Source organism: Myxocyprinus asiaticus, chromosome 9 (genome assembly GCF_019703515.2).
Source record: "Myxocyprinus asiaticus isolate MX2 ecotype Aquarium Trade chromosome 9, UBuf_Myxa_2, whole genome shotgun sequence".
NCBI classification, from domain to species: Eukaryota; Metazoa; Chordata; class Actinopteri; order Cypriniformes; family Catostomidae; genus Myxocyprinus; species Myxocyprinus asiaticus.
In genome coordinates this window covers 49,989,093-50,061,181 of record NC_059352.1, presented here as the reverse complement: position 1 = coordinate 50,061,181, position 72,089 = coordinate 49,989,093, and the positions used below count along the sequence as shown (strand labels likewise).

Sequence of the window (72,089 nt, the reverse complement as noted above, 5' to 3'; positions counted from 1 at the left end):
CAGTCTCGCCATGCCTAGAGAGTGTTCATGTAAAGCTGCTGCTAATTAGGTTACAGGGGACTTTATGAGTGTTGTATTCAGGAACACAGGGCAAAAATAGAAGTGATTATTTATATTTCCACTCTCTTTTGCTTTTGTGATCCTTTGGCAATCTGTTTTTCTTCTTACTCGCTTCAGTGACAATCCTGAACCATGAATTGAAAGAAAAAAGCCTAAAAGAAATTACCATGTTTTACAAGGTCCTTAAAGTGCTTGAGTTTAGTTTTAAGAAATGTAACTACTGTAATATCTCAAAAACTGACTTTTGCGCTTAGCATGTCCAAGGGTCAAAGATTATTTTTCCAGAAATTTCTGTGGTAATTTATGATTTACGAACGCATCGTGCTTTTGAGTCAGTTCTTTTTAATAAACCGGTTAGCGAATCAGACAGCTAGAATCAGTCTGCTCAGTCTGCATTTTAAAGGAATAGTTTTTATCATTTACTCACCCTCAGGCCATTCCAGATGTGTATGACTTTCTTTCTTCTGCTGAACACAAATGAAGATTTTTAGAAGAATATTCCAGCTCTGTAGGTCCATACAATGCAAGTGAATGGTGACCAGAACTTTGAAGCTCCTAAAAGCACATAAAGGAAACATAAAAGTAATCCATAACAGAGGTAGATTGATATATCGGTTTTACTGCTTAATTGGTGCTGATAGTTGCTTTTTGGAACTATCAGTTATTGGCAAAAAACTATGTTGATATTTGCCGATAGTTTTTTCATAATTTCGTCATTTCAAAATAAGAGTCCTCGATGTGTTTCAGGCTTGTTTATTCTTAAAAGTCCTGCATTATGCATCAAATCTTCATTTTTCTTTTTCTGGTTATTATTGGGATTTTGGTTGAACTAAAAACTGCATCTGGGATTTTATTTATTTTGGACTTTTTGTCTTTGCCCGCCATAGTAAAAAAATATGCTTTCTTTATTTTACATTCTATAAATCGATTTTAAAAACTATCGACCGATTAATCGGTTATCGGCCTTTCCCACCACATTAATTATCGTATCGGCAAAATCCATGATCTGTCGACCTCTAATCCATAAGACTCCAGTGGTTTAATCAATGTCTGCATCCGAAAACTGAAAAATGCTGCCTTCAAAGGCTGTATGGATGTAGGATGAAAATAAGGTTCAAACTGTTCAGTTTCCATTCATTCAAAAAGGCTGTCAGTTGAGCCATTAACTGATAAGGCAGCAAGTCAGCAGCTTACATTACTGGATGCAGCCAATATTTCAGAAGTGATATGATAGGTGTGGGTGAGAAACAGATCAATAATAAGTCCTTTTTTACTATAAATCTCCACTTTCACTTTCACATTCTTCTTCTTTTGTTTTTGACGATTCACATTCTTCATGCATATTGTCACTTACTGGGCAGGGAGGAGAATTTATAGTAAAAAAATGGAGTTAGATATTGATCTGTTTCTCACCCACACCTATCATATCACTTCTGAAGACATGGATTAAACCACTGGAGTCTTCTGGATTAATTTTATGCTGCCTTTATTTGCTTTTTGGAGCTTCAAGTTATTGTCAACATTCACATCTGGGATGGTATGAGGGCGAGTAAATGATGAGAGAATTTGTATTTATGGGTGAACTATCCTTTTAAGATATTTTTTACTGGAAAACAAGACAAAAGTACAAATTAAGAAACCGATTTGGAATTGAACTGTGTTTAGTTTAGATTCCTAATCTGTAATCCTCTTTTACAGATTATCTCAATAGTGTTAGCCAGTCAGCAAAGGTTTTGGGAACTTTTAAACAGAAATAAATAATAACAGTGGAATAGTATTTTTGAAAAACATGTTTAAAATGATGTGCACATGAGAGAAAGACTATGTCAGTCTCTGAGAAACATCTGCTTTATTCTACATATGGTGCTAGATGCTTATTCATGAGCGTCGCCATGTTGAGATCACATGGCCAGCTGAATATTACTCATGCTTTCACTCGTAGGATAAATTTATCATGGCTGCCTGTGAATAGCGCATTTTTAAAGTGACATCAGTAACTGAAAACTTCTGTTTTTGCGTGATGATGCATCTGCATCGATAGGTGTCAGTTAACAGAAATTTTACTGAGTGCACCTTTAATGCTAATTAGCAGAGTGGACATGAATCATAAGACCCCCTGATTCTAATTCAAACCCCCTTAATACATTTGGCCAACTCATCTGCAAGCTGTTTCCCCATTGGACCAGCAAGCTGTTCCCACGGCAGCCAGATGAGCTACCCCTAAGGTCGTGCACCAAGCACCAGAGATTACAAACGTTCCATTAAGGTGTGTAAATTAAGATATTTTTAGATAATTAGGTGTACTACAGGGAAATATTATGTCTAAAACATAATGTTGTCATTTGTTTATTGTCAGTAGTGTGTGTGTCTGTGCATGCAAATAAGCTCATGCGCTCCTGTAAGTGTAAGTTTCTATTGTGTGTCCATATATGGATGCCAGACAGATGCAAATCTGCCATAAGCTTACATAAATAATGTGCATTAATATGGATTTCAATCCACGCCATATCTTCTGGAGCAGGTGTTCAAACAGGATGGTGAATAATGAGCTCTTTGCTGGTCTCCATCCTGATTGTAACATAAAGCATGCTAATATACAGCTGGCTATCATAAACCCATCACTTTTAGCATAGACTTTTAAAAAATAACACACTGAAAGTACAGAATAAAAGTCGTGATTTTAATATAGTGATGGTGTTTTGTTCAGCCATGAAATCTTACAGTCTGAAATAGACATCATATAGTCAACAGTTGAAATGAACAGTTGAGATCAGCTGAATCAGGTTTTTAGATCAGTAATAAGAGTTTCTGATGTCTGAATATACATAGAGGGAGAAGAGCAGTCATATCCTGATCATCCAGAGAGATTTGAGCGCTGTCCTCTGGTGTTTTGTAGAGAGAGTCTGTCTGGACGCTGTTACTGCGAAGCTGAATGGAGCGGATTGAGGGCGGTCGAGAGATAGTGGATTTTGTCGATACCGATAACTAAAGTGGTGGGATAGGCCGATAACAGAATAATGAGTGCGTTACCGCGGAGACGTAGCACGTGTGGAGGACTGCACACCAACATAAAAAACAAGAGCTGATATTAAAATAGCTTTATATATTTAACAAAGATCTAGTAATCTGCTTACAATGCCAAAAACATCAAACTATTACCTCTCAAACATAATGTAAAAAGCATAACTTAATAAAGACTCATGCGCTGATATAAACTCCACTTAAAATGTGTGCTTAAAAGAAGGATTGTCCTTTGTTTTTTTTCTGCAGCGCATTTCACGTAATGCTGCCAATCAAGAACAATATGGCGATAAATAACTCTCATTTGTGTGTTCCTCATCTCTAGATTATTAATATAGATCAACATCCATGCAGATAAAAAACAAGCATAAATGAGCATTGTTGAAAGCAACTTTGTAGAAATGAACGGAGCCGCGTTGATTAGACTGTCTGTTGGCCTATTACGCAAGGGTTGTTTAGTCTCATGAAACTCACCTGTGATTGGCTGGATGGTCGCCCAATCAGCCCAAAGTAACAAAATGCAAAGAATACTGTATACAAATCCAAAATTTGGACTCGATATGGGTTTAGCTTGGAAAAGTGCACGGGACAAAAATCACCTTTTTAAAGAGTGTGAGCGACGTGTCCCCCGCGTCCCCCGTGGCTGCTACGCCCTTGCTCAGCATGGAGTTTGTTGTGCCATGGACACTGAAAGGTGCTGTAAGCAATTTTAGCCATTCCTAACCCTTCCCAACCCTAATAGTGCCCTCAACTGACAACTGTTATGAACAGCATGACATAAAAGTGGCATTAAGCAGTAATTCGCTGCAACGACAATATTATGAGAATGCGCAAAATGATTGACAGGCATCATTGTCTCTGAAGATGATGTATCAGTAAAACAAAACAGCAATGTCTCTGTTAGCTTAGAGATGTACAGAGATATCTCCTAGCAATCCAAATGCAGAGGATAAACAATTCTATGCATTGCTAGCATTTGTTCTACAGCTGTAGGATTATCAAGAGAGTGTAATGTACAATATTTTATGCAGCTGTAAACATTTGCTAAACATGTTTTATGATTATCAGATGTGGGACCTTGTACTCACAGATGCATTTTATTAAGATAAAAGTGAATTTGTATAATTAACTGTGTAAATCTCCCTGGGTTCCAACGTGTTTGGTGACATCACACATCCGCATCTCTGCAAAATCGAAGTTCTAAATGTTTTGCACTAGTTCCTTAGTTGGAAGTCCAAGTGGCTTTCTTTTGCACTTTTCCAAGCAGAAAGTTTGAAATTTCGACTTTCCATGTTAAATGGAACGCAGCGTTACAATGGACTCACTGGGCAAGTGACCAATCGTGAGTCTCCAAATCAGCAAAGCCGTTCACAGCTAAACATTCTTATGATAGAAGTTACCTAAATTCAGTCTTGAAAAATAACTCAGAATTATCTGGCTAATTAATTGGTATATAATCCATTGTAACGCTGGCATCAGTGGAAAATGCATTCCTATTTCCAGCAGACTAAAGTAATATATGAACTGGGTCATTTGGCAAGCAAGGTTTCAGATGGTAGTGTTTTTAATTAAGAGATAATTTGGAGATCCAGTATTCTGGTACAATAAAACCTAATGATCCCTGTTTTTGGCTGGTGGAATTTTTCATTTTGACAATCACACAGTCGTTTCCACACAGACTTCAGTTAATGACCTCAACAGAGATATATTTGGAAGTGAATCCAGTTAATCAGTGCAAAGCTGTTGGGATGTTTTTCCCCCCAAGACTATATTCAGGTGTCCCTAAAAGTCACAGTAATTTTAAGCTACAGTAAATTGTTTATTTAACTTCCCTTTCTGCATTTCTCTCAGGAAGAACTGAACTCTCCACTTTTTTTACTAACAGCTTTATACCTGCATTTAGATTTTAACGTTATGCTTTTTTACACTATATATTTTACTTCCCTTTCTGGTGTTCCTTAAGTATAACACCATTTTGGACTGGGCTTTCATCGCTCTCAGCAAATATATGCCTGAATTATCTTTCATATGTGATAATACTTGTGTGCAAGTACCACATTGTAATATATGCAGTATACCTAATATACTGTATACAGTATATACCTGTTTGATCAAATCAGCTCTTTCAGCAGAAGTAGCTTTAATCTAATTAATTGGGAGTACTCATGGCTATTCACACAGTGCTGTCTCTGTTATGCACTATCATGTCTAAAGCATAGAGCTCTGTACAGATAGATTAACACTAAATGTTACAACAGCCATTACTACACAGTAGGTGGTGGAGAGAGACCAAGAGGGGTGTGACATGAGACTGGATTATCTGTAGATGCTTAATCATGTTAACTGGAAGGAGCATTGCAGTAGTCCAGTCTTGAGGTGACAAACCAGGAGCTGTGCAGCATATTTAGACAGGTAAGGTCTGATTTTTTTGCCATTGTAAATTATGAAACTTTTGAACATGTAGTAAAGTTACAACACATCGTAAAATTCCATCGTGATACTGCAGACCCCTTTGTCATGAACTTTTTGTGTGACTTTCTTTGTTATACGGAACGTGCACCAGATGACAAGATTTTATCCGAAAAAGTACTTACTGTACATTTTTAGTTGTTTCTCACCAAAACCTATTGTATGGCTTCAGAAGACTCGAATATGAAGCACAAATCATGTGGACTACTTTTATGGTACTTCTGAGTTCTTTTTTAAGCTGTAAAGTGAGTCAGTATCTACCGGCATTCTATTGAAAAGAAGGACCAAGATATTCATTAAAACATCTCTGTGACAGGTTCTTTAAGGAAGCGGGAGCCAGGTAAACAATCCACATAGTCTTTTATTTTACACACACAAAGATCTGCTTTTCAGCATAACATTGTACACGTGCACACACACACGCAGTCAGCTTCGTGCGTCTGTCTCTCTCCTCCGGCGGTCTGGATTGCCTCTTTTATCCCTCTCCAGCTCTCACTGCAACACAGAACAGCTGTTAGAGATAATTTTCCACAGGTGTCAATCCTTACCGTTCTTCCTCTCCCGGCCTCGCTCTCCACAGACGTCATTCAGCCACGCCCACATCACCACAATCTCCTTTTGCGTTCTGAGTTCTGCACTTCATTTTTTGCTGGACTATTGCTATACAATGTTGGAACACCATCACTGGAGTTGGTAAAGTTACTTTTATGTGTGCACAAAAGGAACTTTTCGTTTTTACCATTGACATCCAAAAGCTCCATTATAGTTACAGAAAAAATCACATCTCACAATTCACCGCAAACTCATCCTTGATAAATCTGAAATCCTCTTTCTCACAGTCGTCCTGCTTCTTTGAACTTCTCCATCTTCACTCTCAATCGTCATCTCCTGGTCTGTAAAAATCCTGTTGTCAGGAATGCCAGCTGAGCTTCTCTGATTGAGTTGCGGCGGCTCCTGATTTCTCTCCTCCCCATGAAATAAAACAAATCAAGTTCTTAATTTGCTCCATATCTACCCTGCTCAATGTTCAAGCTAGTTATCTCTGTTATGTTATTGCAACTCACTCCCTGTTGATCTACTGTCGCATTAGCCATATGAACCCTTGTACACACTGCTGTTTTGACCTTGAAATTCTCACGCTCTGCTCACTTCAAGGAGCTAATTTTGCAGATGCAAGGATCACTTTCCAAATAATGTTTCTGGTGATCCAGCTTAATACCCCAACATGACCGCTGAGGTCAAATAAAATCCAGTAGCTCTTATATCTGTCCATATTAAACAGCTGGAGCTGCTTATAGCTGCATTTCAGAATAGATAAAGGCACAACTTAAAGGACTAGTTCACCCCAAAAAATAAAATTCCTTTATTATTTACTCAGCCTATGTTGCTCCAAATCTGTATGACCATCTTGCTTCCATGAAACACAAAAGGTGAATTTTAAAAAGTCTCCACATGGTTTATTTGCCATTCTGTGCAGTATGTCTGTTCCCTTACTTAAAATAACAAAATAAGGTCTCAAAACATTAGCATTGAAAATTAGTGCCCCCTAGAGGTAATGGGGTAGAAATATTTATATGAAAATAAAAGTCTTTAAAATAAACTTAAATAGACAAGTCATATATCAAATGAAAGCTCTCATTCTCTGCAATGTGGCTGTATAGTTAATTTTGTTGCTCTAATACCACAGTTTGAAAGATTTTCAAAAGAATCACAAAGTGAAATATGATTTCTGTAAGTCATCAAATACAAGCGTCTCTTAATGCTCCGATAACTGCTGCTGTGAGCCCCAAATAGCTAAAAAAAACTTTATATCTGCTTTTACCTTAGGCAGTTCAGTTAAAAAAAATGAGCCATTGTTTACTTGTCTGTGAGTTTGCTTTGCTGAATAATCCAATGTTAAATCTTAGATGTCCAGAACAAAATATGCCATCCAGAAGGAAAAGCGTGCAAAATTAATGTTTTCGACTTCGATATGTTTTATTGATGATAAAATGTTATGTTATATCATCGCAAAGGGAGGATCTCAGCTTTCTAATGACACCTAGATTGAGCTTGTAGTCCACTCAGAGGCCGAGATATTCGAGAAAATAACGAGGGTGGTGCTTGAACTGAAAATTAGACTGAATGTCTATGGACGAGCACATCTGTGAGGGCTAAAATGTGTTACAGCACCACCTACATTTCAGATCTGTTCAGATATTGTGATGGAATGTGATAGAGGAAAAAATATGTTTTTCTAGTGCTTTCTGCCATCTAGTGGAATAAAATTAGACTTTTCAAAGTGAGGTAGTGTGAACAGAACCAGAATTACATGCTTACAAAGTTAGGAAAAAAAATTTTTTAATTCTGTTTATCATAACATTCTAAAAACACTATATTATTTATGAATAATTTGATAAATATACACTGTAGCCAAAGGTGTGACAAGTAGCCCCAGTTCCCACTGTTTTGATTTTTGATTTTTATAAACTGCACAACCCTCATTATGTTACATGTTTTGTTATAGTTCACAATCAGGACAAAAGAGTTCAACAAAGAGAACAGTGGTTATATTAAGCCAAAATGTGGCATTATTATTTTGAGAGGTAGTACATTTTCTTCCTTTGTTCGCTCGCTCTATTTTCAAAGTGTATTTTATTCATTTTTCTAACGAGCAGTCCACTGCACGCTCGTTTTCTCTGTGTGTGCCCCATCAGTGGGTCTCCATTATGGAAACAAAAGCCACAGAATTATGGTTCCCCTTTTATTCCAGCTTCATGGAGTTTAAATATGGTTTAAACAACCTACTGCGCTCTTTGAAGACAATGTACCGTTAGTCTCATACCACCGACAATCACGTTGTGTCCTTTGCACTATATTTCTTATTTCTTTTCAAAAAGAAAATGAGAGATTGGGGTTTATTATTAAAATTCATTTCTTTTTGTTGTCACAGGCCTTTTCAGAACCACATTTCCAAGTTCTATGCACTGAGACGCACAACAAAAGGGAAACTGTATTAAATCCGTCCTTTGAGTGGACCCCAAAGGCTGTGTTCATATGTCCAAATTATGATACAGATAATTAAAAGCATCAGGAAAAATGAGGCAAAAGTGTATGTCTTAATGAATACTTGGCAAATGCCTTCTAAGGGGCTGTTCACACCAAACACATTCTAGTGCTAAAATGTAACATTTCTTTCACACACAGCACAAGTTGATCTGGCCCCTTTTGATTGACAGGAAGTAACTGGCCCTGATCATCGTCTCTTTTTAAACAATCTGCTAATATCAATGTAGTTTATTCCAACAGCATTTCTATCACTTATTCTTTTATCTGAATGTTGTTCTGATTTAGCAGCGGTATGCGGTAAAAAATTACTGACAGAAACATCTTGAGAAAAAGTCCCAATCTCTGTATCAGCTCTCCTGCGGATCAGCTCAGTGTTGGTGACACTTTCATTTGATTGACAGCTGTTATAAGGGTGTAAGACTGTTATCAAGCCAACCTAAACATCAGACGAGCCAGCCCATACGTTCATGATTCTGTATCTGTAGCAGGTTTTATCTGGAGGAACAGACATACACCTGCCGCTCTGACACGTATCTTCACACACACACCTCCTGATAACATGAAACATGATCTTTAAATTGCTTGGAAGGAATAGTCGGTGAAAATGTTTGATCATTTTTGTGCTTTTAAAAAGTAGTTTTGTTGGTATATGTGAAACTTATACACTAAAGTAGAAATATACATTTTGTTTAACCTCCTGAGACCTGAGCATGACTGCTGTGTGCATTTTCCATTTCCCTTTTTGATTTGTAACTAGCACCTAATAAACAAGCAAAAAAAAAAAAAAAAAAAAAACAATTCTAGACCAAATAGTTTTCCTAAAAATGTATGTCATCATATGTGGACAGCGGGACTAAGTTGTAAAATTTTAAATAACACTAAGCTATAGAAAGTCTGATTTTTTCCATTATCCAATCACTGTCAACCATGTTAAAATAAAATGGTACATTATAAATTCTGAATCTATGTACTGATTATCATTGTCTCACGTCTGTCAAACATGCTGAGTGATCCAAACATCATCTGCAGCCTGAAACTGAACTTTTGATCAGATTTTAGGAGTGAATGCACTTAACTGCATAGAGAGTTATAGGATGCTCCCTTGCTCCCTATTTAGTGAATGACTTAACCTCCAGTGTGCTGTCTGTCTGCACTGGTCTCAGAACAGTTCAAAATGCACCTTATTTTCATCCTAACTCCATATAAAACCTCTGAAAGCAAAAAAAAAAAAAAAAAAAAATCCTCAGTGTGAAAATACACAGTAATGAAAACCATGTGCTATTGTACACTATAGTGTACATTGTGTTTAACAGCGTGCTGTTTCACGATAAATCGCTCAAATTTTAAAAATGTCATATCAGATGAAACTAGAGACTCTAATCTTTTGACTCAAACAGGTTTCAATGTAAAAACGTAATTAGGACTCTACCAGATGTAGTCTTCTTGCCGTTTCTCCCAAAGACAAACTCCGCTGTGATCGGCGCCATGTTGTTTTGTCACATGACTCGGTGCGTCAAAAGTTTAACCCTTTACTGACAGCACAGAGTCTCCTGAACTAAGATCAGTCGGTTTTAATTAAATTAAATTATGTGTTGTGTATAGCGAAGCCAAAATAAAACATCCACACGTGTACGCGGAGTCACACGAGGTTAAAGGACTTCACAAAAAGTCTGTGCACAAACTTAGATTTTAAAAACACTGGAAATCACATTTGCACGGAAATATGGTGCAATGGTTTAATAAATTGGGCTTCTTTAGCTCAAATCACAGTAAAAAAATAAATAAATAAATAAATAATTTTTCAGTGTGGCCTAGCTTGTGCAGGCTCGTTCTAGAGTAAACAAACTCCATCAAAAGGGTGTTAGAGTTTGTTTATCGAGTAAAACTGATTATCAGTTATCGCCCTGTTCCTCAGACAATTATGACATCTAAACACTTTTACTGTAGCGCATGACTAATTTAACATTTGCATTAAATAACCAACTACATTTACAAGCTTGTTCAAGTGTGATAAAATTGTGTGATAACTCGACTGATTGAGCGTTGCACTTGAGATGCAAAGGACCGGCATACGAGTCCTGAAGAGCACACGAATCGACACATGAACCCAAAGTGTCAATGAAGCACCACAAAATCATCTCACATTTGCTTTTTCTGACACTATCGGCTAGGTTTAGGTTTAAGGTTTAGGGTAGGAAGGACAGTTTTGTTGATTTAAAACTCAATAGATCTGTTTGGGAGAACATTTAACTCGCTTTTAGCGCCACACAGTGGACGTTTCAGCTTGGAACTGCCGTGATACATGTAATGAACCACGTAATATTATTTAACATAAATGTTGCCATAGTCACGTAGCCTCTTATTCCATACAGCCCAAATACTTGTTGATAAAAAGAGGATTCCTCTATGAAACTAAGATGGACAGAAGAACCATTGAAGAATGTTTATTGTTTAAACCTGCAGCTGAAGGACTCAATTGCTTTAAAATTATTCCTAATTTTACAATGAATTCTGTTGATTAGAATACATCATAAACAGCATTCTGTGTTGTGATTCAACAATCTTTCTCATTAATCTTTTTCATATTTGTCTATCTATTTATTTATTTCAGAACGAGTAAATGATTCACTGATTCACTTGAGCCCCACACAGCCTTAAAGGGACTTTGCTCCTTTTTTCAAGTAAAATAGTTAGATAATTGCTGCTGTTTATTACTACATTCCATTTATTTATATAAAGTAGTGCGTTTTCTAATTTTATATGTGCATTTTAAGCATAAATTTATGTTTGTCACCCTATTTGTTTAGCATTTAAAAATAACCATGCTTTTACTATAGTATTATTGTAGTAACCATGACTGTAGTAACCATGTTTTTCTCAACCCTGCAAGGGCTAAAGTACTTCAGCCGGTGTAATAAGTGATGTTTTATAATACCGTGGTTTCTCAGACGTACCTGATTAAAGCTTTTCAACATGCTGACAGTGTTCAAATATGCAGTTATATTGTATAAGAGCCCTGCAGAATCATATCAGCACACTGCCATGAACAATACAGCTTATCACCCAGCCAATATAATACAACAATTATACAGTCACTATACCATACATATGCAATAACCCCGTCTTCATCTTTAATGCAGGCACGATTTAATCTGCCAGTTAATGTGTAGGTAGGCAGCTGCAGGACAACGGTGTTGTGTATGATAATAGATGTGAATGGGAGTCTTTTTTGACTACACTGGTCATGCTGTGTGTTTTGTGCTGTAGATTTAAAAGAATCAGCTCATAAGAGTCATTCATTCGGGAATCGGACTACACTGGTCACGCTGTATGTTTGGTGCTGTAGATTTAAAAGAATCAGCTCATAAGAGTCATTCATTCGGGAATCGGACTACACTGGTCGCGCTGTAAGTTTATCGGTGTAGATTTAAAAGAATCAGCTCATAAGAGTCATTCATTCGGGAATCGGACTACACTGGTCGCGCTGTAAGTTTATCGGTGTAGATTTAAAAGAATCAGCTCATAAGAGTCATGTGTTCGGGAATCGGACTACACTGGTCACGCTGTATGTTTGGCGCTGTAGATTTAAAAGAACCAGCTCATAAGAGTCATGTGTTCGGGAATCGGACTACACTGGTTGCGCTGTAAATTTATCGGTGTAGATTTAAAAGAATCAGCTCATAAGAGTCATTCATTCGGGAATCGGACTACACTGGTCGCGCTGTATGTTTGGCGCTGTAGATTTAAAAGAATCAGCTCATAAGAGTCATTCATTTGGGAATCGGACTACACTGGTAACGCTGTATGTTTGGCGCTGTAGATTTAAAAGAACCAGCTCATAAGAGTCATGTGTTCGGGAATCGGACTACACTGGTTGCGCTGTAAGTTTATCGGTGTAGATTTAAAAGAATCAGCTCATAAGAGTCATTCATTCGGGAATCGGACTATCCTGGTCACGCTGTATGTTTGGCGCTGTAGATTTAAAAGAACCAGCTCATAAGAGTCATGTCATTTGGGAATCGGACTACACTGGTAACGCTGTATGTTTGGCGCTGTAGATTTAAAAGAACCAGCTCATAAGAGTCATGTGTTCGGGAATCGGACTACACTGGTCACGCTGTAAGTTTATCGGTGTGGATTTAAAAGAATCAGCTCATAAGAGTCATTCATTCAGGAATCGGACTACACTGGTCACGCTGTATGTTTATCGGTGTGGATTTAAAAGAATCAGCTCATAAGAGTCATTCATTCAGGAATCGGACTATCCTGGTCACGCCGTATGTTTGGCGCTGTAGATTTAAAAGAACCAGCTCATAAGAGTCATGTGTTCGGGAATCGGACTACACTGGTCGCGCTGTATGTTTGGCGCTGTAGATTTAAAAGAATCAGCTCATAAGAGTCATTCATTCGGGAATCGGACTACACTGGTAACGCTGTATGTTTGGCACTGTAGATTTAAAAGAATCAGCTCATATGAGTCATTCATTCGGGAATCGGACTACACTGGTCGCGCTGTATGTTTGGCGCTGTAGATTTAAAAGAACCAGCTCATAAGAGTCATGTCATTCGGGAATCGGACTACACTGGTCACACTGTATGTTTGGCGCTGTAGATTTAAAAGAATCAGCTCATATGAGTCATTCATTCGGGAATCGGACTACACTGGTCACGCTGTATGTTTGGCGCTGTAGATTTAAAAGAATCAGCTCATATGAGTCATTCATTCGGGAATCGGACTACACTGGTCGCGCTGTATGTTTGGCGCTGTAGATTTAAAAGAACCAGCTCATAAGAGTCATGTGTTCAGGAATCGGACTACACTGGTCACACTGTATGTTTGGCGCTGTAGATTTAAAAGAATCAGCTCATAAGAGTCATTCATTCGGGAATCGGACTACACTGGTAACGCTGTATGTTTGGCGCTGTAGATTTAAAAGAACCAGCTCATATGAGTCATTCATTCGTGAATCGGACTACACTGGTCACGCTGTATGTTTTGCGCTGTAGATTTAAAAGAATCAGCTCATAAGAGTCATTCATTCGGGAATCGGACTACACTGGTCACGCTGTATGTTTTGCGCTGTAGATTTAAAAGAATCAGCTCATAAGAGTCATTCATTCGGGAATCAGACTACACTGGTCACGCTGTATGTTTGGCGCTGTAGATTTAAAAGAATCAGCTCATAAGAGTCATTCATTCGGGAATCGGACTACACTGGTCACGCTGTACGTTTTGCGCTGTAGATTTAAAAGAATCAGCTCATAAGAGTCATTCATTCGGGAATCGGACTACACTGGTCACGCTGTATGTTTTGCGCTGTAGATTTAAAAGAATCAGCTCATAAGAGTCATTCATTCGTGAATCGGACTACACTGGTTGTGCTGTATGTTTTTCTCTGTAAATTCAAAAGAACCGGTTTATAAGAGTCATGCGTTCGGGAATTTTGACTACACTGATCGTGCCTTGTGTTTCTCGCTGTAGATTTAAAAGAACAAGTTCATAAGAGTCATGTGTTCGGGAATTGGACTACACTGGTCGCGCTTTATGTTTATCGCTGTAGATTCAAAAGAACCGGCTCATATGAGCCATTTGTGTAAGAATCGGACTACACTGATCACTCTGTATATTTTGTGCAGCTGATTCAATAGATGTGTTGCTGTGCTGCTGAATGGTAGTGCAGGAAACACTGTTAGAGTATTTTATCATGGTGTTGCAACCGCATCGCCTATTCAAGAGCTGTTATTCAAGTCATGAAAATCATTCGCTTCCTGGATTTTATTTAAAAATGGAACCAGTTCTGAATAAGAAAAGTTTTGCAGTTGCTAAGATGTTCTGATTCTGGTCACTAACATATGGCTCGGGTCCCTCCTTCAATCTGTTTTATTGCTTACCAGGCGAAAATCATAAATCCAGTCACCAAGAAGTAGCACACCTCTAACTGTAACTGCAGCAAAATGTGTGTGTGTGCGTTTATAGCTCTATTCACAGTGCTTGAAATACATCTGCTGCTCCTACTCTCAAATGCCGTCTTCTCCAAATCTGAGTTATTGAAACAGCAGGTTAACTGGCTCAATGTGTTTTAAATTGTGTTGATATAAATTCAGACTGTAAACAGGCAAGGAAAGCACAGTCGATTGCTTTCAATATATTCTCCCACTCAGCTCCAAAACAATTGCTACTGTAGGAGCAGCGAGGTTAAGCCAATTACAGCCAGGCCATGCTAACATGCTTTAAAAGCACTGTAAAACACTCAAACACAGAGAGAAAGAGATGGGTGGATGAACAGATCAACGGATGAACAATATAATAATTTCAGTAGCACTGATGTTTAACTTAATGGTTTTGTTTTAAAGCCTATTGAGCTGCCTCACTGTATACTGCCTACCTAGACAGCTGCCTTCTATAGCAACATCCTAACTGACATGGACCCTCATAAGTGACTGATTTGGAGCACTCTACATAGACAGGAACTCCCTGGGGAGATTTATGTCATTTTTGTCATGAAAATATCCACCGCAGTGTCATTTCCAGCACATCTCAAATTCTGTTTCCAACTTAATAGAATTCTGTGGGGGCCTGGGTAGCTCAGTGGTAAAAGACGCTGGCTACCACCCCTGGAGTTCGCTAGTTGGATTCCCAGGGCGTGCTGAGTGACTCCAGCCAGGTCTCTCCTAAGCAACCAAATTGGCCCGGTTGCTAGGGAGGGTAGAGTCACATGGGGTAACCTCCTCATGATCACTATAATGTGGTTTGTTGTCGGTGGGGCGCGTGGTGAGTTGAGCGTGGATGCCGCGGTGGATGGCGTGAAGCTTCCACACGCACTATGTCTCAGTGGCAACACACTCAACAAGCCACATGATAAGATGCGCGGATTGACTGTCTCAGACGCGGAGGCAACTAGGATTCGTCCTCCGCCACCCGGATTGAGGCAAGTCACTACGCCACCACGAGGACTTAAAAGCACACTGGGAATTGGGCATTCCAAATTGGGTGAAAAAGGGGAAAATATAGAAAAAATAGAATTTTGTGCTGGAAATGACGCTGATGGAAATAACATTTTTCATAAAATGCTTGACTCCTTGCTAATTACGTACACTCCAAAAAAATAAATAATTATAATAATTTTAGGGCTTCATGTACCATAAATACACATAATTCAATAATATTTTCATTGTTTTTTTTGGGGGGGGTGGGGTTTCCATACTTTTTTAAAAATGACAGCTTTATTGGAAATGACGCCCAGTAAAAATATTTTTCTTCAAGCATGCACTGACACTTTTTTCTACTTGGTTAACAAGTACACTAACTTTTGAAAAAACTTCATTAGTTGCAAAATTTTTTGGTTTGGTATAAATGACGCTACAACTGTGGGATAGTCATCAGTTTAAAAAAAAAAAAAAAAAAAAAAATTATAGAAATAATTTTACACAATAAATATTAAAATGGTTTGTTTATTTCACTCTTTGTATAAATTATCATAGTTTTAAATATGTAATAACTTATATTTTTATAATGGATTTTTATAGTTTAATATTGAACGTCTGGGTCTGGGTCAAGACTAAAACATTAAAATCTATACATAAAAGACATTTGAAAAGTACCAAAAATAAATGATGTAGGCCTGTTAAAAAGTTTCCATTTCAGTTTTAATCAGCCAACAAGTAAAAATAAATAAAATTAAAAAGTAATTTTGTGAATAATATTTAATTTTCTATGATTTAATCCATTTTTTATTTAATGGATTATAAGTAGTTTTAAAATAAAAGTTTCTCGTGCTTCGTCCACCATCGTGGATTTATTTTTACATATAATGCAGCATTTAAAACAACTGATTCACATGGACTCGCTTGGATTTGGAGCTAATGTCATCATGCATATTGCTTTTTAAAGCCCGCCTACAGTAATGCTAAGAAAAGATGCATTTGTATCCTCTCACTTGGATGCTGGTTGATTAAGACAAGTGTATTGTGTGCAGTGGGGTAAGATCCTCTATATTTGTGTTTTACGCATTAAAGAATTAAACATATGCAGTGAAATCAGCAGAGTGCATACAGAGGATTAGAATAATTAAACTGCGTCTCATTCACACACACATGCACTGTTGGCATGCAGAAGCTTGCTCAGGCACAGATGCATGTATTAAAGAAGAGAATTCAGAAAAGGTAATCTTGAGTGTTCAATGAGGTGTCTCTTTGCATTTGCATTTTATCTACATGTGTGGCATCGAGGCATGTTCATACGTGTTCATAATCTTGTTATGAAAGTGCACATAGATTTGACTTTCAAAATGATCAAAGGCATTTCAAATGACTGAATCCACACTGTTGATATTCTCATCTGGATGTGAGAGGCATATGTCTTTTTTATGTCAAACCGTAAAAAGATATCATATTCAAAAAATATGCATTTATTTGACCTGTCCTCCTGCTGGAGTTAGGCCTGAAACATACTCAAAGTGTGGTGCAAAAAAGATTCAAATTTGCCACGGTGACAATACACACAAAATCCAATACCCGCAATTTCTTTTCCTCTGCCTTTTTCTCCTTATCCACAGTTTTCCTGACCAACCACTGGGTGGCGCAATGACCATTCTGATTTTTGGTTCCGTTTCAATATAAAAACTTCCGAATGAGCGATCCAGATGGAAAAAACAACCATTTTAAGTGTTCTTTCGAATAAAAATGAGTTCACGCTCAACTTGTGCAGCTATTGGCTGTCGTAACTAAAGTTCTTCTAGTTTCAAAAGGGGGAGGTGTGACCAAAACAAATTGAGGCTACGTCTACATTAATCCGGATAAATATAAAAACACGTTTTAGTTTTCGAAACGCTCTCCGCCCACGTTGCCGTTTTCAGTCGTTTTCCAAAAGTTTCTCGTCCACACTGAAACGAATGAAAACTCTTAAATCTCCTTACTGCGCATGCGAAAAAGTGCCGTTTCATGTACGAGCTGAAACGCAATTGTCCTCGTGTTTCTTCTGAGTAAACTTCGTTTTCAAATGTATCCACTTGCGAGAGCGTTTTCAAGAAGCTCAGTTTTCACAGACAAAAACGCGACTCAGTGTGGACGGTAGGCCAAAATGTAGAGAAAAAGATGCGTTTTCAAACGACAACGTATTAGTGTGGACGTTGCCTGAGAATAACTGTTTTACGCAAATACATGAGCGCAAACGCTTCTAGATAGGAAAGCTAAGTTTCATGCGCTATTGCGTATCATATTCATATATTGCATTCTCACTGTTGCCAGAAGGGGGCACTAAAGTTGACATTATAGCATAAAATGTCTTAGTTCTGTCTTTCGGGTCAACTACTGTCAGTGTTGGTGAGTAACGGAATACATGTAACGGGATTACGTATTTAAAATACAAAATATAAGTAACTGTATTCCACAACAGTTACAATTTAAATTGTTGGTAAACAGAATACAGTTACTTTCAAAAAAGTATTTTGATTACTTAAGAGATTACTATGCATTTTATTGTCATTTGTTTTGTTTTATATTTAGTTTATTCAGTTAGAAAACATTTATGCTTTTAAATAAAGCGATGTATTAATTATACGAGCAGACAGAGGGCGCTCTCATACTGTTATGAGTGAACAGTGCATCTGACGCCATTTTAAGGATCTCTAGCAATAAAAAAAGAGTTTAAAACGCTCTGACAGGTGAAATATAAATCCAGTAAATACACTATTAAAAGGCTGTATGATTTGTCAAATTTTTGTGCGGTTTGAATTTCGATTCTAGCCCTTACATTTGCAGAGATATGAGTCAAAACGTAAAAGTGTTTATTATAGCGCCACCTAGGGTCAGATGGGTGTGTTTGTGCGCCTGAGTAGTGAGGGGGATTTGGGATCATCCTGCCAAGTTTGGTGTTTCCACGACTTACGGTCTCTGACGGCCAGACACTTTTAGGGCAGTGAAAAAAGAAGAATAAGAAAAAGAAGAAAATCAGTGCAATTACAAAAGAGTTCCAGCAGCTTCCCTGCCCCCTAAATAAAAATCCTAACAAAAACAATAAGGTTTCTAGCCCTTCAGGCTTGAACCCCTGATAAATACACGATGACAAGGCTATATGATTTGTCGATTTTTTATGCAGTTTGAGTATTTTCACAAGAATAAAGGATGCTTATATGAGAAATACTAACCAATGTAGCCTGTAGCATCATATAGAAAGCTACAAATAATATATTTTCTGCCTCATTCTATGAACAGAATCCACAAACGATCAGAAGAAGATGTTATTTACACAAGTTTGGAGCAGCAGAAATAGTTCCTTGTGTAAACTCGGTAATCTAACAGAATACATTATAAATTACATTTTGAATCATGTATTCTGTAATCTCTATTGAAATCCCTCCCAACCCTGACTGCTGTCATGGCGGAGCAGTAGACTGAGGAAGACCTGGCTGAGTAAGTCAATTAAACAGATACAAAGTTAAACAATTGACATGTTCTAGTTTAATGGATCAGACATTAAATGGTAACTCCATCGCCCCCTTGAGTACTGAGCATGAAACTTTATTTTGGGTTTGTTTTGGACTTTACATTAGAATCCAGGAGTAAAATGACCTATGAAAATGGGTAGAATTTGTATCCACTGGTAAATTGAGGTCACTGAGCTTTTTAAAACTATGAAATAGCAGGTGTTGAAACAGAGAGCAGTGAAAAGTCATTCATACAATCGGTCAACCAGAAATTATGTGTAAAAAGAAGTGATAGCACTATGTGTAGAGTGCTAATTAAAAGACTTTCTCTGAATCTCTCTCTCTTTGCTCATTTCTTCTAATTATGATTCTTGTAGTGGAACTTTGAGGCTGCATGTTCACCCCCGCTTTTCCCTTGAATTTATTGAGGATGTTTAATTAGTTGAGAAACTTTTGCAAAGCACATATCATTTAAAATGATCCTTTATCACAAAATACAAAGGATTGTCTCTTATTGTTCAGATTTTCTTGCTTGCAGACAAAACAGCTCATGACTTATCACAGTCGAATGGCCTAATTGTCTCTTCTTTCAAAGATAATTTCATTTTCTGCTTTTTTCAAACACTGTGAAGCAATATTTTGTGTTTTGGTTTAAGGGTTTTGTTTTGAAGTGGATAAATACGAAATGAGTAATAAAAAAAAAATTGTTCATATTTAAAACTGGGAAAGAATACCACACAAAGCTGACTTCTGTCAAATGGATTATGCAAAATAAATGGCATGCAGACAACTGAACCATTGTCTTCAATTAAAGTTTAGATTTGTAGAATATAGAGAGATATGTTCCAATTACTGACCACTATTAGCAACATTTGAATTAATTACCCCTACTTGAATACTCAGTAATTAAATACTGCCTTATTATTAGTTTTTATTAATGACACATGATTTTCCTGTTCCTCCTTTACTCTAAATGTTTAATTATACAAAGACTTGCCTGGTATGTATTCAGTCTCATGGGCAGTGTGAGGATTTACTCCAAGTCTCATATAGAACTCACAGGGTACAACAGCACCTCCTAGTGTTTGACCCAGGAAAACATACAAGCCCTAAATTAAACTAGCAGCAACATTGGTTAATAACACTTAGAACACCTTAGCAATCGCATGGCAATGCCTTGGCAACCTCCTAGCAACCACATAATGTAGCAACATGCTAACAACCACTCACAACACTTAGCAATTGCATAGGAGCGGCTTGGTAACATTCTGGCAAGGCCCTAGCAACCATACACTGATGAGCCTAAACATTATGACCACCTTCCTAATACGCTGTTGGTCCTTCATGTGCCGCCAAAACTGCACCAACCCATCGAGGCATGGACTCTACAAGACCCCTGAAGGTGTCCTGTGGTATCTGGCACGTCCTGTAAGTTGTGAGGTGGAGCTGCCGTGGATCGGACTTGTTGGTCCAGCACATCCCACAGATGCTCAATCTGATTGAGATCTGGGGTATTTGGAGGACAGGGCAACACCTTGAACTCTTCATCATGTTCCTCAAATCATTCCTGAACAATGTGTGCAGTGTGGCAGGGTGCATTATCCTGCTAAAAGAGGGATAGCCTTCATTGCCCTCGAGTATCAGTGAGCCTTGGGTGCCCAACACCCTGTCACCGGTTTGTGGTTTGTCCCTCCTTGGACCACTGTCGGTAGGTACTCACCACTGCTGACCGGGAGCAGCCCACAAGCCATGCCGTTTCAGAGATGCTCTGGCCATAACAATTTGGCCCTTGTCAATTACATGTGGCCTTGTTAGGAGATGATCAACGTTATTTGCTTCACCTATGAGTGGTCATAATGTTTGAAAAAACACTCAGAACACCTTAGCAATCTTATGTCAGTGCCTTGGCAACCACCTTGTAAGGCTCTAACAACAACATAGCAACATTGCTAAAAACCACCCAGAACACACATTATGTATTACTGTATTTTTATGTAGAAACCTCTGTGTCTGAAACCCTAACTCAGGTAGCTAGCCCATAAATAAAACATTATAAAGTGCTCTGTCTCTGGTGTATATTCGGTATGTGTACCTCATATCAACCTATCATTGTCACTATCCTTACCCGGTGAGGGGCTGTCAAATCCAACCAATCACGACCTACTGTTCAGGCAACCAAGCTGCATGTTTTTCTCGCGCTCTCGTTCTTAGAATACATTCTCATTAGCACTCCACTGACCCAGAAATAAACATTCCATCATATTTCACGTTTGTGCTGTGAACGCCTGCACTCGCTTCAACCCTTTCCACTTAATTTGAAAGTGACTGGCTCCCCCCGCTCCTTTGATCTGAGTGATTCATGCAAATTGTAAACAGTCCATGAAAGTAACTCAATGTCCTTGAGTATACTTAGATCAAAGGTCTGTTGACGTTTAACACAGTAATCTTTCTACAGTATGTTATGTTCCTTACAGAAAGTGAATGACATAGATTACTTAAAGGATTAGTTCACCCAAAAATGAGAATCCAGTCATTGTTTACTTACTCATGTGTTGTTATAACCCTATATGACTTTCTTTCTTTTTCTTAACACAAAGGGAGAAATTGTGAAAATAATATTGTGCTCAGTGATGTCATACAATGGCAGTTTATGGTGACCACCTCTTCAAGCTTCAAAAGAACTCAGAATTATAATTCAGAAGTCTAATAAATTATTCATGAGACTCATGATTGTTATGAAAGCATACGATAAGATTTGGTGAGAAACAAACTGAAGTCTAATGTACTATTTAGTGAAAATGTTCACTGACCGTTGATCACCTGTGCGTGTTCATGATAGGACATGAGAGCAACAGTTCACGCAGCCCCCTCTCGACATTGGGGCGTTCAAGCAAAAACTCGTTTGTTTATCTAAAAACAGTGACAACAGAACACAACACAGCTGCACACAAACCAGAAAACAGACTAACTAACTAAACATGTCTGAAGAGATTGTATCTGAAGAATTGATGCATTTCTATGCCCAGCCTTATTTTTTTGAAAGTTGTTGGACCGGTGCCAGTTCACAGCAGACGGAGTTACCCGTGCGATGCCGAAAATAGAAAACAAGCGATCGATAGAATGTACCGTTTCTCGTCACTGCTGGTTAGGACAAAAACACTGTTTTTAATCATAGAAAATATACCTTTATCGCGTGTCGTTTGCCATCATGTTAGGACACAGTGTGACTGTGGCTGTCTGTAGCCTCCTCTATGTTTCTATTTGATTTCCGAGTACTCAGTTCTGAGCACTACATTTATTTATTTTTTCACAATTTCTCCCTTTGTGTTGAGAAAAAGTAAGAAAGTCATATGGGGTTATAACAACACAGGGGTGAGTAAACAATGACTGAATTTACATTTTTGGGTGAACTAATCCTTTAACTTTTATATGCACAAATCATTATTAGTGGTGATTGCTTAGGCACGTCTCGCTATTATTATTGGGTTAGTGATTTAAACCAACTGCAAACCCTAAGTATTAAACTTTAGTGTGTTTTTCATACTGCCTTGTTTGTGCTGACTGATATCTCAAATCCAGACTGATCTCACTGTGAATTCAGCAACAAGAGGTCGAAAGTTCTTCGGCTGAAATCTGTCTGTGCTTACTGAATATTAAATCACTGCCCCCAGTGGCTGAAGCTGGAAGTGTTGTTAAACGTATGGGCACCAACCAAAACAATTATTTTAAATATTTCTCTGTCCATTTTTTAAAGATAATTCTTGGTTGGATTTTACTTTTTTATCAGTTACAAGCTACAAATGCTCATATGTGACAGATGTGTGATGTTTCGCTATTGCAAATATATTTACACCGAACAATTCTGAATATGGCTTGCGGTTGGATTCTTAGGGCATCTCACTTATTGGAACTATTGACTAAGGCAAGCAGCATGTAAATCTGTCAGCCGTCAGTAATTGTGTCTAACGAGATGAACAGACCCATGAACGGAGCGTGAAGGTTAACCAATCAAACATCTTTATTCTTTACAAAACCTCACAGGTGAAGTGATCCATACGAAAACATGTGACCCCATAAAATCAATGTGTTCCACAAAGAGCCCCTAATTATCAGGAATGCAAAGCTTGTGTTAAGAATAAAATACTTGCTTGCTACTTACTGAACATTTTGCAGTATATACTGTATACTGCCAACTTAAATATACGAATAAAAAATCAGTATGTGAAAACACACATTGTGGAATATGATAAATGTTTCAAAAAGTTGTTGTCATGTTTAATTTAGGGATTTTAGCTTTCAGTTATCATTCTGGAGGTAAAAATCAGTTGCTTTGCTTTTTAAAGCCAATCTTGTGTTAAAATAGATGGCAGCTGCCTCTGTCACAGGCGGTTTACTAGCAACTGTTGGACAATAATACGTCACTTGTTGCTAATATTACTTTGGTAAAAAAGTCTCTTATCAGACCTGTTAAACTTGTCAGGAGTGACCAGTTTTTAGTGTCATGAAGGACACAAAAGTACCAAAAAAGAATATTAAAAGTGGTCTATATGACTCATGTGCTATATTCCAAGTCGTCTGAAGTCATATGGCGACTTTGTGTGAGAAACAAATCAAATTTTAAGTAATTTTGTGCATTCATGTGTTCATAAGAGAAGTAGAGACAGGGGCGTAGATTCCGGGGGGACAAACAAGTACAACCCCCCCCCCCCCATTATTTATGATCAATCGAAACATGTAAATGGTTCACGCTGCAAATTGTAAAAAATTTCTCAGAAAAAAACCCAAATCTTTCTGAATAATTTTTTCTCTGAATTTATTTTCATTTTTATCTCTCTGACAAATAAAAAAACACGTGAAAAAAAATTCATGCTAAGTAACAATAAACATGTAGTACCAACCTCGGCCACCAGGTGCCAAATAAGCTTGAAATCTTATGTTCATAAGGCTTTTTCAGAGAAAAATACAAATATATTTTGTAGTTCAGGGCTTCCATAGTGGTCACAAATGGGTGAACAGACTAACACATGATCTGACAGTGTGTAGAAATTAATGTGTGCAGTGTTTCAGTCCATTTCCCCCTTATTTAGATAAGTGCTGGTGAAACAGTCTGTCAGACCCAACTAGAGTATGACTGCTGAAGTCTTCGACATTTCTACATCTCACACACACACAAAAACTCTCTCAAGTAACATTCAAATCTCTCTCTCTCTCTCTCTCTCTCTCACACACACACACACACACACACACACACACACATACACCATTAATAGACACACACACACACACACACACACACACACAAACACAATAAACCCTCTCTCTCACACACAAACACACACACACATACACAAACACACAAACACACACAAATGAATGAATTGTGATTAAGTACAAACAAATGACATCAAATCATGTATTAAATTATCCTTTCAATGTGGTTCCGTCAAAGATTGGAGAAAATGTTTTCATCACTGGCATCAGCTAAATACCTCATGATCTCACAAATGTGATAACAAGCTTTATACGCCACAAAACACGAGCTTTCTTTAAAGTATGTGAGTGTGTGCACCAGTTCTTGAGTACTGGACAACAAAAGACTACAGAACTTAAAACATTGAAGTCTGTGTATATAAAAGACATGTTGTGTTCAAACATATTCATTTATGCTTTGATGTAACCTCACGATTCTTCCAGTGTCTCACAAAATGTGTTTTTCTTAACACTCAGTATGTGAAATAATGTGTCAACGATTTATTATAAATCCTGACATATCTGTCATTCAGCTTTGATTAAGAATGAAGGCTTCAAACTAATTGTCATCTCCACCGTAAGACAGAAAATCAGGTGGTGCTGACAAAATAATCATAATTTGCACATTATTGTGAACAAATAAATGCAGAGGCCAGGTGTTGCTACCTATTAATAAGAACTACTTAAAATGCGGGAAATTATTTAAAAATCTCACTAGAGCCTGCGTGACCTCATAAAAGTTAAAATATTCAAAGAGGACCTTCAGGATGAATGCTAACTTTTATTTTGCCTGATCTTATGAATGTTTTCTTAATCCTCCTAGGCTGTTAAATAATGGTTGACACCTTTACTGTTCCCGGTCATTTTTGACCGGATACAGTAAAGATGTACCCTTTTCTCTCTTTTTTTCATAAAATGTTATAACACTAACTTTCCTGAAGTAATAACAATAAAATGATGCACTTCTTTTGGTATTTTATGTAATTTAGATTTTATTTACATGTAAATTATTCAGTTTCACAATAATTTGCATATGCAAATAAGCAAATTTATGAAACTTCACTACAGTAAAATATTACACTTCTATAAGTTTAAACATGCAGAATTTATGTGAATGTGTCATGTATTGGGGGCAGATTGCTGCCATCTGCTGAAAAAAAAAAAAAAAGAAAGAAAAATAACATGATGTGACAATAATGGCCACTAGATGGCATCAGTGTTGCATGCATCCATGTTTTGCACTTGGATGTTTTAGAGTCTCACCCCTTCATTTCTGTGTATGTTTGTTCAGCATTGTGGCTGATATATAGATTGTATTCAACACATGCTTTAAAAAAAAAAATGCTCTGTTTTAGAGTCTTTCCCATGCATTTCCTATGGCCAGGCAATTTTGACCGTGAACAGCCAAGGTGTAACTTTTTTTTATGACTCATCTCAGACTCATCGAATGAGCTTCATTTTTTTTTTTTCAGATTGCAAGTCTAATTAAAGTCACCAATTCTTGAACCACTCAGATTGAGGTAATAATTTTTATTAAAGGATTAGTTCACCCAGAAATTAAAATTCTCTCATGATTTACTCACCTTTAAAGCCATCCCAGATGTGCATGACTTTCCTTCTTCAGCAGAACCGAAGTGAAGATTTTCATAAGCACATTTCAGCTCTGTTTGTCCATACAGTGCAAGTGAATGGGTGCCATCAGTCTGCTGGCTGTCTGACGGTCCAGAAGTCATATTTAGGAAGCATAAAAGTAATCCACACAACTCCAGTCAATCAGTTAATGTCTTCTGAAGCAAACCGATAGGTTATTGTAAGAAACAAATCGATAACTAAAATGTTTTTAACTTTAAATCGTTGCTTCTGGCCAGCGCTGGATTGCTGTTTGTTTTGTATACAAAGCGTGTGCTTTCGACTTCTCGTGTGAACGCGTTATTGCACTTACGTCACTGATGCGTCAACTGCTGACAGGAAGCATTTTTTAAAGTTAATGAAGTTTTAATTATCAATTTAATTTTTTACACAAACCAATCAATTTGCTTCAGAAGACATTAACTGATTGACTGGAGTCATGTGGATTACTTTTATGCTGAATAAAAAGTCAGACAGCCAGCAGCCTGATGGCACCTGTTTACTTGCATTGTGTGAACAAAAAGAGATGAAATGTGCTTATAAAAATCTTCACTTCAGTTCTGCTGAAGAAGGAAAGTCATACACATCTGGGATGGCTTAAAGGTGAGTAAATCATGAGAGGATTTTCATTTTTGGGTGAACTAAACCTTTAAAAATCAAAAATCGGTCAAAAATGACCGAACAACAATTAACCTAGTTTTTGTCAGTACATAGCCGTAATTTTTCTTTAAAAGATACATATTTATATTTCTGTTTTACCTGAGTATAATATACTGTATATTTTAATCTAAATGAAGTATTGAGTTGTGGTCTGAGGATGCGATTTTTGGGGTATGTCATACATTTTTATAAAATAACGAGGAAAAACAAAAGAATCTGTGCATTTGTGTTAAAATATTATAGTGATCGTATCAGATTCATTTGAAAGAGGAAATCTTGTTGTATTTGAAACTAATGGCAGGTAAAATTGTGGAACATATTTTGTCTCATGAATCAGTGTGTGTATGTTTGTGGATAAAAGGACATAGATAAATCACAGTGTGCCGCAACAGCTGTGTGTGTTTAGTAGTCTGCTGTGCGCCCTGCCTACACACACATCATATTTACTGTATATCAACATCAGAGAGACTAATTCAAGACAAACGAATGACAGTAACAGGAAAGATGCTCTGCATGTTTGATTAGAGGAGAGACTCTAAGTGAAGTGGAGAAGAGCGGGACATGCTGTCATGTCTGTTTTCCTCTTTCTACTGGAATGATTGACTGTTACCATGGTAACAAATTATGGAACAGGTGGAAGATTCCTCATAAAGATCAATTCATGAAGGGATATGACTGGACTTGTAAAGTGGCCTTAAAAAGATGAAGTCACGTTTATAAATGTTCAAATGTCATTGCATTACATGCAAAATAAAAAAATTAAAAACCCTTGTCATCTGGTAGAGCAATTCTCAGAAGATCTATTTTTACTGTACATGTGGTTTTCATGCATTTTATTGCATTATGCATTGGCTGAGACCATTGAAAGAGACAGACACAGTAGTAAAAAAAAAAAATATACGTTTACTCTGATGCCAAATAATAAAGCATGTGCGTTGTATTCTTCATAACTGAGAGACTGTGGAATATCTGTATTTTTTACAATTCATACGACACTGCAGGGCCATTTAAATTAAAGTGGAGACCATTTACAACATCTTAAAAATGTTGAAGTGTTGGTGTAGGCAAAAAATTGAAGTCAAAGTTAATTGTATTACCCAGGAAAAGAAATATAGAGTTCTGTCGCACTCTAGTGGTTGTGACGTACTGCAACAGAAATGCAGCTTAATATAATTTAAAATTACATAAAACTGTCAAATTAAGCAAAGTGTCTTGAAGGCACATTTGCTTTGATTTTACTTTATAACTGGTGAATTTTATGCAAATCCAATGGTAATTATATGCATAATGACGTCCCTGTTATGCAGTGATTGTTCATTTGAACCGATTCATTTCAATGACTCGATCGAACCGATTCTCAAAGCTTTGGTAGATCACCCAGCTGTAAGGGATGACTGTTAAACTGTGAAATGGGAACCATGTTGTTAACAAAAGGGGAACAATTAATATTTGGCTATTAGTTAACGTTATTATTGACATTGGCAACATCCCTGATAGCACACGTACATTACCCAGTCTGTGTGTTTATATCTGGAAGACGTCTATTTTACGTTGTTCGCCCATCTGCAATACGTTTATAAGACGTATGTCAATCAGTATTTCTCAGATGTCAATAAGACATTCAGCAGATGTCTTTGAGACGTTTATGATTTAGTCTGTTTGTAAATCTGATCTTTTTAAGATGTTTAGCAGATGTTAAATGGATTGTGATGCTTTCCAGATGAAAAGATCTAAAACAGACATCTCAGAGATGTAAGTGTGCTATCTGGGTTATATTTGATGTGTGTTTTACATCTGGATTTAACTTGTTTGGAACAATGGACGATATTTGACGCCATCTATATAAGCTAACAGTGAAAATACTGTGATAAACCGCTATTTTACTATACATATTAAACGTAAAATGCCGTGTGAATCAGTTTTGAACCGGTTTAATGAAACGAACTGTTCGAACGAACCGATTCGCCACAATGAATCGGACTTCCTTTTCTTTTGCCACCAGGTGACGCTAGCACGCTAGTCGCTCATTTAGGCTTCTACAAATAATGCCTGTTGGTCCTTTGAACAATTCTAGATATCTTTTGAATAATTTTGAATTTATCTTCTACGCTTATCCTACAATACACATTATAAGTAGGCATGATTAAGCGCGAATGTCTGTTGATTTTTTTTAGTCAGGCGCGGGTGGGTCAGTCTGGCATGGGTCTCATGTAAGAGGCGCGCGCGCGGCGAGGCGTCATTCACACTGGAGGAGCAATAATGATCGGAACAACAGTAATCATGTCAGTTTAGCGCATTTACTGTCAGGTCATGCGTTTGTTTTGAGATCAAGTCTCACTATAGTCAAAATCATCGCCTCGGGAAGCAGAAGAGCGTAGAATATCGATCAGAGATCAGTTATTGATCACCATGCCGCCCATCGAGAATGACTCGGGTCGCGAGCTGATCAAATCGAAAATCAAAGAGCTGATCGATTCCAGTCAGGTGCTGGTGTTCAGTAAGAGCTACTGTCCGTACTGCGTGAAGGTGAGTGAATTTGTCAATTAAAATGAGTTAAAAAGGGTTGAGGTGTTGTAATAATATTTGTCTTAATTTAAAGAAAGTCAAGTGTACACATTTATGTATGTGTGTACAGTTGTGTGTGTGTGTGTGTGTGTGTGTGTGTGTTCAGTTGTGTTTGTGTGTGTACAGTTGTGTTTGTTCAGTTGTGTTTGTGTGTGTACAGTTGTATGTTTGTGTGTGTGTATACAGTTGTGTTTGTGTGTGCAGTTGTATGTGTGTGCAGTTGTATGTGTGTGCAGTTGTATGTTTGTGTGTGTGTGTGTGTGTGTGTGTGTGTACAGTTGTTTGTGTGTGCAGTTGTATGTGTGTACAGTTGTTTGTGTGTGTGTGTGTGTGTACAGTTGTTTTGTGTGTGTGTGTGTACAGTTGTTTTGTGTGTGTGTGTGTACAGTTGTTGTGTGTGTGTGTGTGTGTACAGTTGTATACAGTTGTGTGTGTGTGTGTGTACACAGTTGTGTGTGTGTGTTTTGTGAGGGCCCAACTTCTGTAAACGCCCTCTGAAAATATATTTAAAAAATGCTGTAAAATCTCTTAAAACTAACAAAGTTTATAAATGAGCCGAATTATGTCTTAAATACCATACGGTTTTGTAGGTGTTACTGGATTACAGGTTATTATAGTTGGCTTTAATTAAAGGACAAAAGTTTGAAGGACTTGAAAGTGTGTGTTCCTGATGAGGGTGTAATTTCATTTTCCTGGTTCATTGGGTTGATTAAACCAGAATTAAACCAGCAGGTTCTGAATGAGATTAGTCATGAATAGACTGTATATAGATGTATATAGATCCACAGTTTTCAAACTGGGAGACGCCAGAACTTGTCAGGGGAGGCGCGGAGATTGATGATAAATTCACCAAGTAAAATCAAAAGATACATAAATACAATAGAAATGTATTGTCAAGATCCATGAAAATTAATAGCTTAATAGACCGTAGCTTTATGGCATTGTTATATTATTAAATGTTGTGAACGAATGCATATCATGCGAGAGCGAATCCATGTACCGGTTGCGTGAGCGTAAATCTCTCCGCTCGCAAACAGATTTCCTTCGTTCTCGCAAAAAACTGAACACGTGCTCTCAAATATATGCTGCTCTATGAAATCTCCCTGCAGTGCGTGTGCACGCTCAAAACGTGTCCTGTGCATTTGCAAATCTATTATAATTCTGCCTCTCCATATAGTTCTGCCTCTGTTCTTGCCTCCGCATCTGAGACGGTCAATCTGCGCATCTTATCACGTGGCTTGTTGAGCGTGTTACCGTGGAAACATAGCGTGTGTGGAGGCTTCACGCCATCCACCGTGCCATCCACACACAACTCACCATGTACCCCACCGAGAACGAACCACATTATAGCGACCACGAGGAGGTTACCCCATGTGACTCTACCCTCCCTAGCAACCGGGCCAATTTGGTTGCTTAGGAGACCTGGCTGGAGTCACTCAGCACGCCCTGGATTCGAACTCGTGACTCCAGGGGTGATAGTCAGCGTCAATACTCGCTGAGATACCCAGGCCCCCCACCCCCAAACATTTATTTTTAATAAAAATAATGCAGGTTTCATATTATTAATAGAAATATTTATAGCCGTTAATCATGCAACAGTGTATGACGTTTTGCCAAATGAGTCTGTCAGACTGAATTTAAGGTTATTGATCATCAATGGTGAATTGCTCTAATGCCTGAAAAAGGATGAATTTTGATAATGTAACACTAGAAGAAAATACCTGATAAAACTTCAAATAAGTGGCCAGAATGTACTGCTGTTTTTAGTGGAAGAAATATATATTTGACTTTAAGCATAAGGCTTATTTATAATGTACTTTATTATTGTGCAGGCCTATATACAGCATTAATGTATGTATATAAAGCTGCAACAACAAAAAAACACAAGTTTAAAACGTGTAAAGTTCGTAGACATGTAAGCTTTAAGTTCGTTGTTTTAAAAAAAAAATTAAAAGCATTTATAGCTTTTTCTACACAAAATAAATAAATAAAATGTGTATGTGAGTGTGTGTAATATATATATATATATATATATATATATATATATGACTTGTGAATAAATGTCATGTGGTGTAACTATTAAGTCAAAGGTATTGTAATAGTTTTCTTCAATATATGAGTGCAGCTTTATCATTAATTTCAAAAAAAGTTTTCAAACATATCAAATTGTTTTTTGCAAATATAATGATTTAAGTCAAGAATTATCAATAAGTTTTCTCATGGTTACACCAAAGGACTTAAACAAAACGAGTGTTTTCATAAAAATAAAATACATTTTTTAAAACTTCACACGTAGTTTTGCAGGTCTAAAGAGATCTTCTCTGTTTTGTGGTTTTTGGCACAAGACAATAAAATTGCTTCCTACATGTTGGTTACACCAATTGACTTTGATTTGGTGGACAAAAGTTATGATTAAATATTAATCATATTTGAAAAGTAAAATGGTTTTACTGCTTATTTAAGACATAATAATAAAAGAGAAATCAGCACAACTCATGCCAACATTTCAGGAATTTCAGCTTTCAGTTAGACTTTTTATTTTTTACTGTCTCCGGACGGTTACACCACATGACAATTTTTACTTAAAGCCCCAGAAAAAAAATATCAAAATGACTTTGAAGTCAGTAATTGAAAACATGTTCATCATAGAAGAGGTGTAGTCAAGTAACTGTTGTGTTTGAATTGCATTTGTAAATGTATTTTTGAATAACTTATTAGACGTGGACAACAAAATAAGTTCACCTCATTGACCCATCTACTAAGTCATACAGCTTTTACATATTCATAACTGAATAAGAATTGTTTTTTGGACTAATTGACAATTATTCAAGTAATCTTAATATTTGAAATAATGCTTTAAAATAAATGTGGCTTAACATGAACCATAACAAACCTGCATAATTCAGCCCAATTCAAAGCTTCAGTATCTTGAATTTGTGACAACAGAGATTTAAAAGTGACTTTGGTGCTTGATCACAGGTTAAAGGGAATGTTTCTCATTTGCTACATTTACTGTTTTAAAACGTGTATTCTGCTGTATAATTTACATGCTGACTTTTCTTTCATTTCAGGTGAAGGAACTGTTTAAAGAACTGAATGTCAAATGTCATGCCATAGAGCTGGACCTGATGGGTAAGATTACAATTACTTCAAGCGTTTGCAGATTTAGTTATCAGTAACATTTATTCAAATGCATTAAATGAGCCTGGCTGTACTGCAAAAGATACATCTTTTCTATTGTACTGTTTATAACCAGCTTAAAATAAACATAGATTGAGTTGTTTTATATACTGATATATATATAGAGAGAGAGAGAGAGAGAGATGTTGTTACAAGCATGCAAGTTCAGTAAAACTGGGTCTTTCTACTAATGTTAGTGTCTTTGTAGTAATTACACCTTAGGAATGTTAGTTATGTTGGAGTCTAGAGGTTATGCAATATCCATGTTAGAGGTCAATAAACTTTTTCCACCTGATTGACTCGGGCCTTCGACAGATAGGAGCTGAAATACTCTGACATGTCATGTGATCTCTGTTCATTGTGCTGAGCTCTGTAAGTTAAACGGTAAAATCACGATGTTTGCCTTGACGGCTGACCTGCTGAGTCACTCGCACTGCAGCATTGCTAACATCTTAAATGATCTTCCTTTTCCTGCTTTCGTTCTGTTGAATGTACACTCCTCCCTATGTCGCATTCATGTCTCATGATAATTGTTATCTCTCTCTGTACATGCACAGCTGTTCTTGTGTAAGTACTGTAGTATTGATAATGGTTTCCCTGGTTGAATAACTGAATGGCTGGAAATAGGGCTGTGTGATAGCTTAGAGTGATTTATTTTATTGACACCCCCTTCAAATTATTATTGTTTTTAAATCAGATGAACTCATTAATCATTATTTCATTCAAACAGTCATTGTTAGAAAGTACATTCAAAACGTGTAATGTAGGAACGCACTTGCTGCACTGTTTTTATTCTAAACGAATACATGGAAGAATATATTTTCATTTATGTGCAGCAATATACATGGTAATAAACCGCAGTGTTTACCTACATATTTTTTTATTTTTTTTTACTAAAGCATTTTAATACATACTAAAATCCACTGAACTGAAAATATATTAAGAGGACTTAAATAACAATACTTACATTATTCCCCAACGCGCTTTTATTATTAATTTTTTTAGTTTGCATTAGATCTGCTAAGTAAAAATCAAACTAGGGCTGTCAATTTAAGACCTCTCCAACCACTTGCGGCTCATATGGTAGGAAAATCCGTACTTTTATTACGTAATTTACGTACACGTCAGGGGCATGAAAAATTGCGTTAATTGTTTTTTTACATGTTCATTTTCTATAATTAATCGCACTAAATTAACGTGTAAAAAAAAAATAAGTTTTTTTTTTCCTACCATACAAGCCGCAAGTGGGCGGGGAGATCTTCCAAAGTTCATTATGTACATGAAGCAGTTGAGACGATATCAGCAAACAAAATCACTGACTTTTTCAAGCTTGAAGCACATCTGTTTCTACGAGCCACGTCAATAGGTTACGGCGTGCCTCAACAAACCTCACAGGCATATAAAAAAATAAAGAATACAAATAATTAAATGAAATGGTGACAAACTAACCAAAACTTTCACTTTAAGTTTAATCACACCACTGAGTTATCAGTTTAACTTCAGTTTGACATTAAGTCTCGTTCTTTAGGACTATCTTATATACAGTAGAGAATAGTTTTATAAGCCTACTTGTTTTTAAGGCCTAGAGTAAAATTAAATATTTTGTGTTTATTCTATTATTCATCCAACCAACAGTATTTTTGACAAAACAGGTACACGGTAAATCGGTACAATTTAAATATGAAGAAGACAGTGTTTTTTCTTTGTCTCGCTGTTTATATACTTATTTGTTTGTGGGTGAATTGAATAAAAGGTCTCAGTTTGGTTTTTTTAAGAGGACTCAAGTGTGAAAACCCCAGTAGCCTTTTGGCAGTTGAACATGTTAAAAACGTTACCATTTTGATACATAATCGCAGTTCAAATCGCAATATTTTTCAAAATAATCGCCATATGACTTTGTCCAAATCGTGCAGCCCTAGGCAGCAGTGGTGCCAGATCCGGACATGATTAGATTATCCATCTTGATAGATGTGTAACATGAGCGCTGAAATCATTCTGATCACATCTGATATGTGTTTCAGAGGATGGATCCAACTACCAGGACTTGCTACATGAGATGACTGGGCAGAAAACAGTCCCCAATGTTTTTATCAACAAGAAACACATCGGTGGCTGTGACAACACCATGAAGGTACTGATATCTCTGAGTGTTTTCTGTATGCTTGATTTGGACTTTTTTCCATAAATTCTGATCTACTTTGCTGCTTATTCTGGCTACAGACTGCTTGCATTGACAGTATGTAAAGCAACCGATCACAGTTTACTCATTTCTAGCATTTATTGTGGAATAATGCCTAAAAAAGTAATATGTATACAGTAAGTGGTAAGCTAGCATTCTTTTCCGAACATGGCATTTGTTCACAGTTGCATACTCCCATGCAGCTCCTATTACTACTGCTGTATACAGTATGCAAATTTACCATTTGCATACAAAACCCTGATGACCTGCCACATTTGCTGTGTAATGTTTGTTGGGTACTGTTTCGCTTATTTTCCTGAAAATTAATAGGCAGTATACGCTATGTAGCACGGTTGTGTGCCATTCTGAATGGAATTTAGAATGCCAATTCGAATGCAAGGAAGTAGAATAAAAATTGAATTAAATTTAAAAGAAATTCATACAACTGTTTAGTTTTAATACATTTAATACATTTGATTGCATGCATTTGTCAAGTTGACAGAATGTAAGAAATGTTAAGAATAGTTCACCCAAAAATGAAAATTCTCTCATTATTCACTTACCCTGATGCCATCCCAGATGTGCATGACTGTCTTTCTTCAGCAGAACACAAATGAAGGTTTTAGAAGATAGAGCTCTGTCAGGTCCTTATAATGGAAGTGCCAGTACTTTGACGGTCCAAATGTCACATTTAGGCAACATAAAAGTAATCCATGTGACTCCAGTCGATCAATGAAGCAAATCAATAAGTTTGTTTAAAAAATAAATCGATAATTAAAATGTTATTAACTTTTAAAAAGCGCTTCCTGCCAGCAACTGATGAGAAGCGTGACGTAAGCGAATTTGGCGAGTTCATGCGATTATAATTCAGAAGGGATGCTTATTTACAACAGAAGAACGAGCGTCACGCGAGAGTCCGGCCATTTCAAACTGCATCAGAGCCCTGGATGGAAGTGCTGATTTGAAGTTAAAGACGTTTTAATTATCGCCTTGTTTCTACACAAACCTATCGATTCGCTTCAGAAGACATTCACTGATCGACTGGATTACTTTTATGCTGCCTAAATATGACTTTTGCACCTATCTTCTTCTAAAATCTTCATTTGTGTTCTGCTGAAGAAAGACAGTCATCCACATCTGGGATGGCATCAGAGTAAGTGAATAATGAACTATTCCTTCAATCAAAATAATGTTTATTATAAAATAATAATAAACATAATAAAATGTTATATTTTAAAAGCCACCTATACTAATATGTATTACGTTATTGACAATGGCAATAAAAAAATTGACGACAACATTTGTTGTTGTTGTTGAATAATCATTTCATCTCATTTAACGCAACATGAGATCATAATGGTAATGTGACGCTAGCGTCGGATTGAATCGTAATATATGTGTCGCAGTATGTATCTTATCGTGATTAAATCAGCGATACACAGCTCTATTACTGTAAGAAAAGTTTGTTTTTTGTGAGTTATAGATTGATTGAAATCAAGTGCACAGAAAGGTGAGAGAGGTTAGTTTTAGCCCATTATACACTGCAACTAAATACATTTTTAATTAGTCTTTTTTGGCTTCTTTTCCAATATAAATATCTAAAGCTCCTTTTAAAACAAGGTACATTTACTTAAGGAGCAGAAGATATTGAAATTTGTTTTCAGAGAATGTTAATTATAACCTTAATTATAATATATATTTTGTCTTTTACTGCACTGGCAGAAGTATAAACAAGTGAAAAAATACACTTATATAAAAGATATGTTCTCTGAAAGCAAGCCTAAATATCTAATATGTTGCTCATCAGGTAAATGTATCTTTTTTTATAAGGATTTTTAAATATTTTTACATGGGGAAAAAAAAGACAAACACTCAATAACAATTTGATTTTTTCCAGTGTTTTTTTTTTTCTTTTTTCTGAATTAAATTAGCAGAAAGTATTTTTTAAAGAAAGTATTAAATACGTGTTTTTTATATATATATATATATATATATATATATAGTTTTTGTCCTCTTTTTTTTTTAGGAAGCACATGTTTAATACAACCTCTAAACTCAAGGCACAAGCTGAAATATCGGTTAAGAGATAATGATTAATCGTTGCAATAATCACACGAGTAGTCGAATAATCAATTGTATAATCGTTAGATTAGTCGAATATCAAAATAATTGTTATTTGCAGCCCTAAAAATATATATATATATATATATATATATATATATATGTACCGATCAGCCACAACATTAAAACCACCTGCCTAATATTGTGTAGGTCCCCCTTGTGCTGCCAAAACAACGCCAACCCGCATCTCAGCACAATTGTACAGAGTGGTTATCTGAGTTACCGTAGACTTTGTCAGTTCGAACCAGTCTGGCCATTCTCTGTTGACCTCTCTCATCAACAAGACATTTCAGTCCACAGAACTGCCCATCACTGGATGTTTTTTGTTTTTGGCACCATTCTGAGTAAATTCTAGAGACTGTTGTGTGCGAACATCCCAGGAGATCAACAGTTACAGAAATACTCAAACCCGCCCACCTGGCACCAACAATCATCCATGCTCCAAATCACTGAGATCACATTTTTTCCCCATTCTGATGGTTGATGTGAACATTAACTGAAGCTCCTGACCTGTATCTGCATGATTTTATGCACTGCATTGCTGCCACACGATTGGCTGATTAGATAATCACATGGATGATTGTTGGTGCCAGACCTTGGTAGTAAAACCAAGTAACTAAACCAGTAAAACCCAATTTACTCCAATATTATATTACACAATCAATTGATTCATGTTTTTATGAGGTTATATGAAACAATGTGGCGGTCCATTTTTGGTGCTGTATGGCAAAATTAAAATCTGTGTTGATGGCTTTGTTCATTTGAATAAGTTAGCCTTGATATTACAAATATTAGATAATATCATCTATCTAAATTTATTTCTGAGAAATATTATGTCTAAGGTAAAAAAAAAACAAATAATAATAATAATCATTATTCTACCCCTCTGTGAATAAATAGGTTATATAAATAAATGACCTTGTTGAATTTCTTGGAATTGCAATTCAGTAAATTCTACCTCCTGTCATTCCAATTGAGATTCCAAATTCCAGTGTGGTGTGGACCATTCAATACAAATTCCAACTTATGAATTGAAAACGAGCCAGTGTAGAAATTCTGACTTGAGTACGCAAGTATTCCATTTCTTACACAAACTACTAGTTTTAGCTTGATTGCAGCATCAAGGGGAGGTGATGGTCATAGAATAGTGAAGTGATTTAAGCTAGCAAACTCCCACACACACCCTCTTTTCTACTCGTTTTAATCATGGTAGAAGATTAAAAGAATTTAACATTATATTGGAATTAAAATTGTCTTGTTAATATTTATGATCTTGCTTGAACAGCTGCACCATGTCAGTTTCTCATACATCAGCATCTTTTGTATGATTTATAATCATTGCTGCTTTGATTTATAGTGGATTCATTCAGGTTATTCCTGATCTCTTTCATCACATACAGCTGTCCGATTTTTAGAGTAGCAGTAGTGTTGAATTTCTCTCACTTGTACTCGTGGATCTGAGGGTTTTATGGTGGCCAAAGTCTGAAGCAATGGTTTTGTAACCCGTTCAGAAACCTCTGATCCATCAGTTCTTCAGAAATCATTGTTGATTGGAGCCTGTTCAACTTTGTTAACCTGTGTCATTAAAAATGGCCTTCAGGTTTACGACATCTACAGTCTTTGGAGGCCCTTCCTTTTTTATAGGGTCGTACACTGCACATTTTCTCATTTAGTGGGTCATCCAGGTATTCCATGCATACATTCAGAAACTGTACTGTGCACACCTGCTATATAATCCAGAAGTAGTAAGAGTGTTCCAAACCTAGCCATCAATAACTGAAATGTATCTGTCTGTAGACAGATTTCAGTGTAAAGCAGCTTGAGGAGGGAAAGACCTTAGGTAATGGATCTGAATAGTGCACAAGTACCTCTTCACAATGGCTCTTATCTGCTTCGCTTTTATGCTGCTGCTAATGATTAGCTGATTGTCATGGTAACAGGCACACAAAGATGGCGTCCTGCTGCAGCTGTTGGGTGATGAGAGTGAGGCGTACGACTACGATCTCATCGTCATTGGAGGCGGATCCGGAGGTCTGGCCTGCTCAAAGGTGAGGATTCACCCTGCTGATCTTCAGAGGCAGAAGGGCCTTTAGATTTCACTCACCAGTGAATGAATCGTGTGGTATAGTGGTGGGGTATTCAGCAGCGAGATCCTTTCACTGTGTGTCCAAAGATGAAATCCACTCAACTGATTTGTCATTTAATAATGTCTCTTTTAATACCCTTTTTGTTCTCTACAGTCAGTTGTTGATAAAAAAACAAAACAAAACAAACTTTAATTCTAATCATGCATGACACAAATGAGATAAAGCAATTCAATTTTCTTGTGTTAACATGCGCTCATCTACAAACGCTCTTTACAAAAATCCTGATTTTCTTAAAGGGACAGCACCGGTTTTAACATGTGTTCAACAAATCAATGTAAATACTTGTAAATAGTACAAATTATGTTACTAAACAATAAACATGTAACAAAATAATATATGCAATAAAATATATTTATTGATTAAATACATTGATTTGTTCATTATTAAAAAGCTAAAATGTATGTAAGCAAAAGGTACATTTATAACAAAAATATACCCCTATGAATCGATATCGAAATCAAATGGAATTGAGAGCTTGTCGATTTGGAATCGAATCGGGAAATCTGTATCAATACCCAGCACTTATGTCAACTAGGGCTGCAACTAATGATTATTTTAATAATCGATTAATCTACAGTGCATCCGGAAAGTATTCACAGCGCTTCACTTTTTCCACATTTTGTTATGTTACAGCCTTATTCCAAAATGGATTAAATTTATTATTTTCTACAAACAATACCCCACAACGACAACGTGAAAGAAGTTTGTTTGAAATCTTTGCAAATTTATTAAAAATGAAAAAAATCACATGTACATAAGTATTCACAGCCTTTGCCATGACACTCAAAATTGAGCTCAGGTGCATCCTGTTTCCACTGATCATCCTTGAGATGTTTCTACAACTTGATTGGAGTCCATCTGTGGTAAATTCAGTTGATTGGACATGATTTGGAAAGGCACACACCAGTCTATATAAGGTCCCACAGTTAACAGTGCATGTCAGAGCACAAACCAAGCCATGAAGTCCAAGGAATTGTCTGTAGACCTCCGAGACAGGATTGTATCGAGGCACAGATCTGGGGAAGGGTACAGAAAAATTTCTGCAGCACTGAAGGTCCCAATGCGCACAGTGGCCTCCATCATCTGTAAATGGAAGAAGTTTGGAACCACCAGGACTCTTCCTAGAGCTGGCCGCCCGGCCAAACTGAGCGATCGGGGGAGAAGGGCCTTAGTCATGGAGGTGACCAAAAACCCGATGAGCACTCTGACAGAGCTCCGGCATTTCTCTGTGGAGAGACGAGAACTTTCCAGAAGAACAACCATCTCTGCAGCACTCCACCAATCAGGCCTGTATGGTAGAGTGGCCAAACGGAAGCCACTCCTCAGTAAAAGCCACATGACAGCCCGCCTGGAGTTTGCCAAAAGGCACCTGAAGGACTCTCAGACCATGAGAAACAAAGATTGAACTCTTTGGCCTGAATGGTAAGCGTCATGTCTGGAGGAAACCAGGCACCGCTCATCACCTGGCCAATACCATCCCTACAGTGAAGCATGGTGGTGGCAGCATCATGCTGTGGGGATGTTTTTCAGCGGCAGGAACTGGGAGACTAGTCAGGGTCGAGGGAAAGATGAATGCAGCAATGTACAGAGACATCCTTGATGAAAACCTGCTCCAGAGCGCTCTGGACCTCAGACTGTTTAGTTTAGAGTGCATCTGGACTGTGAGCTGTGTAATTCTTCCTCTCCTCAGTCAGAACTGCAGTGCTGCTCTCACGCATCATCATTAGAGTTTAATGTGATCTTATGTTACGTTAAATGACATCAAACGACTATTCGTCTACAAAAAATGTTGTCGGAATTTTTTATTGTCGACGTTGTCGATTAACATCGACTAATCGTTTCAGCCCTAATGCCAACAAACCCTAAAATGACTAATTAAACAACTTTACATTTCAGATAATATACAAGTTCTAACAGAAGAATTAATGCTTTTAGAAAATTAGATTTACATTTCTGCCTTTCAAAAATGGGCTCCATTCACTTCTATTGTAAGTGCCACATTGTAACACTTTTTTATTTATTTATTTATTTATTTTTTAAGAGGAGGAGGAACAAATCGAAAATAAATTTTTGTGGTAATCAACATTATGCTGCTGTCGATTGAGCTTAGCTTGCATTGAACCTGGAACATTCCTTTAATATGCAGGAACAACTATAAGTAAGCCATGCATAGGTTCATTTTCTCGAAAATTGTAAACTATTAAAATTATTCCCTTTTTGAGCGACCCTCTAAGACCAACCCCAACAACGTTACTCGACCAATGGTGTGAGTTGGGGGCGGGACTATCTGACTGTTTGAACAACAGAAGACTCGTGGCGTATTCAGAAAGCTGTTTTGAAAACACTGTTTTTGCAGTTCCATTCGGTGGCGCGGAAATTACTTTCTTCAGCTTTAATTAATCAAATGCATTAACTTATTCACTTTGACAGCCCTAATTTAAGTTATATCATCCTTTAAATGGTCAGCCATATTATTCGACTACTTACATTTAAATGTTATGTACAAACCCTGCTAAAGATGGTTAATACTTAACCCGCCCCCTTATGTTTATAAGCAGGCTTTCATTGAGACATTCAACATGAGAAGTTTTGTACATGAATGTATTTTCACACCTTCTACTCCATCAACAGGAAGCTGCTGTTTTGGGGAAAAAGGTCATGGTTCTGGATTATGTCGTTCCCACGCCCAAAGGCACAACCTGGGGTAAGGATAGGATATGTATGAGAGACGGCACAACAGCATGCCCTTTGCAAACCTAAAAACGTACACTTGAAAATTCAGTGACTTGATTAATGCAAGTAAACCTCTTTATTGCAGGATGCTTTCATCTATTAAGGTGTAATTATTTCTCTCTAGGTCTGGGAGGTACGTGTGTAAATGTGGGTTGTATTCCGAAGAAACTGATGCATCAGACGGCCCTGTTGGGCACAGCCATGCAGGATGCCCGCAAGTTCGGATGGGAATTCAGTGAACAAGGTGATTCATATTTTCCATGTTATTTGAAATATAAGGCTGTGTGTGGTACAAAGTGGCACATGTATTCTCCTCAAGAATTAGGAGACATGTTTGTAGCTCTTATTTACTCTCAGATTTAAAGTGATAGTTCACCCCAAACATCTGTCATCATGTACTCACCACATTAAGTTCCAAACCCATATGACTTTCTGCTGTGGAACTCAATAAGGAGATGTTTCTCCATTCACAGCCTCAGTCACCATTCACTCTCATTGCAGTGACCGAGGCTAGCGTTCAGCTTTTTTGTTTGGAGGAAAGAAGGTCATACGGGTTTAGAACTGGTGAACTGTTTATTAAAAGATCTTGTGACAGTCTGTGTCCTGATGTGATTCCCCTAAAAAGAGGAACTTGGTCTGTGACTTAAACTGTTGATGATGAAACTGAATCGAGATTTTACTAAATCTGTAAATCATCATTATGACATTCAGAATTTAATTTTTGACACTTCTCCTTGTGCCCTGTGCAGATAAATGTATTTTTTCTGTCTACATTTTTGCTCATTGACGTTGTTCAAATATTGGCTTTTTTAAAGTGACTCACAACTGGGACACGATGAAGACCGCGGTGAATAACTACATCGGTTCGTTGAACTGGGGCTACAGAGTTTCCTTGCGAGACAAAAATGTCAATTATGTCAACGCTTTCGCTGAGTTTGTGGACCTGCACAAGATCAAGGCAAGTGTGTTCAAATCCAGCAATATATTACAAAATGTTTATTTATTTATTTTTTGCTTTATAAACATCTTCATTATCAACATAATAAATATGGTAATGCTGTGTTTTATATTGACTAATCTTTTGTTTGCTCTTCCTAACAGGCGACAAACAAGCGTGGTAAAGAGACGTTCTACACTGCATCCAAGTTTGTTCTGGCGACAGGCGAGAGACCTCGTTACCTGGGCATCCCAGGAGACAAAGAATACTGCATAACCAGGTGAGCCTAAGGTTACTGCGGTAAACTCTCTCAGGAGAGCATCTTAAACTGAGCTGGACTGCAGGGGGTCGTTACTGGAGCCGTGATCCTTTATTTACAGGATATATTGATTTAAAGCTGATTCATTCTTAGTCACCAAGGGAAAGAACAGATTTCACTGAACTGCATGACCCACAAGTGTATTATTTATTTTCAATTTATTTCCTCAACCCAGAAATGTTTTAGTAACTTGATTTTCCACAGCTACCTGTATCACATAGAATTAGGGTTAGATTTAAATTAATATCTTGTTGCATGAATTTTCTGAATGAGGTGTTTACATCGCTAAAATTCAGATTCATTCCGATTCTGTCTTATTTGGACTTAAGGGACTAGTTCACCCAAAAATGAAAATTGTAATCATTTACTCACCCTCATGTCGTTCCAAACCTATATGACTTTCTTGGTCCATGCTTTAAAAAATGGCTTTACGTAGTGACTCAATTAAACATTAAATAAAGCACCCAAAAGTGTCATAAAAGTAGTCCATGCGACTTGTGCGTCATATTCTTCTGTCTAGACGTACAATAGATTTTAGTGAGAAACAACTTGGTATTGAAGCCATGACGTTCGTTGTGCATTCATGAGTGCAATGAGAGAAGCTTGTTTACTGTGGCTCCTGCTTTTCACGAGTTGTTTTTAGTGCCAAATATTGCAAGTTCTCGCATGAACTTTTGTGTCTTTTAAGTTTAACTTAAAAGTGAGTCACTGTCCACTGCCATTGTATTGCAGTGACGCAGGGGCAACTTTTATTAAAACATCTCCTTTTGTGTTCTGTATAGGAAAAAAAGTTATTACGAGTTCCTTTTGAAGGGATAGTTCACCCAAAAATGAAAATTCTCATCTTTTACTCACCTTCATACCATCCCAGATGTGTATGACTTTCTGTCTTCAGCAAAACACATTTGAAGAAAAATAGAAAAATGTCTCAGCTCAGTAGGTCCTTAAAATGCAAGTGGACAGTGATCTGACCTTTGAAGCTCCAAAGAGAACAGACAGTCAACATAAACATCATCCATACGACCAGCGAAACGATCTCTTTTGGTGTGTAAAAGATCAATATTTAAGTACTTTTTAACTATAAATTATCGCTTCCGCTCAGCAGCAGTATGTGCATTCACAAAAGGGTTCATGCAGTCTCTCATGTGATGTATTCGCGTTGGCACGTTATTGACGTAATCTCACATTTTTCTCTTGGTTGAGAAATCCAGAATGAGCACACAAACGCCCCATTGTGAGTAAACAAACAGATACAAATACAGATCTAAACCAAAACAACAAAGCTTCTGTACAGCATTCCTCCAACTCAGTTGTAAACAGCGCCGCTCTTCCGGGTGTGTCTCACATGCGTCTGTTCTTGCGTGAACATGCCAACGCATTTACGTCTCGTGGTCGTACTGCTGCTGACTGGAAGTGATGATTTGTAGTTAAAAAGTACTTAAGTGTTGATCTTTTTACAGCAATAGTGATTGTGTCGCTTTAGAAGACATTCATTTTGTATGGATGACGTTTATGCTGACCGCCTACTGAGCTAAGATATTTTTCTTCAAATGTGTTCAGCAGAAGAAAGTCATACACATCTACACGTTCTTATTGCTCAAGTCTGGGATTTCCTGACCTGTCATTTGTCAAATGAGGAAGTGTTCGAATAAAGGTCTTTGGCAAGACCCAAGTCTCTGTGGTTTTCAGCATGTTGACTTTTCTCTTTGCCGACTTTTATTATGTTTAAAGGAGCACAGTAACTACACCTACACTATAAAATAGTCTCACACAGTTCTCTCAGAATCTGAGTATATTTGAAACAAACCCGTCTGTCACAAGACAGATCATAATTCAAAAGACATGATTTCGTTATGACTCCATTTTAACTCAATTTATTTAAATGTGATTTGGGCAATCTGTTTGAAACGGGATGACGCTTAAGGCTGGTGTAAACAGGGTTAAAACATTGTAAGATTTGTCCACTACAACCACATTCGGAAGTGCTTGAAATTGGTCAAAAACACATGTGACCACATTAGGCTTGTAGTGTAAATGCTCATCTGTTCAAATTCATTCAAACAGCAGCGTAGCACCACCCACTCACCTGTCAATCTGGTTATGAGCGGTTTTAAAATGAAATAACCATCTAATCAGAAAATGTAAAATAAGCGAGAAAAGAAGAGGTCCTAAGACGTAACCTTGGGGAACACCACAGGTGATGGCCGCACTTGTGATCAGAACACCCAAAATGCATCTTAATACCAGGTGTAAACCTGTGTAGTTACTGTGTTTTGCATTTGCAAGGCAGCATAGCTCTTTAATTGTGTACTCTGTGTTTTTTTGTTTTGATTTTTTTCCACAGTGATGACCTGTTTTCGTTACCCTACTGTCCCGGGAAGACTCTGGTGGTCGGGGCATCGTATGTGGCTCTGGAGTGCGGGGGATTTCTGGCCGGTTTGGGTCTAGACGTCACCGTCATGGTTCGCTCCATTCTGCTGCGCGGCTTCGACCAGGACATGGCCAGTCGTGCGGGAGATTACATGGAGATGCATGGGGTCAAATTCCTCAGGAAGTTCGTTCCAGTTAAGGTTTGTGCATATGTGTGCTGTTAAACATTACAGAAATTTGAAATTGTTAGGCATAATCTATCGCAGCTGAATTTATGAAGTATTATGATCAAGTCATGGCCTCTTTACCCATATAGTGATGGTTGCATGCATAAACTGCAGATAATATAAAGATACAACTGAACATTTGCACCTGTATATCCAATGTCAGAAACTGCAATATCAAATTCCTGGCCAAGAAGATCGTGTTGTGATAAAGCACAGCAGTGATTGTGTAAATGTTTCTCAGGTAGAGGAGCTGGAAGCTGGAACTCCAGGTCGACTGAAGGTGACCGCCAAATCAACCGAGAGCGATGAGATCATTGAAGGAGAATACAATACTGTGAGTGTCATGTTTGTGTTAATAATTTAAGCATTTCTATCCAAGGAAGGAAAAGAATTTCACTTCAGATGTCAGTGTATCTATGTTTATTTGTGGCCATTTTCCAAGACCTAGTAAGCTGCCTTCAAAAGCAAATTAATGGGAACTTCACAAGTGACTGATTTGGAACACGCCACATTGGCAGCAACTAATTGGCATGTGCGTCATTGTAACAGTATAAGGATGGACAAGGAGGAGGCGGGAACTGGCTGAACAGTCAACATAACGTTTTAATGCAAAACTCAACATAAAACAAACATAAACCATAACACAAACAGACACACACAACGCAGCCGCGTGCTTCTCTCTCTCTCGAACCGGTGTCTCCGGCTGCCCCTTATCTCGCTCTCCCGCTGATCAGCTGATTCAGCGCTGGCCCTGGTCCATCATGGCCCGGCCACACCCTCCTCCTCATCACAGTCATAAAAGTTGCGATCTTTACGATGCGCGTGAGAGGCTCTTCTTAGGTTAGGATGTTGCTTATGACTCGCTACTCTTAATAAGCATAAATATACACGGCATATACAAATATTTGGTCAAATAGAGCATGTTTAATTAGATTTAAAAAATAGCTATACTTTTTGAGGTTAAAAGAATAAGGATTCAGCTTTTCTCTCACTTCGTCCACCAAATTAATCGTTTTTTATTTTTTTTAGAGCAAGTTTTCCTAAAAAATGATGTCCACATATGTGGACAGCAGGACTAAATTGTGAAATTTGAAAAAATGGCAAGCTATAGAAATTCAGATTTTTTTCATCCAATTGTTTGTTTCCAGGAGTGTTGATTATTCATGTTTTTGAGATGTTATAGACATTACATCAGAAATTAGCATAATTAATTCTGATTCAAAGTAATGTCCAGCATCATCCAATCACTGCCAACCATGTTAAAATAAAATGATACATTATAAATTCTGAATCTATGTACTGATTATCATTGCCTCATGTCTGTCAAACATGTTGAGTGATCCAAACATCATCTGCAGCCTGAAACTGAACTTTTGATCAGATTTTAGGAGTGAATGCACTTAACTGCATAGAGAGCTATAGGATGCTCCCTTGCTCCCTATTTAGTGAATGACTTAACCTCCAGTGTGCTGTCTGTCTGCACTGGTCTCAGAACAGTTTGAAATGCCCCTTATTTTCATCCTAACTCCATATAAAGCCTCTGAAAGCAATATTTTACAGTTTTTGGATGCATGCATTGATTCTCAATGTGATAATGCACGGTAAATATAGGATTTCAAATTAAAATCTAGTGCTATTGTACACATTAGTGGAAACTGTGTTTAGCAGTGTGGTGTTTCGTGATAAATTAAAAACGTAATTAGGTTTCTTACCAGATGTAGTTTTGTTCGCATTTCTTTCAAAGACAAACTCCGCTGTGGTCGGCACCTTGTTGTTTTGTCACATGACTCCGTGCATCAAGTGTTAAACCTTTTACTGACAGCACAGAGTCTCCTGAAGGTCAGTCGGACGGTAGTTTGTTTTTAAATATCCATTTCTAGAATGTAAATTTGTTTTTGTGTTTTGTCTTTTCTTACTATGTTGGGCACAGACATAAAGACTACAAGAGTCCAAAATGAATAAAATCCCAGATGCAGTTTATTGTTCAACAAAAATCCCAATAATAACCAGAACAAATAAGGACTTGGTGCATAACGCCGGACTTTTAACCATAAACAAGCTGAAAATGCACTTTTTCAGGACTCTTATTTAAGTATTTACCCAATTATGCCTTTTGTAGCCTATAACGGTTTTGCTTAAATATTCACGAGATGAGGTTTCAAGAGAAATGAGGTTTATTATTATTCACCAGATTTGAAGTTGGAGACATGATGTATGTGCCCTCGCTTCAGATTAGAACACTTGATTACCTAATCAACAACAAAATATGCATTGAAGTGAGGATAAAAATATGGACAAATATGGTCAATGATGAAGGATTTAGATACAGCAAATCCCCAAACACAAATTTGATTTTAGCTGATAACGATAGTTCCAAAAAGCAACAATCGTCACCGATTAATCGGTAAAACCGATATATCAGTCTACCTCTAATTTGGACATTAAGACTCAGTTAAACTGTATACATTTAATTGCATTAGATAACAAAATATCAAAGCAAGTGTCATTTATTTTTAACAGAATATCCATTGGTTTATCATTTATACCCTTCTTAAAAACTTCTTGTTGATTGTTTTGCTTGTGCTGTCTTTCTTTATAAAAATTACATTTGCTTTCATTTTTGTTGCCTGATGCAATGACCTTTAGACATTTAAGTGTTGCTTAATTTTCCATATAACTAGTGTGTGCAAGTGGGGGCCTGGGTATCTCAGCGAGTATTGACGCTGACTATCACCCCTGGAGTCGCGAGTTCGAATCCAGGGTGTGCTGAGAGCCAGGTCTCCTTAGCAACCAAATTGGCCCGGTTGCTAGGGAGGGTAGAGACACATGGGGTAACCTCCTTGTGGTCACGATTAGTGGTTCTTGCTCTCAATGGGGCGCGTGGTAAGTTGTGCGTGGATTGCGGAGATTAGCATGAGTCTCCACATGCTGTGAGTCTCCGCGGTGTCATGCACAACGAGCCACGTGATAAAATGCGCGGATTGACGGTCTCAGAAATGGAGACAGCTGGGGATTGTCCTCCACCACACGGATTGAGGGGAGTAACCACGCCACCACGAGGACCTACTAAGTAGTGGGAATTGGGCATTCCAAATTGGGAGAAAAGGGGAATTCTTTTTTTTTTTAAATGTGTGCAAGTTTAGGTCATTAATGTTGCAGATTTTTACAAGAACCTAAGTGTTTGTTTCTCTCTCTCAGGTGTTGATTGCAGTGGGTCGTGATGCCTGTACAGGAAAGATCGGTCTGGAGAATGCTGGAGTTAAAGTCAATGCAAAGTATTAATACTTTCTTTCTCTACTTTGCTGTTGGTTTGAGTTCTTGTGTTCTTCAGTCATCTGTTCTCATAGCCCCTCCCCTCATTCATATACAAAGACCTTGTCATAGTAACATGGGAGGGGCGGGCACTGAAGTGTCATGGTGATTCAGCAGTATTGCTACTGAGAAGTTGGAACTGTGACCAGAAGCACATTCAGTGTGTTTATAGAGAACAATTGTGTAATTTAAAAGGGTTGGGATACATTAAACAAATGATATGCTTTCAGATTCATTTTAGCTCACACACAAACCTTGAAGTGAGAGAGTATTGAGATGGTGTGTGTGGTTGTGTCCTAATGTTAAGGATTAGTGTGTGATAGAGGTTTTAAATCGTTCTCAAGCTGAGTCATGTGATTCCATATGACCTCCACCCAAACACATGGGTGTTTCTTCAACTTCAAGTACTTTCACGTCCCAGGGGTTGACTTTTTACTAAAATGAACAGAATTAAACTTTTTTTTAAATTTTTTGTTAGATGAAAATCACATTAGAACCGACTTATTTAATTGTGTGTATTTACGACACATAAAATGTTAGCTATGAAATTAGCCTAGGCAAGACAAAGGAGTCGAGCATTTTATTTAAAAAATGTTAATGTCATTTTTATCAGCATCATTTTTACCACAGAATTCTATTAAACATAAAGAATTTGAGATGTGCTAGAAATCACCCTGGTGAGAATTTTCATGATTTATGCCTGGAGTTGTAGAAACACCCTTATATGAGTGTGCTGTATGGCTCTTTTGTTCTCTTTCGTGTGACTCACCTCGAGCGTTCATCGGTGAATTTTACAACTTGAGTGGTTTCATTTCAACAGCTCATTTTCTGGGTAGTTGTATCATGTCCTTTATCAGCTAATATGTGCATTTCAGCATTGTGACATAGATTGAAACACAAACGCTCGGACGAGAACATAGATTTGTATTGTGAATATAAATTTTTTTATAGTTAGGCTTTGCTTTAAAATATTTCATCTTGTCAGTATGGCTTGCAAGATGTATTTTGAGTACTGTGATTTCTTTCTAGTAAATTGGCAAAAAAGCAAACAAACAAAAAAATCTTTTATGTGCCAAAAGCTCAGCAATAAAGAAGCATTAGTTAGAATGAGATAAACTAAAAGCCATTCAGTAATCAACCTCTTTTTTTTTTTTATGCTGTTGTTTCCTAGCAAAGCTGTTTTATTTATTTATTTTATATATATATATATATTACTGGCACATAAAAAAAATGCATATTTTCTGAGGTGTGGCCAGTGAAAATTATGGAAGGGTGGGAGAAATCCTTATACTTACCATGGAGCCCTGTTTATATTTTTCATAATTAATAATATTTTATTTATTGCAAAAAATAATAGGTTTTAAATAAGTTAAAATAGCTGTAAATTATATAGCTATAAATGTAACTCAATGGCAGTTTGTAATTTTCAACCCATTCTTACTAATGCTATTAAGACAAGCATTCTTACAATTTTAACCAAACTTTGTGAGCCAGCTTGATATCTTTGGTGACAAGTGCAAAATTTGCAATATATCACAGTATAAAAATAAATAAATAAAAAATTTGCAATTGTTCTTGTACATATTAAATACATAGCTCAAACATTCACAGTGAAGGTTGGGAAAAAGTATGTGAACCCCAAGGCTAATGACATCAACAAAAGCTAATTAGAGTCAGGAGTTGGCAAACCTGACATCCAGTTAACGAAACGAGATTGGAGGTGTGGGTTAGAGCTACTTTGACTTATAAAAAGCACTCAAACATTTTGAGTTTGATATTCACAAGAAGCATCTGCTGACGTGGACCATGCCTAAGTTCTGACGATTTAGTACTGTGGGTACTCTCACTAGAAGTGTCCGGTCAGCCAAGATGACTCAAAGGGCACACCGCAGAATGTTCAATGAGGTAAAAAAGAACCCTAGAGTGACAGCTAAAGATTTGAAGGAATCATTGGAACATGTTAACATCTCTGTTCATGAGTCTACTATACGGAAAACACTAAACAGGTATGGTGTCCATGGCAGGACACCACGAAGAAAGCTTCTGCTTTTCAACAAAAACATTGCTGCGCACCTAAAGCAGTTCTGTAATGAAGAACGGTCCAAAATTCCTTCTGATCATTGTGCAGGTCTAATCCACAGCTGCCAGAAACACTTGGTTGAGGTTATTGCTGCCAAAGGAGGACGGACCAGTTATTAAATCCAAGGGTTCACTTACTTTTTCCCACAGCACTGTGAATGTTTAATTGGATGTGTTCAGTAAAGAAATGAAAGATTATAATTGTGTGTTGTTAGCTTAAGCACATTGTGTTTGTCTATACTTGTGACTTTTTGATGAAGATGAAATCACATTTTATGACCAATTAATGCAGAAAACAGCTAATTCCAAAGGGTTCACATACTTTTTCTTGCCACTGTATATATCTATTTTTTTATAGATTTTTTTTTTACTTTTATTTCAGTACGCCCTGATAATAACGCTGGGCTTGTACTCTGCCCATAAGAACAAAAAAGTCATATTTTATGGTGCCCTTCTTTGCCCAGGAATGGGAAGATCCCAGTGAACGATGAGGAGCAGACGAATGTTCCTCATATCTATGCCATTGGAGACATTCTGGAGGGAAAGTGGGAGCTCACGCCTGTGGCCATACAGGCAGGAAGACTGCTGGCTCGCCGACTTTTTGCTGGATCCACTTTGAAGGTCTGACATAGACGTACAATTGCCATGATCTTTAATCTATTGCTCCATATCTTTCTGTCTGTCTATCTAGTGTGATCTGTGCTGTGCAATTTAATATAAATCAAGCAATTAAAGGGCTAATGTGTATTTACAGTGTGACTATGTGAATGTTCCCACCACCGTCTTCACTCCTATGGAATACGGCAGCTGTGGCCACGCCGAGGAGAAAGCCATTGAGATCTACGGACAGGAGAACCTCGAGGTGTGTTTGTAAACAGACGTCATGCTAAACACTGGAAATATTAACTCTCTGTTCTGATAATGACTGGCGTGTTAATGATGTGCTGGTAATGAAGGTGTGTTGATAACGAGTGGTGTTTTTAATGATGTTATGGTGTTTTATGATGTGTGTTTTTCTCTGCAGGTGTATCACAGTCTGTTCTGGCCTCTGGAGTTCACTATTCCCAGCCGGGACAACAACAGGTGCTACGCCAAGATCATCTGCAATAAACTTGACAATGTAAGACACAAACATCGAGTTTAAAAATGACTTTCGTCAAATGTGCAGTCGTTATAGGATTTCATCTCTCTGTAAATTAAAATACAATTCATTGAATACAAACCTCAGGTGATTGAGTTGTCCTGAGTAGTTTTTAACTCTCTTCTGTCTGCAGGACCGTGTGATTGGCTTTCATTATCTGGGTCCTAATGCTGGAGAAGTGACCCAGGGCTTCGGAGCAGCTATGAAATGTGGAATTACCAAAGATCAGCTGGACAACACCATCGGAATACATCCGACCTGTGCTGAGGTGAGTTTCCTCTGACAAGCGTTAATCGATAGACTAACTACTGCCGTATTTAATGGTGCACTCTGTATTTTTATTATTATTATAACATGTTGTGATGGCCAATAAAGCAGTGAAAAAAAAACATATACCAGTGTCTGAAATTAACTTTTCCATTAAGGGGCAGTAATTTCCCCTTAAATTTGATCTTAAGGGGCATTTTGTACTTTTGTGTGGTCATATTTTATTCTAAACAGAGAAATATACGGTGTTTCGTCCTTTCATTTCAAATACTTCAATTTAATAAATTTGATTATATCTGAATAATTAGACTGAGAATATATTACCTCTTACCCATAAAATTAAATCAACATCAACTCATATTTTATGCCACAGCTAGGGTTAGAATAGAATATTAAGAACTACATCAGATGTTAAAAATAAAAAAACGAGGAATTCTTTGAGGGCATTTTTTTGCCCCCACATTAGGTTTTATGGGGCCCCAAGCCCCCTTATTTTCTAATCCCGATTTATACTGACAGCTAGCCGTGTGCATCTAGCAGCATGCAAAAGCAATAATTTTCTCTTACCAGTGCTATTGTAGAAATGCACTATTTGCAGTCAGTCATGATTAATTTATTTTGTACGCAAACGTTTCCAATAATAGGGGGCTACCGACGTAAACTAAGGCATTTTCAGCTTTTATAAGCTACTGCAATGACTTAATCTCATGTGAGTGTACATGATTTGAGGCATTTTTCAAAAGTACTATTCATAGCTTTATTTGGGGGTTAAACGTAAAATGACGAAAAAATTATTAAAAAATTGCTACATGCACATTTAAGAATATTTCTGATGTTCTGTTCATGTTAGTTCATAGTTTAAAGTGCTTAAATATAAAGCTTTGGAGTATTTAATGGTGCTTCCTAATTTTTGTATTTGTTGCGCTGGTCGAATATGGTAGCTGTCTTCAACTTATTCTGACACCTAGTGGTGTGGATGCAGCAACATGTGAAGTTTTCCATTACTGATGCTATTGTAGAAATGCACTATTCACAATCAGTTATGATTAATTTAGTTGGTAAACAAAACATTTTCGATAAAGGGGGTTTGTTATCGGATAAAATAAGGTATTTTTAGGGGTTCCATCACAAAGCGCCAAAACCTGTTGTATTTTTGAGGATTATTTTTATTATTCTGCCCTAAAAATGATAGTGTAGACCAAACTGTAAGGCCTAGAGACCCGAATCTTTGGGGAATGGTAGTACTCCGATGCATGGACTTACCCCGATCGGCCAAAAGGGGGCACTACAGTGAACCTAACAATTACATTTTGTATTTTGGGCCATAACTTTTGAACCATAAGGCCTAGAAACTAAATTTTAGCTCCGCCCACTTTTTTCCCCATTTTCCGCCCACTTTTGGATTGTTTGCAAAACCTAATTTTCGAACTAGTCCTAGGACATTCGCCTGATCGAAACTAAACCAGTGCAGAAAGATATGAGATGAGGACACATGAAAAAAATGTGCACCTTGGCCACTTGGTGGCGCTATATTAATGACAAACATAAAAACAGCTCTAACTAAGTAACTGTTGGTCCAATCGACTTGAAACTTTGCATACAGTGTCTAAGGTGTCATCAAGGTCTGTGAGGACACTTACCAATCAACTTTCAGCAGTTATTAGAAAAGGTTAAATAAACCGATCTGAACGAAAAGTAGTAGGCCTATTTGTCTCTTGGTCTTTGCAGATTTTTTTTTTTAATTGGTTACCGGGAGGCGCCATCATGTTTTACATGCATGCAAATGGTTGTAAATACCGCAGTGTTTCACATAGACACACGTTATCCATATCATATGATAGATCTCTTCATTCTGAACAACTTTGTCTCAAGAAACATTGGTGTGAATCAAATCGGTCATTAAATAAAAATAAAAAAAAAATCAAAGTAGTTCTAGGTCGTTCGTCCGATCAGAACCAAACAAGTGCATAGAGATTCTCTGGAGTCCCTTTAACAATAATTATAAAAAAAGTTTGAACTTTTAATTCATCATTGTATTATTTGTTTCAAGATGGCGCCGCAGATGGCTGCTTCAGTGTGGAGCTCCCTAGCGTTTTTGTTGCTTTTGTTTGTTTGTTTGTCATGTTTTTTGTCACTCTTTACCGATCAGTTTCACCTGGGATGAACTGCTGAATATTCAGCAGAGCATACCTGATAATTATTTGCTGGTGTTTGATTATTCAGACGTTTTATTAGGCATTTTATTTGGAGGCGCAGCGGTGCTCTACAAGCGATCCAAAAGACGCACGCAAGGGAAGCGAGCCAGCGCACTTGTGAAGCTTCGTCAGTGCGGCTTTAGGACTCGCTAACAAAAAGGACGACCTGCTTCTGCTCACTCAAACAAATAAGGACTTTTCTAACTCGGATGCTCTGTGTTTCATGGAAACCTGGCTGAATGAAGCCATCCCGGACAGCATGCTACATCTGCCGGGCTTCCAGCTGTTCAGAGCAGATCGCGCTGCGGAATCATTGGGGAAAACGAGAGGCAGTGGAACATACTTTTACATCAACGAAAGTTGGTGTACAGATGTAACAGCATTGAAGAAGATGTGCTGTCCTAATTTAGAAGCGCTCTTCATCAACTGTAAGCCTTTCTACTCGCTGCGGGAGATTTCCTCATTCATTCTGGTGAGTGTTTATATCCCACCACAAGCGTGCGTGAACGCAGCGTTGCAACAGCTTGCTGATCACGTCACAGATGCGGAGCAAATACACCCGGACTCACTTATTATTATTATTATTATTATTATTATTATTTTAATAAAGCTAACCTTACTCATGAACTGCCAAAATACAAACAACACATCACATGCCCCACCAGAGACAGAAATATACTGGACCACTGCTACACAGCTGTAAAGAATGCATACCGCTCTGTCCCACGTGCAGCTTTAGGACTCTCTGATCACTGTCTGGTTCATCTTTTCCCGACCTACAAGCAGAAACTAAAATCAGCTAAGCCTGTAGTAAGGACTGTAAAGGGATGGACCAATGAAGCAGAGCTGGAACTACAAGCCTGCTTTGACTGCACTGATTGGAGTGTTTTTGAAGCTGCAGCCACAGACCTGGATGAGCTCACAGATACTGTGACATCAAATATCAGTTTCTGTGAGGATATGTGCATCCCTACTAGGACATTTTTATCATTCACTAATGATAAACCATGGTTTACAGGAAAACTCAGACAGCTTCGTCATGCCATAAAGGATGCTTACAGAAGTGGGGATAAAATATTGTACAACCAGGCCAGGAACACACTGACTAAGGAAATCGGAGTGGCTAAAAGAAGCTATTCTGAAAAGCTGAAAAACCCGTTTTCAGCCAGTGATGCTGCATTTGTGTGGAAAGGCCTGAAAAGCATCATCAAGTACAAGACACCTCCCCCTCGCTCTGTAGAGAGTCAACTAAAGGCTGATGAACTCGAGGTGTTTTACTGCAGGTTTGGAAAGCCCAGTCTTACACCCCTCCCCCACTCTGTTCTTCGCTTCACAAACACACACACCAACACCTCCTGGAAACCCCCTCCTCCCTCCTCCTGCTACTCAATCTGCACTTATGATCTGTGTGGAGGATGTGTGCCAGGTCTTTCGGAAACAAAAGATTAGAAAAGCTACAGGCGGTGTTTCACCTGTCTGTCTGAAAGTCTGCGCTGACCAACTGGCCCCCATTTTCACACAGATCTTCAGTAGATCACTGGAGCAGTGTGAAGTTCCCTGCTGCTTCAATCACTCCACCATCATTCCGGTACCCAAAAAAACCCAAAATTGACTACAGACCTATCGCTCTGACATCTGTGGTCATGAAGTTGTTTGAGAGACTGGTTTTAGCCTACCTGAAGGACATCACTAGACCCCTACTAGACCCCTACAAGACCCCCTTCAATTTGCTTACTGAGCAAACAGGTCTGTGGATGATGCTGTCAATATGGGACTGCTTTATATCCTGCAACACCTCAACAGACCTGGGACTTATGCAAAGATCCTATTTGTGGACTTCAGTTCAGCCTTCAATACCAACATGCCTGATCTTCTCTCAACCAAACTGACCCAGCTTTCCGTGCCAACCACAACCTGTCGGTAGATCAACAACTTTCTGTCAGATAGGCATCAGCTAGTGAGCCTGAGGAAACTTACATCCTGGACCCTCACTATTAGCACTGGTGCTCCTCAGGGATGCGTTCTCTCTTCACTGCTCTGCTCCCTGTACACGAATGACTGCACTGCAAAGGACCCCAATGTCAAGCTTCTGAAGTTTGCAGATGACACCACGGTCATCTGCCTTATCCGCGACAGTGACAAGTCTACAGGCGGGAGGTTGATTAGCTGGCTGTCTGGTGTGGTCAAAACAACCTTGAGCTGAACACGCTCAAAACAGTGGAGATGATAGTGGACTTCAGGAGATATCTCCCCCCCCCAGCACTATTGGTAGCAGTGGAGTCATTCAGGTTCCTGGGCTTTACCATCTCTCAGGACCTGAAGTGGGACACCCACATAGACTCCATTGTGAAGAAGGCTCAGCAGAAGTTGTATTTCCTTCACCAGCTGAGGAAGTTCAACCTGCCATAGGAGCTGCTGACACAGTTCTACTCGGCCATCATTGAGTCCTGTGTACATCTATAACTGTCTGGTTTGGTTCAGGAAACTACAACAGACAGTCAGGACTGCTGAGAGGATTATTGGTGCCCCCCTGCCCACCCTCCAAGTCCTGTACATCTCCAGAGTGAGGAAACGTGCAGGAAGAATCACTCAGGTTTCCTTGTGTACGTGAGAACACTTGGCAATAAAGCTCATTCTGATTCTGTATTAGTACGGCAAAACGTACGACATGGGTGTGGCTACTTTTATTTAAATGGTTATATCTCATGAACGGAATGAGATATTTTCACTACATTTTGGACACTTATGTAGGAGGTCAATCTGAAGACACACCTTGTGGTGGCGCTATAACAGTCAGGAATGTAAAAAATGCCATATCTCTGTGCTACTTTATCGTTGTTTTAGCTGCTAAAAAATTAATCTAATTAATACTTAATCTGTTGCTTATGTCCTTAAAGGCCCTTAAATGCTTGAACCCCGTTAATTGTTGCTTGCAGCTATATTTGGCTTTTTATGTTTATCATATGATGTGAGACATTTTTCAAAAAATACTTTTACTTTTTTAATTACTGAAAATTGCACCTTTTTAAGAATATTTCTGATATTCTGTACTAAGTTAATAGTTAAAAGCACATAAATATAATGTTTTCTTCCTTTAATTTTTTCCAGATCTTCACCACTATGGAGGTCACCAAGAACTCTGGTGGTGACATCACTCAGACGGGCTGCTGAGGTTAAACCCTGCTCGTTTAACAGGCTGCTAGTTTAAACCAGTTTATCCCTCACCTTTCAGCATAAAATCACTCAAGTCTCTATCTAGTAATTTCAGGTCATCAAAAAGCAGAATAACGTGATCTTTGATGTGCCTTTGCTTGCCATAGAGACCAATGATGAGATGAGGAGATGATGATCGACAGCCTGTTAGACAGCGGGGTTACTCTGCTCAAACTCATTGTCAAAGTCAGAAATGCACCAATTTGTGTTGTGCTTTACTGTTTTCTTTCTATATTTCACATGTACAATCTTATATGCACATACACTTGGTGCTCTGTGACGTTTTAACCCATAAGCCACATTTAGTGGTGGGCTAGGACTGATGTTTTTCTGGTCTTTGACTTTAAAGAGGTAAATATATATACACATACAGCTTCAGGAATGCACCTGGACTTGATTCTTCAACTCTGGCTGCGTACTTTAATTTCATTTATTTTCTTTGGTTGTAGAAGTCTATTTTTCTATATTAAAAGTTGCAAATTATAAGTCAGTTGCTTGGCTCTGCAATAGCATTCCTCTGTAGGATTATAGTAAGAGGGATTTCACTTCCCGACCTCATTATTTTCCGATTTAGTGGTCGAGTAATTAAGAGAAATGAACTGACACACAAACCAAATGCTGCATGTAAATGCATTTCTTCTAAAAGTATTTAAACTAATGGCATCTCTAAAATCTAAATGCAAACTGATTTGTAGTTTGTGATGCCTAATGAAGCACTTAGAACTATCAATAAGAATATGTATGTTCATGTTTATATATATATATATATATATGTTTGCATCATCAATTCTGTTTGGAAATTTCATTCAAATATAAATGCATGTTTCTTTGTTTATTTGCTTTCTGGATTAAGATTTTCCATCTCAAAATTTAATGTAATTATTATATATTTTTTTTTTTTTTTTGCTTTCTAACGATGGTATTTAAGGGGCAAAGTTCTTACTGATATTAATGTCACTCAGCAACAACTTGTTGAATGTACAAACGTTTCCATGGCATCACTGTTTAATTCTATTCAAGAACTTTAATAAAACTATGTACACAACCTCAGTCACAGGTGTATCTTTAAAAATAAAATATTTCATCTGAAATGATTAAAATATCTTAATCTAACAATCTGAGATGCTAAACTCCATCTAAAGCTATTTGCTTGTTAAACTGTTACGTTATTTTCGCATTTCTGTTTGGTGCCACTAGTGACAAAAATGACGCACTGTAGTTTTAAAGATTTCTAAATTCTGAGTGGATAAATGCAATGTAATGTGCTAAAAATTGATTGTAGAAATGCAAAATGAACTCATCTGGAGAGAATGAAAGCAGCTGGTTACACAGGAAATGTCTATAAACTTTATTCAGAGTAGCGCTGCATTTAATTTTTGGCGGGAATGAAAGCGAAGCTGTAAGGGAAAGACTTGCAATCTTCAGTGGCAAACACTGTATAAAGCCCATAGATCACATTTAATTTTGACAATTTTCTCGAGTTTTTTGGCTACTGAAATTTTTTTGGGAAAGCTTCATCAGTAGGGTTGCCACATTGGACTTGAAAGATTCCTGGACACCCTATCAATAACAAAAACATTTACTCCTAGTTTGATATGGCAATTAGCATATACAAATATTCAAATGCAAGACAGCTTATAATTACATCAAACAATATCATACATTTGATTGCGTAGACACTTAACATATTTACTTATTCTGTCCCTGAGCGATTATTTTGAATTTAAGCTACACTTGTTAAAAAAAAAAAAAATAGTAGTTAGCCACATTACAAGATATTAACAAACTACACTGAGGCATTATCTTACAATATATTATCTTATTACGGTGACCTGTTGACAAAGTAAGGTTAGTGGCAAAATATCGGTATCAGCCAAAAAATGTCATCTGCATGCCTACACCAGAGTGAAGAACTCTAAAGTCCTTTAAAATCACGCCAATAGAGCTGTTCAGCTTGTAGTCCAAAAACCCGGAAGAGAATTCGCCATGGGTTCCCTCTGGATTTTCCTATGGGTTTTTATAATGGGATTTTTGAACTTTTGAGTAAAACAAGGTCTGTGGTATACATTACTTGATACGTGGACATTTTGTTCCACAACATAAATTACACACAGTCATTCCTCAAAGGTGAATTTTGAAGCCCCTGTGTGTTTTTTAAAAAGTATGTAATTCAATACGGCTTCGAAATTCATGTGACTGTGTGTAATTTTTGTTGTAGAACAAAACATCCATGTATAAAGTAATGTTTACCCAGACCTTAATTTACACAGGTTTAAAAACCAATAGGAAAATCCAGAGGGAACCGTCGTAACCAGAATGTTCACTTTCAAGTCAGTCACTTTGACGCTGCGTTAGTAGCCGACGCTATGGGAATCGTATACCTTCACGCCGTGCTACTGATTCGCACAAGCAAGCAATGCCTACTAGCCAGGGAGTGGCCAAAACCTTGAGACATGACCTTCCCTTGGCTTGAGAACGGGACATTTTGCTTCTTGGGATGGAATAATGTTTTCCAAAATGGCCAGCTGAATGATCAACGGCAATTTAAACACACAACCCATTGAAGAGAGTTGTGTCTGTCCCTTTCTGCATCATGTCAAAAATTTTAAATGGTGCTGCTATGAATAAGGTCAGTTGCTTTATTTCCTCTGAAAGGAATCTTCTGTTACATACACAGGGGACCGAGCTGTACTTCCCAATGTTCTCTGTATTCAATACATTCTGTATTAAACTGAGTTTAGATCACTTCAGACAGGTGATTTGATGAATGCAGTTTCTCCACAGCAGCTCATCCTTTTGATTCCAGTGTATGAATATTCACATACATGCAGTTGTGTATAAAACACTCCATTCAATTCCTGGACAGTAACAAAGCGGCGCACACCTGTTCCTGTGAAGTGGAGGCGTATTCATCCGAGACAAAGGGAGGAAGAAACCGGAGGAAAATGATGATAAAGAGCCTCATTTTCATTCAGCGAGCAACAGTCCTATGGATCAAACACCTCTGAGCTGTTTTGTGTTTATGTATGTGGTATCTGAAGCAGAGAGTTTACAGGTGTCATTTTATTTGAGTTGATAGTGCCGAGGTTCCCTCCTTTTTTCTTATAGTGAGGCACTTACAATGTGGCCAATTTTGGGGTTTAAATGCAGAAATGTGAAGCTTATTATTTCATAAAAGCACTTACATTTATCTGTTAAAATCATGTTTTATTTAAGTTGTTTGAATCGATGATTTTAGGGTCATTGGTGTTATGTCATCATGACATCTTAGTCGTGAAATTGAATATAACTTTACGCAGAAAAGGTTAGTAAGTGATTTTATCACACTGAAATCATGTTTACATGCATATTGCTTACATCTTGTGGCTATACTTTTGAAACTTTTAACACAATTAGTAAACACGAATTGACCCTTCCATTTTAAAGGAATATTATGGATTCAATGCAAGTTGAGCTCAATCGACAGCATTTGTGCATAATGTTGATTACTAAAAAAAAAAACATTTGACTCGTCGAATCTTACAATGAGGCACTATACAATGGAAGTGAATGGGGCCAATCCGTAAACATTAAAATACTGTTTCAAAAGTATAGACACAAGACATAAACAATAGGTGTGTTAACATGATTTTAGTGTGATAAAATCACTTACCGCATTTGTGTGAAGATATAGCCAATTTTACAACGATGATGTACTGTCAACAAACCCTAAAATTATGATTTAAATTTTACAGCTCTAATAATACATGAGTTTCAACAGAAGAATTCATGTAAGTGCTTTTATAAAGTTATAAGATTCTCATTTCTGCCTTTAAACCCTCCAAAAATTGGCCCTATTCACTTCCATTGTAAATGTCTCACTGTAACCTTGATTTTTACTTCTTTTTTTAAAGAAAAGGAGGGACGAGTAGAAGTAAATTACTGTGGTAATCAGCATTATGCCACAAATGCTGTTGATTGAGATGAACTTGTATTGAACCCGGAATATTCCTTTAAAACCAGATAAAGTCGCAATATGTTAAAACTGCTGGAATATAAAAACAACTATAAATCATATTTATATTCTGTCAGATTTGGAAGTGAAAATGTTTTCCCACTTATAAAGACCGCTTATTTAATCAAAATCTGCAGTCTCTTTGTTATTTATACACTTAAAAAAATGTCTGTAATTTTAACGGTTAAAGACTGTAAAAATGCTACAGAAAATTGATTAACAAGTATTAACTGTAAAATTAAAAAAAAACTAAAAAACAGTAGTTTTTACAAAAAATAAATAAATAAATTTAGATGTAAAAAGTATGATTTTCCTGTATGATTAATGGTAAAAAATTACATTGTTTAACGAGAGTACATGTACTTTTTACAGTAAATTATTGTTAAAATTACAGTAAAAAAACAATAATCGGGCATTGTTTACATTTTTACTGTATTTTTTTATATAATTATTGTGGCAACTGCAGCTGACAGTTTTTTGTAAAAAAGTTTTTTTTACAGTGTAGAGTGAAGCAATTGTGAAGAAAGTGCGTATATAATTGTGTGATTACTAATTAACAGGTGAGTCATTTTTGTTAGCACATTTCTGAGAAAGATTCATAAACTGTATGATTAATACACACATGGTCACAGTGAGTTGACCGTTTGATTCACTGATTAAACTTTTAAAACTTTGTGAGTCCTTGTAAGTTGTAAAAGGGATAGAGATGACAACAGAGATATTAAACATCTTTTTAAGGGAATAAAAAGACTTTAAATAGTTGTCTAATGATTATGAGAGCTTTTAAAGGTACACTGTAAAAAAAAGAATCGTTGAGCAAACTTAAAAATTCAACGCAACATGAAGCAGTAAGGTTTTTGGGTTCTCTCAATGACGTTTAAATAATTGTCCTCAGTAACATTGCTTTTAGTCAATGTGAATTTGTTAACTAAATGCAAAAATTCTTGTTGAGAGAACAACTAATTTCTAGTTCAGTCAACTGACAATTCACAATGTGAGAGCTTTCATTTTGTCTCCATTTAAAGTACTTTTATATGAAGTTACCAGCAGTCTTTGCCTCTGAAGAGAGAGAGGTATGTCTTGCGAGGCAAGGTGGTATGAACAATTGTTTGATGTAAACACACAATAGACCTCAATCCTCAACACACAAACCTCATTAAGTTAAAAGTTGAGCTCCTAACATCACCACACAACTATTAACTAACAGTGCCAACAACAACAACAACAACAAGCATAAATTAAGTCAGCAAACAGCAAGGCCTAAAGTTTTAGAGCCCAAAACACTAACCACATAATTTATTCATGTTGCAGTGCATGCTGGGAACTCACACATCAGTAACACTGTTCAACAAAAAACTGTTTGTTCAGACAACTCTGTTTGACTAGTTGGGACAACATTTGGGGGACTATTGTTGGTCTAACATGTGTTTTTATATAGATGCAAAGTAATTTACATTTTGAGTTTCTGTGACTTAAAAACCCCATAAGCTGGATAAAATGCTATTTCATTTTTTACAGTATACTGGGTCAAATGCAATAGCCATTAAGGTTCCCACAGATGATATAATATGGCACTAAGATTATGCATCAAAATATTTTGGACATGCATATTCATATACTACAAGATATATATATATATATATATATATATATATATATATATATATATATATATATTTATCCCCTTTTCTCCCAATTTGGAATGCCCAATTCCCACTACTTACTAGGTCCTCGTGGTGGCGTAGTGACTCGCCTCAATCTGGGTGGCGGAGGACAAGTCTCAGTTGCCTCCGTGTCTGAGACCATCAATCCGCGCATCTTATCACGTGACTCGTTGTGCATGACACCGTGGAGACTCACAGCATGTGGAGGCTCATGCTACTCTACGCAATCCACGTACAACTTACCACGCGCCCCATTAAGAGCGAGAACCACTAATCGTGACCACAAGGAGGTTACCCCATGTGACTCTACCCTCCCTAGCAACCGGGGCAATTTGGTTGCTTTTTTTTCTCTTTGCTTTTTTCCTCCCCTTTTCTCCCCAATTTGGAATGCCCAATGCCCTCCAAGTCCTCGTGGTGGTGTAGTGACTTGCCTCAATCCAGGTGGCAGGAGGACGAATCTCAGTTGCCTCCGCATCTGAAACCATTAGTCCGCTCATCACGTGGCTTGTTGAGCGTGTTACCGCGGAGACATAGCGTGTGTGGAGGCTTCACGCTATTCTCCGCAGCATCCACACACAACTCACCACGCGCCCCACTGAGAGCGAGAACCACATTATAGCGACCACGAGGAGGTTACCCCATGTGACTCTACCCTCCCTAGCAACCGGGCCAATTTGGTTGCTTAGGAGACCTGGCTGGAGTCACTCAGCACGCCCTGGATTCGAACTCGCGACTCCAGGTTTGGTAGTCAGCGTCAATACTCGCTGAGCTACCCAGGCCCTCAGAGATATATATTTTTAATGTAACTGATTAGTTTTTCCTACAAATAAATGAAATACACTAAACACTATCTTCATAACAGGACATTAAACATTAACTCATCTGAACATTTTACAACTAAATTCTTCCAGTGAAACAGCTTCTATATGTGCCAGTTTACTATATTTCCAAATCAATTTGTGATTACCAAAAGTATTGAAAAAATGAGCCGTTTTTCATTTTTGTCTATTTTTTTAATGGAAACAAATGGTCAGAACGTACAACAACCTTTTAGCAATTTCAACTATATTTCTTTTGTACTAACATTTACTTACACGTTTTTACACAGAGTTTCACATGTGCTAAATTAGGTAGCAGATTTTACACAATAAGAAGTTTATTTAATATTCATGAGGGAAATTAGCATACAATTATGTATATACTAGAGTGCAACAGTGCACGCCCAGCTTTTCAGCCGTCTAGTTTCCGGAAGTATCAACATTACAAACTTTGTTTTGAGGCAAAAAACTATGTGAAAATCTGATAAAAACACAAAGGTACAAGACTGTGTACTTATCTTTCACAAGAGACAAACTGCAATCCCATGAAGCATTGCGAATGACGTTATTAAATAAAAAACTATGAGAATTTATAACTGTTGATTTCAAATTGTTGATTAGAAGTATAGAAACAATATATTTTATGTTCATTACAAAATATTCCGATGTGCACAAAAATATAAGTAGTTTAACCCTTGTGCGTCAATAAAAAATAGTTACACAGAGGTCCTTCGAGGACAAAAATGTCCACATCAAAAAACTGCCATAAACATATTTTATATTAATATTATTTTCCACTTTCACTGACTTAGATTTTTTAACCAACATCAGTCCTGATCATAACTACCAAATATTCTTTAATTTTCAGGATTTTATCCCTTTAAATGCCAAATGTTTGTTTACATAATGCCACTGTTGTTTTTTTACACACACACACACACACACAAATTTCTCAATACACACATACAAAACACACTCTGACATCCATACCAACACACCCACACAATTTTATCTGCATCATTTATTCAGTTGGCCTGCAGTGCGCTAATACAGCAAACAGAAAATAGGGGAAAAGCATGTATTTGCTCCATAGGCTAAACATGAGAAAAATGGTGCCATCTGGTGGAAAATATTTAAAAATATTAATTTTGAAGTCAGGGCTCCGGAATGAAAGCATAATATCATAGAATTCATGATTTTATGCTTTAATGGCACTGGGATCAAATATTGCAGTTTTAATGGGGTTTAATGGGGACAATTATGTCCTTAAGGTCCTGAGTGTAACTATTTTGTGTACACAATGTATTATAGATGTATTATAGAAACTGAGGTTGAAATATCAAAATTCCCGAAAACATACACATCTTTGGGAAACTTTATGCTGTTGGCATTAACAGACAAAATGACCAAAAAAACAAACATGAAAAAGACAAAAATGTCCCAAAGGTCGCACAAGTGTTAAGTCAGGGTTGCCAGCTCTCATGCATTTGGCGTGAGGCACACGCTTTCAGGCTCATGCTCTCAGTAAACCCAAGTAAATCACACGCCAAGTAACAAGAAAACATAATTCAATATAAAATGAATAAAACATAGCAACAAATCTTCAATTTGGATTTTTTCATCAGCACGAGACTTGAATTTTTGCGTCGGAGCAAATTTACCACCGCAAAGCACATCAGTGTGCCCAAGAGACAGGATAACCAGAGCTCAGGGGTAGTGCAGAGCGTGCGGCCAGAGATTATTTAGCAGAGGTGGGCCACTTCTTTTAAAATGAATGGGAGAAATTGGAATGCCCAACGGCAGCCAATGGTCAACCCGCCTTACAAGTAAAAGAGCCAAACACCTTTTCGATTCAGACATCGCTTGTCAATCAATTCGACAATGTGCATGCGCATTAGCTATACAAGCCGAGAAAATGTTTGCTTTTTAACGTAATCTGAGGTAAAGAAGCACAATTTATGATGCAGGTGTTTTCAGATTTTATTGCTGATTTGAAATATGTTCTTTGATCGTAATCTTGACCAACCGTTTTTGAGATTTCGGTCTTTCCCCATTCAAGAAGATAGTACTGGAAATAGCCTCCCGAGAGCGTTCCAATGATGCCCGACAGTGGACTGACTTGCTAGAAAGACTTTGGCGTGACTCAACAGGCATTCGACGTCTCGCCGCGCGGACACCACACAACCAAGGGCGTAGCCAGGAAATTACTTTTGGGTGGGCCTCAATAAAAATGGGTGGGCCAAATTTTACCCCCAATTTTTTTTTCTCCAACTTTCCAGAAAAGTTGAAAGGTGGTGCATTCAAACAGTTCTTTCACAATTTCAGAAAACAGAATTTATGCGGGGTTTCTTAAACTATTTTATAAATATATATTTGAAGTCAAAAAATAATCTCTAATATTCTGGGTGGGCCTGGGTCTAATTTGGACCCCAGGCCCACCCCGGTCCACCCTTGGCTATGCCACTGCACAAAACTAATGCACTTAATATGAATTCAACAGAGAATCATCTCATTTAAATCTCTGGGGAAGAAGTAAAACCTCTCAAACTGATAGACAGCCCCAACATTATATACAGCACTGATAAGGTAAAGAGGAGACCATGCCTCAACATCAATTATAAGGATTTTTAAAATGCACATCATCCACCTTACTAAAATGTATCATGTTTATTCTGTAGAACAGTGACAGAAAAGTTATAGTTTCATATTAAATCTATTATAACTTCATTTTTATATTATTTTATATAAGTACTTTATGTATATGTGTTTAGGCTATTAGTTTTTTCTATAACAAATACTAGTTTATTTTTTTTTTTTAGAAAGTCTAGCTACATTGACCCAACTAAAGTCATGATGAGGAGCCATCCATTGTGGTTATGGCCCTATTATTACCAATGACAATTAAATAGTGGAAGAACTATAACAGGCCAAACATTAATGTAGAATGCAGGGGTTTAAAATATGGACCTCCAAGAATTTTGGACAAATTATAGACAAAGTTTTCCTCCTGTTCTATCAAACTGGCCCTGTTTATCTTCAGATATATCAAGATATGACTGACTATAAATTATTAAGGGGCTGATGAAAGGAAAACAGTATTTCGAAAGGACACAAACATATTTACTGGAAGCACAGTCCCAGCTCAGTAAAGGGGCACACTCATACTGTAGGTATACTGTCAGAATATTATAACTTGCCCTATAAAAATATGGTCTTATTTAAATTAAATTAATTTAATCTGATTTCCCATTGCATTTTGAAGCATAATTGTAAAATTCAAAAAGTTCCAGATTTCCAATGTAAACATGAAATGCAGATTAGTAATTCTGTTAATTTGTAATTAATTACAATTATGTAACCAACCAACTTTGAGCTTGTGGATGAGTTTGGTACCTCAGCCACCACTGAAGAACATTTGTGGACCCAAGAAAAACACATTAAGGTGCCACTGGGCTTCAACAATGATTTGGCTGTTCATTAATGTGGCCCTGGCCATGGCATCAAAATCTCACTCCAGCCTGGTATCCAAAGTTGGCAACCCTGGTTTAAGGGTAAAGGGAGACAGATTTGGTTGCATCATTGGAGTGGGCGGTCGCTCCTGGGCACGTTTCACGGGTTTTGTTGGCCGTGGTTCTCTGATTGGTGGAGCTTTCTCTGCTGGACCATGGGTAATGTAGTTGTTTACCAGGACGCTATCAAACATGATTTTTAAACAATGAAGTTAAAATAACGCAGACGGATGGCTTCAGTGGAAGCATATACCATTGATAAACAACCTCGGAAGTCACGGCAGGTCTGTCTTTAAAGGATCATATGTTATAGTTGAAAATAATTTCGTCTATGGAAAAAATGAATGGGATTTTTACTTCCGGAACCTGAATGTTGTGCTCTAATCCTGCACTGTTTTAATGTTTTTGTGTTGCTCTAGCACTCTCTGTAGGATGTCGATGAAGCTGCATCAGCCCTTCCGCAAGAACACTTCTTCTCAGGGTACTTACAAGCATTAAAATAGCATAACGCGGCGGTCAACTGGCGAAGAGGCCAGAGGACGTTTTTTTTTAAATGGTCGTCTATGGAGGAGATGCTTCAGTGTGCCGAATAAACTGCTTTTGTGAGGAAACAGCTTATCACTTAATGAACTGACCGCCTTTCCACTAATATTCTACATGTTTTGCACTAAACAATCCTTTTGGAATGAACCATGTGTGGAGTTAACAACGATAAAATTGCTGTTTTACAAGAGAAAACGCAGACAATTTTGCGACAGGTAGGTGTTAGTTTACGGCTCTCCCATTAATTTGTATGGTATCCGCAAACGGTGGCTTACTGTCGTAACACGCTCGGTGACCGTTAACGCTTTCATTATGATAAAGTATTTCTAGCAAGTCAGTCCACTGGCGGCATCCGTTGACCGTTGAGCGTTCCAGTTTCTCCTATTCATTTAAATAGAAGTGGCCGGTCCCTGCTAAATAATCTCTGTTGTTAGTAAATAAAAGAATCTCTGCCTTCCACTGGACTTCCGGCTCATGTCCCTTCTAGCAAATCAAGTCTTCCGTTCGGTGTCACATGAACTGTGACGTTTGGCCAATGCGGAAGAGGATGGAGTGATGGAGGGTCAAACATGAGAGTTTATTATTTCATGTATTTTAAAAGTTTGAATGAAGATTCAATGATCCGAATTAAACGTTGTCAGAATGCCGCTGTTCACTCAGAATAAGAGAATAGATCGCGTCAACTCAACCACAGAACTCTTCAGCAGATACCCACATCTCAAGGTACAAAATAATATGGAAAATTATGAAATCTCACATAATTATAACCTTATAGCAGTTTTAGATATGTAAACAAAATCATACTACAGTATATATGCGTTAACTTGTTATATATATATATATAGAGAGAGAGAGAGAGAGAGAAAGATTTATATATATGTGTGTGTGTGTGTGTAATTATTTTTTATTTTTTATTATTATCTATGTAATGCTGCTGTTTTTGTATTGTTGTACACTGGAAGCTCCTGTCACCAAGACAAATTCCTTGTATGTGTAAGCATACTTGGCAATAAAGCTCATTATGATACTTATATATATACGCCAGAGAACAGAATAATCACTGTGTAAACTATATAATGAAATGTGTATTTATAGGTGTAGTGTACTATATTTACAGTTTACATGTATTACATGTAAGTCTGAGACCACTAACAAAAATAATTATATTTTTCCTTCAACACATTTACTTATTACATGGCATTTATTATATTTAATTTATTTATTTATTTATTTATTTATTGCGTTATGTTATCAGCATAACAATTCGAACTAGACAAATAAAGTTTGTAGACAAAACTTTGAGGTTGACTTGAAAGATCCTGGTCTGAAAGTTTTAAAAGCTTAATTAGTTAGTTAGTTCCACACAGACAGACAGACAGATAGAAAAGAAAACTGATAGACTGGTAGACAGAAAGAAAGACAGATGTATAGATAGATTGATAGCATGTTTTAGCGCTTAGAGGTGTAAATCTTCACTGGCCTCACGATTCGATTATGATTCAAAGGGTAACGATTCGATTATATAACGATTCTCGATGCATCAAGATGCATCTTGTCCTTCAGTTTCTTTCTTTTTTCAGTTTCTTCAAAATGTATTTTTTTACTCTATTTTTTCCCCTTCAGATTTTTATTTAACAGCTGTTTTAAAAAAATCAGAACGAGTCACATTACATAAACTGGCCTTTTTACATTCAGTATGAGCTGTGAACAAAACATGGAACCTCCACAAGATTAAATAAATGGTTCTATAGTTTAAAAGAATATCTCAGTTTTTCAGTTTCTTTCTTTAGAACCTTATAAAAAATCTCTTAAAAGCACAAAAAAAAAAAAATTATATATATATATATATATATATATATATATATATATATATATATATTGGTTCTCCATCAAAACACACTGAATACTATTACTTCAACTGATTATATATATATATTTTTGTTGTTGTTGTTTAAGCATTGTAAATCATTTAACAGTATTTAATTATTATTTAAAATTAATCTATGCCATGCTATTCGTTTTAATTTTTAACCACAAATGGAAGTTGCTGGTCCAGGATGACAGATTTATCTGCTTCTATGAGAGTGCAGCTGTCAGCTTCTCCTCACTTGCACAGGTGATAGTAAAGCAGTTTAAATAGCACAGTTGTTGCTTCAGAAATGTATCAATCGTCTCGTATGCACTGTTCCATCTGTTTGCTCTGCGACTAGAAGATCGCACGACTTTGTCGCAAAAGCTACGATGGATTTCAAACCTTTATCATCAGGTGTGTGCGCTGTCCTGACAAGCGAATGACTGGCAATAAAGCAAAAGCCAATGAAATGGAGAGCACGCAAGGGTAGAGAAAGGCATTGGGGGGGAAAAAAAGAAGTAAATGAAAACATCACCAACATCTCCCTAACCGCTGCCTCATCATTATTTTCTTCTGTGTTTTCCCCCGTTGTGTGAAAATCAGTGCAATAATGGGTACGAGCTCAACTTTCATGTTGTTTGTTGGCTTCTTATCATGAAAAACTCTCCCATTGCTATGTGCGTGGGTTTGTAAAAGAATTTCGGGATCGTAGTTTCATTCAGGCACAAACTGTTATGTGTTTGATACAGCTGGTCTGCAAACAGTCGTGTTTTGGGGTGCGCCACTGCTCTACCGTGATTTAAACTGAACTCAGAATCGATTCTGATTCTTTTGAGAATCGATTCAGAATTGTTCTAGTATGAATCGTGATGCATCACTGAAACGATTTTTTCCAACATCTCTAGCATTGCTAGCGCTGGTGCAGAGATGCTTGTTTTGCTACTCAGTTGCTGGGGTGATCCCATCTGGTTGCTAGACAGTTACCAGGGTGATACTCAAAAGGCTCCTTGCTAGCTTGAGTGAAATGAGCTAACCCTGAAGTCTCTATGATGTTCTGGTACAGAGATATGTATTTTGCTATTTGGTTGCTCAGGTAACCCCATGTGTTTGCTTGGCAGTTACCAAGGTGATATTCAAAAGGCTTCTTGCTACCCTGAGTCAAATGAACAAACCGGAAGTCTCTACGATGTTCTGGTGCAGAGATATGTGATTTGTTACTTGGTTAATAGGGTAACCCCATGTGTTTGCTAGGCAGTTACCAAGGTGATATTCAAAAGGCTTCTTGCTACCCTGAGTCAAATGAACAAAACCGGAAGTCTCTACAATGTTCTGGTGCAGAGATATGTGATTTGTTACTTGGTTGCTAGGGTAACCCCATGTGTTTGCTAGGCAGTTACCAAAGTGATATTCAAAAGGCTTCTTGCTACCCTGAGTCAAATGAACAAAACCGGAAGTCTCTACAATGTTCTGGTGCAGAGATATGTGATTTGTTACTTGGTTGCTAGGGTAACCCCATCTGGTTGCTAGGCAGTTACCAAGGTGATATTCAAAAGGCTTCTTGCTACCCTAAGTCAAATGAACGAAAACGGAAGTCTCTATGATGTTAAATGACTAAGTAGGTATTGCTGCAGCCCGGAGATCTACAAACGGGGGCGGGGTAACTCCAGAAGGTGCGGGGTTAGTTCAAAAGGGGATTGGGTCAACTCTAAAAGGGGCTTCACTTCCACACACTTTTAGGGTTAGGTTGAGGAGCTCGGCCTGCAGCTATATTCTTCTCAGTTAAACTGAATAATGTAAATGAATGTCTAAGAATTGTTTGCTAACATGTGTCTTATCATTGCATATAGGAACATGCAAAGCAGTTTGTATCCAGAAGTCCAGAGCCAGTGGATCCCAAACACCTGCTGTATCTGCAGCAGCGAGAGTTTGCAGCTGCCACACCTACAGACAGTGAGTGTGTGAGATTCTGATGTTGATGTGTGTGTTATGTTTTGTTAAACAGAAACTTGATATCTCTCTTTTTGTAGATTCAGTCTCTGTTTTGGGGTCTGATGATGCCACAACATGCCACTTAGTTGTGCTTCGACACACAGGTACGGCACGATATAAACCCACGATGTCATATTTACTGTTGATATGGATGTCTTATGCAGTGTTTATGTT

At 37.4% G+C, this 72,089-nt stretch overlaps 2 protein-coding genes across 3 annotated transcripts in view; both read left to right on the top strand.

The window, feature by feature from the left end:
* The first annotated feature begins 28,791 nt into the window (after window positions 1-28,791).
* On the top strand, window positions 28,792-58,591 carry LOC127445901 (thioredoxin reductase 1, cytoplasmic-like). The gene is made up of 16 exons (XM_051706376.1): window positions 28,792-29,087; window positions 32,198-32,258; window positions 34,328-34,437; window positions 38,547-38,654; window positions 41,385-41,457; window positions 41,611-41,730; window positions 42,302-42,444; window positions 42,588-42,703; window positions 45,087-45,312; window positions 45,581-45,673; window positions 48,538-48,614; window positions 51,195-51,351; window positions 51,485-51,592; window positions 51,755-51,850; window positions 52,005-52,139; window positions 57,442-58,591. Exons 1-16 carry the CDS (start codon window positions 28,971-28,973, stop codon window positions 57,502-57,504), a joined length of 1,803 nt encoding a protein of 600 aa, XP_051562336.1. The 5' UTR covers window positions 28,792-28,970; the 3' UTR covers window positions 57,505-58,591.
* A 9,494-nt stretch (window positions 58,592-68,085) lies between these two features.
* LOC127445913 (protein N-terminal asparagine amidohydrolase-like) overlaps window positions 68,086-72,089 on the top strand; it is an 8,863-nt gene continuing 4,859 nt past the window's right edge. The window contains exons 1-3 of one of the 2 annotated variants that reach the window (XM_051706394.1): window positions 68,086-68,289; window positions 71,774-71,876; window positions 71,954-72,019. In XM_051706394.1, coding sequence (XP_051562354.1) covers window positions 68,224-68,289; window positions 71,774-71,876; window positions 71,954-72,019 — 235 coding nt within the window. In that variant the 5' untranslated portion in view covers window positions 68,086-68,223. Of the gene's footprint in view, window positions 68,290-68,581; window positions 68,798-71,773; window positions 71,877-71,953; window positions 72,020-72,089 lie in introns of those variants that run through there. The other variant, XM_051706393.1, reaches the window with a different exon arrangement.

Bases quoted from the DNA above. Each gene is read 5' to 3' on its own strand.
- LOC127445901 (XM_051706376.1), top strand. From the start codon at position 28,971: ATGCCGCCCATCGAGAATGACTCGGGTCGCGAGCTGATCAAATCGAAA. The intron at 32,259-34,327 runs GTAAGATTACAA...TATGTGTTTCAG, and splicing joins CATAGAGCTGGACCTGATGG to AGGATGGATCCAACTACCAG. The intron at 51,352-51,484 runs GTCTGACATAGA...GTGTATTTACAG, and splicing joins TTGCTGGATCCACTTTGAAG to TGTGACTATGTGAATGTTCC.